Genomic DNA, 72,089 nt, shown 5'->3' with positions numbered 1-72,089 from the left:
GACAAAGGCAAACAGGAACACTTACTTGAAGTATAGTGGCTTAGTCGTAGCAGGACTGGACTACCACGTGCAAGGGACCAGTGAAGGAACTCAGTCCAGATCATACAAGCGCCCCTGCCAGAAGCAGCAGGACGAAATGCTCATCAAAACTAATCAACAGGTGAGCTTTCCAAGGACAGCGCATCCCACAAGTACCACGGTTTGGGAAGGGGATCAGGAGCACAAGCTGGCATACTCATGCCCCCTATTCTCCATGCTGGAGCAGTCCTGAGCAGCATCACCTATTACCACCAGTCACCACATAAGCGCAGAGGGCAAAGTCAGACCCGAGCGACCTCACCCCGGGAGGGCTGGAACCGTGCCCCAACGCCTCTGCAGAGACCAGGTGAGTGTAACAGAATGTGAAGCCTCTTCGAATCTCTGCCTAGGTGTTATGGAAACTTCTGAGGTGAACCAGTTGGCCTGATTACTGGGAGAGTTACAGGCTGAAGTTCATGCCTCAAGACAGGAAACCAATGCCCTAAGGAGGGATCTAATTGTGAACCGGGAGCGGACAGATGAACTAGCAAGGCAAATGCTCCAGGCAGAGGCAATCCAGGTCCCAATGGTGGGGTATACCCCTCCTGCCACAATTCCACAGCCCACGCCATTACAGGTGGTTCTTCCAGAGGGGGTTCCCCTGACCCCACCAGAACGCTTCACAGGTGATCCGAATAAGTACACCATCTTTATGAATCAATGTCGCCTACCTTTCTTGTGCAGACCTGGGGCATTCCCCAACGATCAAGCGAGAGTGGCATTTGTACTCTCATATTTGGGAGGTAGTGCAGCGGACTGGTCAATACCCTTGGTAAACCAGGATGATCCTTTGCTTCTAGACTTCAGAGGTTTCCTGCGTGAAATGGAGAAACTTTTTGCATGGCACACTCAAGGGCAGGCTCTGGACAATGAACTGTTATCACTGCGGCAGGGTAATCAAGACTTACTAACATATATCACTTCCTTCAATCATCTGATAGCACAAACTAACTAGCCAGAGCAGAAAAGTACTACGCTCTTTTACAGAGGCTTGCGAGGGGAACTTAAGGACGTATTAGCCCAAGTAGTAAATGCCCCAGAAAGATGTGCTGAATACAGCGACCTGACAGTGGAGCTCGATCACAGATTGCAGGATCGGAAAATGGATCAGGCCAAGGCCGAGGGGCAGTTGGTCTACGTGCGACCCTCTGAGAATTAAACCAAATCACATGATTAGTCCGAGCCAATGCAAATCGGAGGCTTGCAGAGCTCACTCACCAAGGCAGAAAGGGAGAAAAGGAGACAGCAGCAGCTTTGTGTGTACTGTGGTAAGGCAGGTCACTATCTCCGAGAATGCCTGGTGAAACCACCCAGGAAAGCAGTTGGAGCAACTTACAAGGGTGAAGAAGAACAGGACTCGGGAAACTCCAAAGCCTGGCAAGCATAGGGGTCCACTTGTCAAGCGGTGATAAAGGATACCTATACAGACCTCACATCTAGTCATCCCTGTGCTCCTAGTAAACCACAAGCAACCATCAAAAATACATGCCTTGGAGGCATACATTGACAGTAGGGCTGTGGGTATTACGTGGACCAAGATCTGGCTACCCGGATAGGCATTCCTCTCTGACAGAAGCAGGTTTTCGGAAAACAGCACAGCAGTTGATGGATCTCAGCTATCATCCGGCCCAGTGACGCATTAGACCGATAAGATCACGCTTCTCTGTCAGGACGGTCACCAAGAAGACATCACCTTCGATCTCATCGGCGCTCCTCAGTTCCAGATGATATTGGGAATGCCCTGGCTGGAGACCCACAATCCCAGGATTCACTGGCGAAAACGAGTTCTGACCTTTCCCCAAGACTGTGCCAACACCTGTTATAGCAAGGGATTCTCATTAAAAGGTCTTACCAACCCAGGTTCATCGAAGAAAGAAAACATACAGGGCCTCACCAGTTCACTACCACCTGAATACCTGGATTACCAAGATGTCTTTCAAAAAGAGCAAGCAAACACCCTACCTCCGCACAGACCGTATGACTGACAAATTGATCTGGTACCTGGAACTCAAGTTCCCTGCAGCCAGATTTACACCCTAACAGAACAGACCTCGATCAGTATCTGGCAAATGGCTTCACTCGTCCGTCCAAGTCCCCTGCATCCTCGCCCCTCTTTTTTGTGCCTAAAAAGGAGGTAGACCTGAGAACTTGCATTGACTACAGAGCACTTAACCAGATCACGGTAAAAAAACGGTACCCGTTACCGCTTATCCCCGAGCTCTTGGATCGAGTCAAAAACACTTGGATATATACAAAACTAGACTTAAGAGGGGCCTACCATCTAGTAAGAGTAAAAAAAGGAGATGAGTGGAAGACAGAATTTTGCACGAAATATGGCCTTTATGAATATCAGGTTAGGCCCTTTGGACTATGTAATGCCCTGGTGGTGTTCTAATTTTTCATGAATGACATGCTCCGCGAACTGTTGGACGTCTGCACTCTTGTCTATATTGATGACATTCTTATCTATTCGACCACCAAGGAGGACCACGTCAACCATATCCGGGCAGTTTTGGAGAAACTGCGGCAACACCGGCTATATGCCAAATTGGAGATATGCTTCTTTCATGTGACAGAAGTAGAATTCCTCGGCTTTATTCTCACACCACGGGAGGTACGCATGGACACGCGCAAGGCTATCCTTAACTGGCCCTCACCGACATCCATAAAGGGAGTAGAGAGTGTACTCGGGCTTGCCAACTTTTTTTGTCGGTTCATTCCCAGGTTCTCCAGATCGTCCACCCAATCACCTCTTTACTACGGAAAAATAAACAATTTAATTGGTCCGCAGAGGCAGAGAAAGCCTTCCAGGAGCAAACACAAGCATTTACCACAGCACCAATTCTACGGCATCCAGGACCAGAACTACCATACGTGGTCGAAACTGATGCTTCCAACATAGAAATGGGTGCAGTCCTGTCACAACGAGACCCCGAAACAGGTCAGTTGCATCTCGTGGCATTCTGGTCTTGCAAGTTTTCAGCTCCTGAATTGAATTATGCAATCACTGATAAAGAACTTCTAGCAATTAAGGCAGCCTTCAAAGCCTGGAGACATTATCTTCTTGGAGCTAGACATACAGTCACGGTCGTCACGGATCATCGCAATCTAAAATAACTGAAGACCGCTAAAGTGCAATCATCATGCCAACTCCGCTGGGCTCTCTTCTTTGCGGAATATGACTTTTTCATCACCTATAGACCCGGAGTACGCAATGGAAAAGCTGACACCCTGTCTCGCATGAGTGAGGGAGAAGAGGCATTCACTACACCAGACCCTTTGGCCATCATCCCTGAAGGAAGAATCCAAGGCATGATTGCCGCAACCACCACTCTAGACAACCTAAAATCTGACCTGCAACACTTGATGAATCCACCAGTGCAACAGGAATGGCTAGGGAAGGGAGACCGGTATACGATCGTGGACAACCTACCATACTACCAAGGATGGTTGTACATCCCGGATAAGAAATTACAGAATCAAATCATCGCAAACTATCACGATTCATTAGTAGAAGGGCATCCGGGAATAGCCAAAATCCAAGCTAAAATAAAGAAAAATTACTGGTGGGCAACTTGGCGAAAGGACATTGTCCAGTTCATCACAACCTGAGGCAGCTGTGCACAACATAAATCCCAAAAACAAAGTCCTGCAGGTCTGCCACATCCCTTAGAAGTACCCACAGCACCTTGGCATATGCTTTCAATGGATTTTATTACAGACCTTCCCTCCTCTAATGGATACAATACCATTTTATGTGTTTTCCAAAATGACTCACTTTATTCCCCTGAAAGGTCTCCAAAATGCTTCTATTTGGCTACTGTGTTTTTGGTACAAATCGCCCGGCTACATGGATTCCCATCAATGTTGATATCAGACCAAGGAACTCAGTTTGTCTCTGCATTCTGGAAAAAGTGTTGTAAAATAACCAGAATCGACCTCCGGTTATCTACAAGCCATCACCCCCAAAACCGATGGCCAGACCGAATGGACTAACCAGACCCTCGAGCAATACATAAGGTTTATGCTGCAACAAACCGAGGATACTTGGAAGGACATACTTTGGTTAGCAGAATACGTGTATAACAACTCCATTCACACCAGTACAGGACAAAGCCCATTCTATATAGTGTACAGTCGACGGACATCTGTTTTTGACCCACTCGAATCCTTAGAAATGCCCAACCTTACACAAAACCATCAGCCAGGTTTTTAAGGAAGCAGCAGAGCATCTTACCGGAGCCAATGAGAAACAGAAGCAGTTTGCGGATCGACCGCAAAGGGAAGCTCCCAACTACCAAGTCGGAGACAAGGTTTGGTTAGCATCCAAAAACATCCTCCTGGAACGACCACAGTCTTTCCATCTCAGATATCTGGGATGCTACACTATCATGGCTGTGATCAAACCTGCGGCCATGAAATTAGAATTATCGACCCACATGCGGATCTACCCGGTGTTTCATGTCTCCCTCCTAAAACCATTGAGACTAGGTACGCGGATCGATACTCCACCGGATCCAGAAATAGTTGAAGGAAAACCAGAATACGAAGTTAAAAGGATCCTAGACTCTAAGATGGTCCAGTCCAAGTTATACTACCTTACAGACTGGAAAGGTTATGGACCCCAAGATCGGACCTGGGAACCCAGTGAGCATGTCCACGCTCAACAATTAATCAGGCAGTGCCACTACAATAACCCCACTAAACCAGTGCCAGAGGGAAACCACACATGCGAGGGTCCTTGAGGGGGAGTGCTGTCATGACCACAGGCCCCAGAAAACAAAAACTACACCATCTAGTAATGAGGCAATGGGTCACTTGACTCACTTATGTCCCTTTGGGACCCATGAACACAGGGGCACTGGCTGGACTCAGTCCTGGTGCCTTTGGCACCAAGCTCATATAGAGATGTGAGCAGGAACACTTTATTTCAGTGCATGAGTGCTTTTACTTTATTTTAGTGCAGGAATGCTTTTATTTTACAAGAACTTTCCAGGAGCTGAAAGCCTTTATTCCAGAGAACATCCTCATGTGCTGACTCATCAGGTGTGGCTCCCTAGGCCTGGTCTTCATGTGCTGACTCATCGGGTGTGGCAGGGTGTGGCAGGCAGGCTGAACCTGGTGGGTGTGGCTTCAAGCTGGCATACTCACACCCCCTATTCTCCATGCAGGAGCAGTCCCGAGCAGCATCACCTATTACCACCAGTCACCACGTAAGCGCAGAGGGTGAAGTCGGACCCGAGCGACCTCATCCCCGGGAGGGTTGCAACCGTTCCCCAACGCCTACGCAGAGACCAGGTGAGCGTAACAGGCATTACTGGTCGGGTAGTGCCCCTGGGGCTAGGTTAAAGCCCTCACTTCACTCGGGCTTCTAACTATTGCCCTCAGGTTCTATTGCTTAAATGATGCACATAGGCCTAATAGTGATCAAGCGCTCAGTATAGCGCGAAAAGCATTGTGTCACAGTACTTACCCCATGGCATCCTGCCGCTGTTGTTTTTATATTGCTGCTATCTTTTTTTTGATGATTCAAATAAACTTGTGTCAATTCTGATGTGAGTTGCACATTTTTTTCAGGATTGCTTTGGAGATTTCCGTTGTCCCGCTGGGAGTCCGGTTTTCTTTCCTCCTTATTTGTTGATAGGCCTAATAATGTTGAGCTGGTGCAGTCTCTGATCACTATGTCTGTTGCACACCCAGACTTCAATAGTCCAACTGTTGTGGTTTACACTGAAGATAAGTTGTGTTTTTGGCTTTCAAAGTAAAAGTAAAAGTCCATGCATGGGGGAGAGGAAACCTTAATGTATGCAAGTCCATATGAATGTGATCTGGTATAAAGCATGATATCATAGTATAAGGTTGATACAAGCTTTATTAACACATACATCATTCTGACATTAAGAGGTCTAATGGAGCACACTGTTTTTCAGGAAACTGCCATATTTTATAAAGAATCCACATTAGATATGGAATGCAAACGCCCCCAACATATTTTTGAAGAGGAACAGCTAAATAAAATAACGATATGTGATGATAAAAGCATAAATCATTTTGGGGAGAGCAAAGCCTATGACTAGATGATGATGTAAATCACCTGGGAGAATAAATCATGTGTCATGGATGAGATGTAGAGATAGACCAGTTTGGGGGTTTTAGATCACAAGTAGCATGAGAAAAATGGGAGGCCCGAGGGAGTTCTGTTTGCTGGTTTGGCGGGAAAGAGTAATTGATGGAATGAGTGAGGCTGGTGACATATTTATTATTGCCAGAGAAGATATTGAATTCTCTTCAATGTTTGCTCCCAAGGTTTCATTTATTTCCAACCTTTCATAGATAAAAAAGCAAGTATCGGCAACGCCAAAATGTTCTGCTGCCTCCACAAATGCCGGAAGGAGACTTTTTAGAAATTGGGTATGCATGTAAAGGGGAAGGGGTCATGGACAAATGACAAGGACTTTGTTAGTTAGCATCACTAATGGAAGTTGAGTATTCGTATATTTTATATGAATGTGTAAGGCAAAATACCAACGTTAATACTTATTTCTAGTGAGTTGTTTTACTTATAAAAGGTTGAGTGGATTCTGGCTCAATTCCAACCCGTTCCATTCCAGATAAATAGAGAGGGGGAGACTAGGATAGAGAGAAAGAGAGCCTTTTTCAGGCAAACATGATATCTCTTCATTCTCTTGCGATCTGTTTGAAGTTATTCTCACACCAATGCACTTTAATGAACAAATAGACATCCCCGTTTGCCAAAAAATATCAAACGTCGGGGCTGATAGATGCTAGATGTTCATGCAATGTATGCCAACATTTAAGATAACTGAGAGTTGCTTGAAAGAATTAAAGAATATTTCATTTTCCAGTCTGCTTGAATAGGAACAAAAGCTGTTCGGGACAGAGATCGAAAAGCGTTGTGAACTATCTTCACAGTTTGCTAAAGAAATAAGGAGAGTGCCTTCTATATAGGAAGAGTCACTATGTATTGTTCGCCTGACTCCATAGCAGTCATTCTATGGATCTGTCCAACACTTTAGTGTTTCAGGCAGATTTATGCAGTAGACACACTAACAGGCTCAGCAATTCAGGTCCTCCTAGAGTTTATTGGTGATATGGTATATGTTTCACCTTGAACTGTACCTCTGCATTATTTTACAATGGAAAAAACAGAAGTACAAGTACCATGACTTGGGCAACTTTGGAGTTGTGCAATATGCGTGCAGTAACAGAACATTATTTCCGAACCCTGCACTATATACGTTGGGCACACAGAGATGTCATTGGTGTGATGTTTTATAATTGTAATTGTTGTTAACAATTAATGTGAGTAGTAGGTAAGGTTACAAGTGTTGGGATTAGGGCATACTGCCCAGTCCAGATGTGAGAATAATATTTGATTTATTCATTTACCTTCATTAAATGTATTGTTCTTTGATTCATTCATGATTTTATTAACATACTGTTTTATCAACAAAAATAAATAATGTTGATACTTTTGTAGAGTTGTGTCCCCTGGACTTCCTTTCTGATAATTGGTTTTGTATTCCCCTCATCCAGAGTGTGGGGATTGCCTGCTCTTCAGTTTGTTATTATCCATCTGTTTCTTGCCCACTTGCTGATCGCCTCATGAGGGAAGAAGGCAACACTCTATTTAAACTCAATTCCGCGTGGAAGTACTGGATGTGCAGTTTGGCAGAGCTAGACTAACTTTACTGCCCCTCCTGATTTGGTGTGCGAGGAATTTGTGGCTCTGTGAATGGAGCAAAGCTTTACTCTCCTTTTAGGACTACTGGGAATTCTTTGTTTGTTTCTCGCCCGCTTGCTGATCGCCACATAAGGGAAGATGTCGGTGGTCTTTATAAACTCACTTCCATGCAGGTTGCACAGAAGTACTCGAAGTGTAGTTTGGCAGTTCGGCTGTGAGGCCCAGCCATGTGAGAATATTTTGGAATCTGTAGTTTAAGAAGTAAGGAGAAAACCTCATTGGATTCAATGCAGCCTCTCACATTGCTGAACAATTAGATATGGCGATAAGACTAAATCCTCTAAGAAAAAACCTGCCTTTTTCTAACCTATTGTCAAAGTGACTGTGCCTTTAAGGACTGAGGATAGTGATGTTGATAATGGTAACCCCTGCTGTACAATATTTCTGACTCGGAACTGCTTGAAATAAATACAGTTCAGATGATCCCTGGGGGAAGCGTGATTGCTACATTACTACTCCCCCAATATTTAGTGAAATGAACTCATGCGTCTTCATCAAGGTCGCCCCCAAGCTGGAACCTATCCTCACTGTGTTCCACCTTCCCAGGGCGGGATTTTAATGCTTCTGCTATCATTTCTGTTAACTTTGTATTGACTGAGTTTGTCGCCTTGTATGAAAAGATGTATGAGGAAGTGACAAGTAATTCTGCCTTATTGAAACATATAGCGAAACGAATGGAGTGTCTCAATTTAAATAAGCGTCAAGACATGACCAACCTACATAATTCATCCATGAATGATGCTCATTTACCACCAATTTAAAGTGTGCTAGCAGTACATTGGGGATACGGTTATGATCCTTAAACCATTATCTACTATCAAAGAGGAACCTATGTTGGTGTTAGATCAGACGACAAATTGGCCAGAGGTCTCGAGGGTAATATAGAAGATATTAGGGTCTTAGTTTCTAATGACTATTAGCCCTCATTCATGGGAGCTGTTTTGGGTAAAGATGTGCCAGCACCTCTGTCTTTGGTTGTTCCTGTAGTGATTGATATCACAGACATACGAAAAGAAGCTACAAGTCACACACAGGAAACATCTCATGTTGATAAACCAGCTGGAAAGCAGCTCGAAAAGGCCAAGAACATGAGAATGAGGAATGCTAATAATAGCTCATCTAGGAAATGTCTGAGAAATGTGAAGGTTGATAGTGCTTCCTCTGCAATGTTTAACAGTGTAGCTAAGTCAGTGTGTTTGTTTGTTTGTTTGTTTGTTTGTTTATTATATATACAGCGCGCCACACCCTGAGGTATCAGGGCGCTTTACAAGACATCTTTGGATACAGTGGTACATACAGGTATAGATTAAAACATAATAGGTCGTACAGAGGTAGGGCAGTAGTTGCATGGAAGCATAGCAGTTAGTACATTTAGTAAATACACACAGCTAGTCTTGCAGGTATACATTTGTAAGTGTGAGGGTGACATACATCAGAGTGGTTGTCAGCAGGAGTGGTCATAAGTGCAGGTTAATGGGACAAGTCATGGCTGATTGATGGAACTCAGGCCATGGAGGTAGTAGTGTCATTGGTGAGGAGCCATTTTTTGGTATTCAACCTGAAGCTATGGAAGTTTGGGTCAGTACGTGTGTTGAGTGGGAGGGCATTCCAGGCTAGGGCCGCTTGTACCAGGAAACTACTATCTCCGGCTCTTTATAGGTTGAAGCACAGCGCGATGATACAAGAGGAATTAGCTGATCTTGTAAGTTTGGATGATGTTTTGGAGAGATTTTCTCTATGAGGTATATAGGGGCACCATTATTGAGACATTTGTGGGAGATGGATACAATTTTAAAGTAGATTCTATCCTGAATAGAGAGCCATTTGTGGCTTCTTCTAATTTCAGAGATGTCCTTTCTTGGGATGGCCAGGGTGGTCCTTAACGCATTAAGTTTTGAAGGTTTGTTTGCTCCTGCATGGAGTGCATTGCAGAAATCAAGTTTAGACAAGATTAGTGCTCGTGCTAGGATCATGCGGCTGTTTGTGGGGATAGGCTTTGCATGCATGGATGAGTGTGCATGTATAGGCGGTGGCCATTGCAGAGGCATTGGCTTGTTTCCTAAGGTTCAAAGTGGAGTCAAGATGGAAGCCTAAGGTTTTTGTTACCTTGGCCGTTATGGTCAGATTACCGTCTATGTTGAACGATGTGTATTTGGGGTTGAGTTTTTTTAGATAGATGGGGGCGCCTAGTGTGAGAATTTCAGTCTTCTCGTAATTCAGGCACAGGCTATGGGTTGCCATCCAGGCCTGACTGACGAGGTAGATTTTGTTTAGTAAGTCATTGTCCGAGTCGTAGTTTCCGGATAGTGGGATCAGTATCTGGGTGTCATCTGTGTAGTTCATGTAGATGACACCCATGCAGTCCAGGATGTCGAATAGAGGTTTGGTAAAAACATTATACAATGTAGGGGAGACGCAGGAGCCTTGTGGCATTCCACAGGTGATGGAATGAGGTCGGCAGCAACGAATGGAGAGTAGACTCTCATCATTCTGTTATTTAAGAAGGATTTGATCCAGGTTGCAGCCTCGGGTGAGAAGTATGACACTGATGAGAGATGCTCACAAAGTATATTGTGGTTCACCACGTCGAAGGCAGCAGAGAGGTCTAATAAGAGTAGTAATGCACATTGTCTACTGTCTTTTGTGAGGTCTATTTGTGTTTTCAGGTCTATTAGAGCTGTTTCAGTTCCATGGAGAGGTCTAAAGCCAGATTGTCTAAGCCCTTGGAGACTATTTACCTCCAGGTAGGTGTGGATTTGGAGGTAGGTTGCCTTTTCAATGATTTTGAGTAGGAAGGGGACTGTAGTTATCGGCCTGTAATTGGTTGGGATGGCTTGGTCAAGGGATGCTTTTTTAAGTAAAGGGAGTACCCAATCGTCTTTCAAATTAGTAGGAACCAGGCAAGATTTGAAGGAGGCATTTATTAACCTGGTAATGAAAGGGGCAAGATCTCTGGCTGCATCTTTTATAATTTGGGCAGGACATATGTTGCCTTGACAATGTGAGGGTTTCAGAGAGTTTATGATTTTTTCAACCTCTGTTGTTGTGACTTGAGCAAATTTAAATTCTGGTAAGGTATTGGTAAGGAGGATGGTGTCAGGTTTCTGAACTGTGTTGATGCAATTGATGTTAAGTCACTTTGAGGTGATTTTCTTTCAAAGGATGGTGATTTTATTGGCCAGGGCATTTTGGATGCCCGTGCACAAGTCTTTGTTTTTAGGGTAAGAATCGTCAGGGGCTATGGGTGATTCTAATTCCCTTAGGATTCCAAATAGTTCCTTGATACTGGAACTGGCATTGTGAATCCTGTCGTTGTACGTTTCCTGTTTGGTTTTCATGATCTCTGCTTTGTAGCGAGCAGAGATTTCTGTTACTATGTCTTTGTTCTCTTTGGATGATAGGTTCTTCCATGTGGCTTCACATTTCCTTTTTTCTGACCTTAGGATTTTCAGTTGTGGTGTAAACCAAGTGTTGAGGTGGTATTTTGGTTTACTCTTACGGAGTTTCAGTGGAGCAATGGAATCTAAGGCCATGGTCATGGTATTATTGAAGACATTTATTAATTCTTCAGGATCCTCAGTGCTGGTAGAGTTCAGTATTGGGATCAAGATGGGGGTGAGTCTCTCAGCTGTAATATTACACTTCTTTCTAGTAAGTAAGAGAGGCGTGATAGTCTTAGTTTTAGTGACTGGACGGTTAGCGTTGATGGTGAAGGAGATAAATGAATGGTCAGTCCAGGTTTGTGGTTTGATGGCGGTAATTGCAGTGGTGCAATTAAAGTCTGCCAACCAATCCAACGTCGGTCCTTTCGTGTGGGTAGGTTGGTTAATTATCTGCGTAAAGTTCAGTTCATTTAATGATTCTTCCAGGGATTTAGCAGCCTGGTCATTAGTGTCAGCTAAACCTAGGTTGAAGTCATCTAGCACTAAAATGTGTGATGTTGGTTTAGTGTTATCTGAAAGTAATGTGATAATGTCCTCCTCAAAGTCACCAGTGGGGCTATGGGGCCTGTATATGAGGTAGACAGTAAGGGTACTTGAGTGGGAAGTTGTTATTTTGACAGTGAGAAGTTCACAGGATTTAAGCGAAAGGGTGGTCGATGGTCTGAATGCCAGGTTAGCTCCAGAGGTCGAAGTGTGGAATTGGATGACATGAGAAGCCTGGAATTGTTATCATTATTAGAAATCATAACACCCATTAGAAGAATAGGTACTATCTGCAGAGAACCATTATCCATTATTAGACTCACTGTTAGAGAATCATTAGAAATATCATTGCCTATATTGTTATACTTTGCTATGGAATTATTCCATTATTGCATTCTGTTTAGTAATCCATAGTACATTGCTGAAGTAGACACCATTACCCAATCAATATTAGACTGTCACCTTTATATGCATTTGCAATATGATTTTAGAATGATACTGTGTGTATATAGTGCTTGCCATTTAGAATGATAGAGAAACATGCTGCCACTTTGCACTTTGCCATTTGAAATAGAATGACACTTGCACTTGCACATATTTGAAGTGCCATGTAGTGTTTTAGATGCACCGTATATTTGACATGTTAAGATGATGTTTTGTGATTTGCTATGCATCTATGTTCGCATTAGAAATAGCGCTTAGGCTGAGAGAGAGCTTGCATTTCTTGCACCACACACACACTGGCATATTTGAAATGCACGAAAAGCCATTCACACATTGCTATGCTTTGTAGAGACACATTTAGAGATATGTTTGGTATGACACACATGTATGTATGTATGTTGAGTCACTTAGAATGAGTTGCTTTATAGTGCCTGGATTTGTGGTAAACGCTAGAAAGCATTAGGCTGGCATTTGAATCCATTCTGATAGAGCAGAAGTTGCCTGCACGCACTGGGCTCAGTGGGGAGAATTGTTTTGTAAACATTGGCAGAGAGTACAATAACATGGACCCTTGTCCTAGTAGAGACGACCTAGGACGCTTATCAGCTTGGCTGGTGTGCTTCGCGGAGAGACTGCAAAGGTGTGGGCTGCGTGAAGGGAGTGACATGGAGAGATGGAGGGAGTGTTTTTGCATGAGAGGGACGGGGCCTAAGAGCATTTTGTAATGCAGAGTGAAGCCTACAGTGGAGAGAATGGAGAAACAGGGAATAGATGATGTATTTCGCAACATACTCGGAAGGCCAAGGCAGAGAGATGTGACGTCACGCTGACAGCACACAAAGTGACAGGACAAGCTGTGCAAGGAACACGCAAACACAGACAGGCAGGCATTTTGCTAAACGCTGAGGGAGAGACATTCTTAGACATTCTGTGAGTCATTGGAGTCTATAACCAGGAGGGATGGAGAGAAAGGACTGAAGAGTTGTGGGAGTCTGCATGAGTTGTGGGACTGCACGAGAGATCGAGAGTTGGCCAGAGAGATCAGGAGAGCCACAGAGAGAGAGTTGGCTGGAGATGGTGCTTGGTGCAGCAGACTGATGGGCCTTGATGAGATCGATGAGGCAGAGAGAGAGCTTGAGAGAGCTTGGCAGTTGGCAGTCTTGAGGCCTGCCACTGACTGATTGACAACAGAACGGGAAGTATGGGTTTGGCCTAGGCTTAAATTGATTAGTAAGAACAGACAGAGACACACACACACACACACACACACACAGAGCTTTGGGAGAGGAGAGTGTGGATGGTGTGGATTGAAGGTGTGGATTTATCCATGAAGGTGATGGATGATGGATGATTGAAGCTTGCGTTAGATTGCATTAGAACCACACACTCGCAGCACAGGCTCATAAAATACTGCATGGTAGCTTTGCACCAGAAGTGTAAAAGGTGCAAATTAGACATAGCATTCAAACTGCCTGCATTGTCATGCATAATGCTTAGCTGTGTGTATATAAATAAATGTATCCCATTGTTATAAATTGAATCGATTCTTTGTGTTTTCTTTGTGTCTTAATGTTATTTGTTATTTGTGTAAGTGTCACAGTGCACATGGGGCCTGATACAAATGCAGTCAAGGGGGGGTATAGTGATCCATAACCCCCTAGGAGATTGTCAAAGATTGTCTGAAGACCGGAGAGCGTGCTTGCCCAAAAAGGGGGGCAACACGACGGTTAGGGGTTTGGTTTTTTCAGACTGACAGAAGTGGGCGGGAGCGGTCGGGAACGGTGCTCCTATCCTTTTTTATTTTTACGTTTCACCGTTCCTACACTATTATTTTAAGAAGAAACCATTCTGGAATGGTTTTGTTTTAAAATAAAAGTTTAGGAAGTAGTTGAAGCTTGCACTTGAGTGCACTGCACTACACATTCCCATAAATGCAATATGTTTGTTTGGAGGGTTGGATTGTGTGTCTGAGGGGGTGTGGTGATGGGGTTTGTGGGGAGTGGGGGCAGGCCAGCAGGGAACATAGGTCTACTACTTCTTTTCGTACACTTCGACCACTGGTTAGCTTGTGCTATGAAGGCAACCCCTCCACCTTTTGAATGTTCTCTGTCTGCTTGTGTAATAGTGTAGGAGTCCAGAATAGCTAGCATGAGAGGGGGCCCTGTAGCCGCATGAGCCACGTTTCAGATACAGCTAGGTAGTCAAGATCATTGTCGTTAATTAAGTCTGCTATGTTGGTTGCGTGTGCAATGACAGATCTTGTGTTTATCAAAGCAGCTTTGATGACGCAAGGCTTGGTCTGTGCTCGTAGGTGAGGCAAGTTAGGCGATGGGGCAGGTGGTCTGTCTCACTTTTGTTTAGGTTTTTTGGGTAATGAACAAGTAGTGGTCAGGTGCAATGGGCTCTGCGTAGAGGGCAGAGGAGCATTGAGAGTGGGAGTTTTCTTTGAACCCACGTGCCTCAGAAGTAGCATCAGATTGTGATGTGGGTCCCCTGACTGAAAATCTGGGGGATAGGTTACAAGCTGCATTTGTGATTATATTGCAGAGTCAGTAACGCCAACAATACGTTCTTATAGTACAATCTTTGAAGAATGCTTGTATTAGTATGTGTGGTGAAATTAGCTCTATCTGTTTAAATCCTGGTAAAGACGTTGTTAAGTGACATCGTACCTTTGAGGTCTTGAGGGCTGCTGGACCCTCAACAACAATGCCAGCATTGAAGTCTGCATTCAGTAGGGACTATTAATAGAGTTCCTTCCCACTTCTTGTAATGGATTAATTGGTAATGTGTGTCAAGTGGTTCGGATTGTAGGAATGATCCTTAGGGAACTGATGGCAGATACAGTGAATAGGACAGAGCTGCAGGACCACAGTTAAAAGTAGTTCCCCTATAGGGGTGATCTAGGATCCTTAACTAAAGTCAAGGGCAATTTGTTCCATCATTCTGAAAGGTGCGTTATCCTCTGATGGGGCTGTAATGGCTCATAGGTTTGGCGCCCCTGCATTGACTAGTTCAAGCTATAAACGTAAAGATGTCCTAACTGAAAGATTTTCAACAGTGTTAGGGGCTGATAGAATGTTGTTGGAATATGTGAGTAAAGATTCTCTCTGAATCGTAGGAATATGCTATCCCTTTTTTCAGATATCTGCAGTTTGAGAGCCATTGCTAGTTGTGATATTGCAAGGGTTGAGTTTGTTGATAATAGGAGAATAGACGTGGTTGCTTTAGAAATCACTTCATGAATAGTCTATGACTTGATCATTAGATAGTCTGAATGTTTAAAACAATACAAAGTTATTCGATCTACTCATGAGATGTGCACTACAAACCGCATGGAAGTGCCTCATTCAATGTGCAAAACATTCACCCAGGTGATATGAAGGTGACTATAGATATGGATAAGGAAACAGGGCAGAATATCTCCTTTCCTTCGTGACAAAACCTATTTACTCGGGATGTGGCCTATTGGTCATAGATAGTTGCTTCGACCTTTGAATAATAAGAATCAAAATCTGCCTCTGTGACCCACATTCGCTAAGTAAAACTTTGAGTCTGATTTGTTGGAACTCTATACACATTTATTTACTAAACCAGAAGTGGGGGTGTTTTGCTTAAAGGACATAACATAATACTAATTCAGGAAACTTGACTGTTGCACTGCCCTGTTCTGGATGGATTTAAGCTGTTCTTTCTGTCTGCAGTTTAGGGTGCTTTGGGTAGACTAGAACTTCAGGAGGCTTAATATTAGTATTGAAGTCCCATTTACTTAGAAAAGATTTGATAGAAGGCTTGATAAATAGAGGGGCGTTTTATGCGTCCATTGGGAGGGTAAGCTTCTGAACTGCCACATCATTAATATTTACTGGCATGAAGGGATGTGTCTATTAAAAGAATATTAGGCCAACATAGAGGAATATATGCTTGATTGCCAGGACATGAATTAGAATTTTTTTTTTAATTATAGCCAGTGACTTTTATGCCTCCTGTAGGGACCATGTAGTGAGGAATTCGACCATCCGCACGGGGGTGTGCGCTCGTCTGGGCTTCTCTGAAGTTCAATGATCAACCTCCGGTAATTTGTGGGGCTAATCCGCACACGTTTTCCTCTGCTCACAGCACAACAAACATAGTCATGTGTACTCCTGGGGGACACAGCCTAGAGGTGCAGTCCTCCCTATCACATTTAGCTGGAAAGTGACAGCCACAGCTAGATCAGAGCATCTCAGGAAGGAGGAAGGCAAAACCTTCCTCTGGCCATGGCAAGTCTAATTAAAATACCAAAGACTCCATGGAGCCGCCCTCTCTATCGTCTAGGTTCTGCTGGTGGCAGAGCATACTGATGATAGTTAATTGAAGGGGCTTGTTCGCAGAGCTGACAAAAGGTGACAGGAAACCCAACACCTGTTTGATATGCAATGTGTCAACATGAAGTTAGTTCCCACCCCTCTGTATCAAGGGTAGTGAATGGCATGTCTGGGACAACTGTTTACAGTAGGCAACCCCTGCATGGAGACCCCCTTTCAGAGGGATGAAGCATGTGAATTGATGGAGACAGAAGTCTGTTCTCAACACAAACCTCAAGGTGAGACCTACGCTTTGACCCAGATTTTTTGTAGGGACCCATAATTGGTTCCTTAAGGTAGGATTAGCCTGCACCAATCACTGGGGCCCATTTTGATTTAAAAGAAGGTTGAGCCCCTCTTTTGGAAGATCATCTGACAACTTTGAAAGGTGTAGGAAGAAGGAATCATTTGCACCCAGGCTGAAGGTACAGTCTTCCTTACAGCTTTTGCCAGGTAAGGAAGGTCAGGATTTACAAGAGGGAAGCAAGATCCCTCCCCTAAACATCTCTCAGGGAACAGAGGGATAAAATGGACTCAGGGGACTGGTCCAGCAGCTCCAGAACCGGTACTCAGCCAACACACAGTGTGCCCTGCTAGGCTCTGCAAGCAAGTTTCCTATGTGGGAAGTGCCAGAGATTCTCTGAACGAAGGACAAGGCCGTTACCTGCAAACCCTCTCCTCAGCTTTGGGCCTGAAGTGGCCCCTGAGGGACCCTCAGATGTGGAAACAAGGCACAATCACCACACACGAACTGATACGCTGACACAAGGTTATATTCCCAAAATCTAGGGTTTATTGCAAAAACAAATAGTCCCACTTGGTGAAATGGTCCCACGCCCCGCGACGTGTATCTAACAGACCTCGGGGACGCAAGAGAGCGAAAATCGTACATCAGTTACATATATACAAAATGAGCATCTTCCAATCAGTAATGACACATTTGACACATTCAATGCTGCCCCTAATTAATTCCCTTTGAAGTGGAGGTGATGGCATATTCCAGGCCTTACTATCTCCTGGTTTCGATTCACGCTCTAGAGGTCAGCTTGCTCTCCGGGGCTCAAAGCGCTCAGAAGGGGAGCCATAAAGAAGAACATCATTCAAACCCTTTAATATTAGTTTCGTGAATTGCTATTCTTTTAAGGAGACTCACTGGCATCCGTGTACTGATAAGAATGCCTTGCTCCCTGCTTCCAAGGATATGTGAAGGAGGAAAACGTGCTTTTCTGTCTGGCCCCTCGCGTAATGTTTCAACATGTCTTTAATAACCTTGGACCATTGAAGCGGAATAGTATCTACAGCAAAGCAGTTTTACATGAGGACATGAGGCAAAGTGGCGATGTTAAAGAGAAACATAGAGAAAACAAAATGGCGATTCTGGTCACCTTAAAATGGCCGCATTCTAGTTGAACTAATAGCTACGTAATAAGTAATGGGCATATATTCCTTATACTTTAAATGAGGTGGTTGGTCTTTGGCCAACCAATTATCCTGCATTGCCTTCTGTTCGAGGGGTGTCTACTTTTCTAGACTGACAGGCCGTCCGCCTTAAAGGACGACACAAACCCTGCGAAGAAGCTAGGAGGGGTACCACAGCCAGCATCAACCAGTGTCCATCTTTTAAGGACATATTCGAGACAATTGATACCTCAAACCGCTACTGGCTGCACCACTGATTGTTAGCACGCTGTAGTCACTGAAACCGCCCGAGACGCCTCCACCAACATTCCAGATCAGCCAACCAGCACAGATACAATGTTTCCTGATGCAGAGCTGCTGTGTAGGCCAGCCTGCATCCGTCCATTCAGCCTCACTTGTTGAACTGCCTGCTACATGACACCCACAGCTGTCTCAAATCTTGAACTCTGTCGCAGGTGCTGCAAAGCATCCTGGAACCGACTCGACGCTGTCAAGCATCAAGATCGTCTCAAGCAACAGGTTCATTGTTGTTCTGTCCCCCTGGTCCTTTTCTGAAGGCCTCTAGTGACATTTAGGACCCCTTGCTCCCTTGGTCCTGAAGCCAAATAATCTTGAACAGTTAAGGCTGACTGCTTTACCGACTACCCTACTGTCAGTATCCAGAGTGCATCCCTTTCCTTCATGAAACTGTCTGTCCTCTGTGTTCCTTTACAGGGTGGGTTGTATTTTGTAGTGTGCTCGAACTGTCTGTTGTAATAATAATAAAGTAGATATTTGTATACAACCTTGACTGGACAGTCCCTTTTATCATTCTGTACTAATTGTATTTTTGCTGTGTTGCAACTAACCAATGCTCCACCACCTTGCGGAGTTAAGCCTGCCATTCCATCCACATTACCAAAATTGGACAAGGAGGTTTATAATTCACTTGTGATTCCAATTTGTTCAGATCCCTTCTGGTGTACTAGAGATGTGGGGCTGATTGATGGTTTAGAAACCGATATTCATCCCTGGACCACTGGTGCCCCGGACGTTGATGGCAAGCAGTCAGATCAGTTGGAGCCTTACGCACCACTTAGTCACCCAACAATAACAGTACTGTTGCAGGCAACGTTTGGTCACTGCTAGGCATTAGTAATCATCATGGATCTTGACATGGAGACTGTAAAAGGTAGGACCAAGGATGTCCTGTGCGTCTTACGTCAAGAGAGGGGACGAGTTGGAGCTGGAGCTGCTGAGTCCTCTAAGTCTAGTATCTCTCTCTGAGATACCAGTCCTCTGAGTCTGGTATCTCTCTCTGTTCCCTGGGAAATGTCTAGGGGAGGATTTCCTTCCCTCTTGGCTCTTGGAACTCCTGTCCTTCTTTCACTGGTAGAAGATGTAAGTTAATCTGTACCTTCAGCTTGGGACCAAATTAGACCTTCTTCTTACTCCTTTCAAAGTCATCGGATGATATGCTAATTGAGGGATTCAGCCTTTTTTAAAGCCAAATGGGCCCCAGTGATTGGTGCAGGCTAAGCCTACCTTAAGGAAACAATCCCGGGTTCCCACCAACAATCTTCTGTTTTGCATGAGGTCATGACCAGAGTGTTCTGCAACAGGAAAGGTAAGGAGTGACAACATATACATAAGTCCCACCCATCTTCCTGTCTGTTGCAGCATTAACTGACTGCTATCATTCTTGATTAAAGCACTGGTCTCCCTTGATGTTTGTGACGAGAGCAGACTTCCTATCTCTCTCAAATCACATATTTCTCCCCTCTGAAAGGGTTCTGCTCTGCAGGTCTACCTACGGTAACTGATGGACCCAGACATGCCATTCACTGCCTTTCATACAGAGTAGTTGGAGCTAGCTTCAAGTTGACACATTGCATACTAAAGCGGTGTTAGCCCCTTTTTCCTGTTGTCTTTCCGGCAACCAAGCCCCTTACAGGCTTGCCTCAATTATCTCTCATTAATATGGACTGCCACCAGCCAAACTAAACAATGGGAAAGCAGATCCATGGAGCCTTTGATATTTTAGTTAGGCTGCATATGGCTGGAGGAAGGTGTGCCTTCCCCCTTCTTGATATGCTTTGACCCGTGACTGGCACATTCCATATGAACATGACAGGGTAGGGCAGTGCCTGTAGGCTGTGTTGCCTGGAGTACACGTGACTATGCGTTTTGTGCGGTGTGCAGAGAAAATGTGTGCAGAATGGCCTCACACATTTTTGGAGGTTGATCTTCCATCATTCATTTTCATTATCAAAAAATCAGATAAAGTCCAGGCGAGCACACACTCCCTGTGCGGATGGTCGAATTCCTCACATGCGGGTCTGTGGAAGCAAGTGGAGGAGCAGCCTAAGGGCGAGGCCCCTGGACTGTTCAAAGTGTACTACGGGGATGGACTTCTGTACAGTGAGCCAAAAGACTATGAGGGCGAGGGCAGAAGGTGGTTGGTGATTGCCCAATGCCACAAAGTTCCTTTTGGATTTGGCTCACCAAATTCCTTTAGCGGATCATTTGGGAGTGACTAAGATATCAGACCGGTTGTCTGCGCACTTTTACTGGCCGCAGTTCGGCATGAAGGTTAAGGAATGTGTCTGGTCCTGCCTGACTTGTCAAGCTTCTGGCAAGTCAGGTGGTGCCAAAAATGCCCCCTTAATTCCACTACCCATGGTTGAGTGGCCCATCAAGAGAATAGGCATGGATATTGAGGGTCCTTTGGCTCATCAACCCAACTCAAGGAACAGATATATCTTGGTGGTGGTAGACCACATCAAAAAATACCTTGAGGCTGTCCCCCTGAGGAGCATCAAAGCCCACATAGGCACAAAGGCTCGAATTGGGATATTCTCCCATGTTGGATATCCCAAGGAAGTTGTTTCTGACAGGGGATCAAACTTCATATCAGCGTATGAAGAGTGTGGAGTCAGCTATAGGTTCTATACATCCTTCCATTCACAAACAAATGGGCTTGTTGAGCGGTTCAACAAGACCCTGAAAGGCATGATATGTGGCTTGGAAGAGCACCCTGAGGAGAAAATGGGATACTCTCCTGCCATGCCTTTTGTGCACCTACAGAGAGGTGCCACACAACGGAGTAGGGTTTAGCCCCTTTGAGCTTCTGTTTGGACACCCTGCACGAGGTCCCCTCAGTATAGTGAAAGAGGGATGGGAAAGCAAACCCTCATCCCCTACATGAGATGTGGTGGACTATGTACTCTGCCTTCGGTCTAGAATTGCAAAGTAAATGGAACAGTCAACAAAGAACCTAAAGGCCAGTTAGTAGCAGATGAAGCACTGGCATGACCAGAAGGCCACTGTGACAGTCTATTCCCCAGGCCAGTGGGTGTGGATTATGGACCCTGTCAAACCCTGTGCTCTTCAGGACCAGTGGACTGGGCCTTACTGTGTGCTGGAAAAGGCCAGTGAGGTGAATTATCTCATTGACTTGAAAGGACCTGAACAGGTGTGCAGGGTCGTTCACGTCAATCTGCTAAATCTTCATTATAGCTGGGATGACTTGGCCAAGGCATTAGTGACTGATGAAGAGAATGAGGAGGAGACTGATCCTGTGAAGCCACTGGTGGGTCAGTTGAAGGTGTCAGCCTTGCAACTGACCTGTCAGAACACCAACTGACAGACTGTCACCGTTTACTGGGACAGTTTGCTGGTCTGCTTTCTCTGACTCCGGTCACGCAGCATGGTGCACACATGATGTGGACACTGGAGACAGTAAGCCAGTGAAGAGTAGGATTCAACAGATGTCAGATAGGTTCAGGGACACCATCAAGGAGGAGGTTTCCAAGATCCTTGGAGTGATAGACCCATCCCACAGCCCATGGGCTAGCCCAGTGGTACTGGACCCTAAAAAGACCAGTTGTGGGAAGACTGAAGTTCGCTTTTGTGTGGACTACAGGGGGCTCAATTCTGTCATGAAGACAGATGCTCACCCCATTCCTCGGGCAGATGAGCTCATTGATCACCTTGGCGCTGCCAAGTACATGAGTACCTTTGACCTCACAGCAGGGTATTGGAAGGTCGGCTTGACAGATGGAGCAAGAGAGAGGTCAACATTCTCAACCCTGAAAGACATTATCAGTTCATTGTGATGCCCTTTGGATTGAAGAAAGCCCCTGCCCCTTTTCAGCGGATGGTTAACTAGGTTTTGTCTGGTCTTGAAAAATTCAGTGACACCTATTTAGACGAAATTGCTGTGTTCAGCCACACCTGGGAGAATCACTTATTCCACCTGAAACGTGAGTTTCAGGTGCTGCAGAAGGCTGGTCTGATTATCAAGGCCACGATGTACCAAGTAGAACAGTGCATAGTGACTTACCTAGGCCACTTGGTCGGCGGAGGTAGGAAGCAATCTCTCGAAGCAAAGGTACAGGCTGTGAAGGATTGGGTCATCCCCACCACACAGATGCAGGTGAGAGCCTGTCTAGGTCTCACCGGGTATTACTGGTCGTTCATCAGAGGGTATGGGAAATGGTAACTTCAAAGAAGATGCCAAAGAAAGTAACTTGGACCCCCGCCTGTCAAGTCTCCTTTCAGGATTTAAAGTTTGGATTAAGCAGGTCACCAGTTCCGAAAGTGCCAGACTATGGTGAGGAATTCATTATCCAGACAGATGCCTGTGATTTTGGGATTGGAGCAGTGTTAGCACAGCTGAACTCTAAAGGGGTCGAGCAACCTGTTGCCTACATTAGCAGGCGGTTGACAAAAAGGGAAAGGAGCTGCGCTGTCATAGAAAAAGAGGTGTATGCGGTTGTGTGGGCCATAAAAAAGTTGAAACCCTACATCTTTGGGTCTCACTTTATGATACAGACAGACCACCGGCCTCTGTGATAGTTAATGGCGCTGCAAGGGGAGAACCTTAAGCTTTTGCTTTTGGGCCATATCCCTACAGGGATTAGATATGGACATCCAGCACAAGCCAGGCTCCCAGAATGGAAATGGAGATGGCCTCAACCGGTATTTTCAACTTGATGATGAACCAGACCCTCAGTAGGGTGGTGGTTCACATGTTGAGGCTAGTGGGCATGTGAGGAATTCGACCATTCGCACAGGGAGTTTGCACTCGTCTGTTCTTTTTTGAAGTTTTGTAATCAAAATGAATGATGGGAGATCAACCTCAGAAAATGTGTGGGGTTAATCCGCACACATTTTCTTCTGCTCACGCATAACAAACACATAGTCATGTGTACTACTGGGGGATATAGCCTACAGGCGCAATCCACCCTGTCACATTTAGCTGGAGTTTTGTCTCTGTTTTTTATGCAGTCACACGCAACTCAGGGAGTTTTTCCCCCCCACGCAAGGTGGTGCACAACAAAATAATGTTTATTCAAGTTCAATTTGATGAGGCCTCCAACCATCTCGCACCCAACCCCAACAAACACCCTGTGTCACCAATGGACTGTGATCCAGGCGTGTAGTAAGAATATATATTTATTAATTTATTGAATCAAGATTTGACAAACAGGCTAACATCAGCCACCAATACTGTGGCAGCAGCCAAAATAACAACTATGACTCGGTTATATAAAACAACAGATGTGACATTTTGAAACCTGCAATAACAACTTACACTAGATTGAATTTTGATTTAACCAATAAAAAGCATTTGCAATATAACACAAAATCCACAGAACTGACTTAATTTGAAACAATCCTTTTCTCCCAGCAACCCCCACACTAGTCTTCAATTATGATTGAAAGGCAAGGTCCAAGGAGAGTTAGCACAATGGAAAAATCGTTTTGCTGCTGATTTAAAAAGGTGCTGTTTGGGAAAGGAATGTTAGTCCCAAAGGAGATTAACCAATCTTGGATAACACCCCTTCCAAAGAAGCCTTCCTTAGATCCGGGCATGGCAAATGACTATCGCCCAATCACAAACTCCCCTTTTCTCCTGAAGGTCCTGGACAAGATGGCACACAAACAGATCCAGGAATCTCTTCTCTAGCTTATTTCCCTTATATGTGGCATGCAAATATGTCATCAGATTTTGAGATACTATGTTTGATAATGAACCTCCTGGAAGCCAGGGCATAAATGTTTCATTGACGTGGCCTTATTCCATTCTGAATGGTATTGCATAATCTTAGTTGTATATCTTGGCAATGTCCTGCATAGGTGTGTAAGAGGTATCTCCTCCATTACGACAAGACGTTGCAGGCTGCCAATACTTACTCAAATCATGTCTTACTTCCCAAATTAATTAAATATATTGTTTCAGTATTTATAAGTAGGCACCATCAATCGCCAATGGCTCTGCCAGTAGGAATCCTTAATGTTCTGCTATAGAACTGTAGTGTGTGCCCTTTCCGTCTCTCTTGAGCCTGTAAATTTGAGGTCTCCTTATCGCTTCTTACGATAATCCCCACAAATGAAGGTACTTTTTATACTTTTTATTTATAACATAACATAATTGCAATCCCTTCCCCTGTATCCTTTTACCAACTACAATGGTCTACATAATTCTGGTCCTCGGCTAGAGTCCCCCGGCATCAACTCTGCCATAATCAACCAGTTTGCCTTTCGTCCGCAAGGCACCCGCAGGGACCGAAAAGGAATTTCTTCAAATGAGGCCCTGCCGACCAATATATCAGTCATGGGTTATGGCAGGAGTTGTCGATTTTCCGGGAACCTGGGTCTGGGTTCTAGGTCTGAGTTCTAGGTTGATTAGACCAGAACCATCCACACTGCTACCAAATTTGCTTTAGCACCTTGAAGCATGTGTTGCGCTAGATGGAATTATCATGCAAAATACTTCAGACTCATAACCGGACAGATTCAAATGAAATGGTAAAGTACTGCTTTAATCTCAAGAAGTAAAGCATGGCAAATATACACTCATCAACTCGGCTCATGCAGGATCCTACTGTCTTATCATTTGTTTTTAGGTTATATAATGCTAGATGCGTCATCTATGGCATCATCCTACGTGGAAACCGGTGAAAACCTTATCGAGAGGTAGAATTGGATTAGGGGATCATCTCTACTTGTAGAACATGTGCATGCTAGTCTCTCATTGGTGGTCTCTCATCTGTGAGACACACTCTGAACTTTTTCTAAACATGTGTTGTAAGGCACTCTTCATAGCAGAAAATGTGGCATCGGAATAATACTTTGCAACATTGTCTGCAAAAGTGCATGGCAGGCTATTCTAATTAGTTATATAAGGGTTGTGTTACTCTTACTAATATCATGCGCCCTTGTCGTAACGTTGTAAGAAAGGATCAATCAATGCTTCTTATACTCCAAGTCAAGTTATTGATCTTTTATTTCTCCTTCGGTTCTTAGAAAAATGCCCTATATGATTACACGTGTTTCGACATTCTATGTCTTTTTCAAATCAGGGCTAGTCACACAATACATAACAAAAATTAACATTTTTTTAAAAATTCAAAAATGCACCCAATCAAAAATTAAACAACATTGATGAATGGCCATTTTGAGGGAGGGGGTAGGGTGGGATTGTTAGGAATGAGAAAAACGTTTTTCAAAATGAAGAAACAGAAATATTTGACAAAACACAATGAGAAAGAAAATTTTTGTTAGAAATTGATTGATAAAAGATCGCTTCATAATTGTTTTATATGTTCATCATTGAGTGTATTGCTCACTCTTATTTCTTACCTAATCTGTTTCTTTCAAAATTCATAAGTTGAATGCTTAATTTCAATGGTCATGGGTTAAATCCCTAAAATATAAACATCATAAGGCTCATTAGTGAGTTTATCTACCCCGCGATATGTCAAATCACTACAACTACTATATGGGGCTATCCCTTCCGTTATTTTCTCGGTGGAGAACGTGAATATCAGTGCCATTATCCGTGTTAAGCTGTGTTGATCATCGCAAAGCCTCTTGGCATCTGTCACTATTATAACTAGATCCAAAAAGTATTACCACGTGATCCCCACGTGTAGTTGGACCGTATAAACAAGACCCCCATGTCAGAGCTCCCTCAGCACGCTTACCTGCTCCCTGCGAGCGTATTCCGTTTCTAAGAGTCCCCGTGCATTCTGCATCTAGGTACTGTTATTGTTGTCGGCTTAGTAACGGTACCGCTTAGTCCTACTACTGTGTTTATTACTTTCGTCCTAATTCTTGCACAATACGATCAAAAAGTCAATTGTTGTTTTGGCGCAAGTTAAAATATTTCTTTTATATATGTCAGTTATAATTTACTAATCCAAGACGGAGTTTTAACCGAAAAAATTGTTGCTCGATAATTTACCAATAAATTACATTTCTTGATAGTCCCTGGTCAAGCACTGATTTAGATTTATCATTAAGGTCAATTTGTCTCTAAGGTAAAAAATACATAACTAAGCTTCAGTCGAAGAACTGTTCCGATCGGATCCCTGACAGTCCCTTTTCTATTTTTAAACCCGCGGCCATATTTTAGGAAAATTTCAATTTTGACTTATGAAGATCACGTTCTCCTTGTTTGTTACACTTATTATTCCGTTAATTTTTGTCACTAAACATCGATGGCTTATTTAAAGTTAGTTGTGTATGTGAGAAATTGCATAAATGTACCTTTGTACATGGAAAACTGATTCCGGAAAGCTATGTTTTTAGACAGAGCTGTCCCAATTTCTTAACATGCCATTCCAGCATTGCCCTCTGGTTGTTAATTGAAGTTTCTGAACCTGGTGTATAAAATATTCTTTATGCTTATTCGACCCTTTCCAAATGGTGTTACCCCGAAGGAAAAAATATAAATTATTATATATACATACACAAGTACTGGAAACAACTATTTTTAATCACATTATGTTGAACTTGGTTAACCATTATTTTCCTTGTTTAAAGAAATGAGGACATCTCATGTTCTGAATTCAAGCCTCTTTCCACTGAACGAAATTTACAAATTAATTTTGCTTCCTCTTGCCTCAATTTAATTTCAAGGTTTCCTCCTCTTGGTCCCATAGTCACTTTTTTGAGTCCAATGAATTTTAGATGTTTCTTATCAATTAGTTGATGTTTTTGTTGCCAATGTTGAGCTAAGGGTAGGTTGGTATCCTGGCTACCAATACTTGAGATGTGTTCCCTTATTCTTATCCTAAGTTCCCTGATAGTGCTCCCTATGTATATGTCTTCACATTGACAAATAATAGTGTAAACCACAAACTTACTTCTGCAATTAATCTGATCAACAATTTTATGTGATATACCATATTTGTCCTTGAAAGTCACTGTGTTGTTTTGAGTATGTTTGCACATTGTGCATGTTCCACATTTCCGAAATCCTGTTGTTGGTGGCGGAAGCCACGTCAATGAGGTTTCTTTCTCTTCTGGAAGGAGTGAAGGGCTTAAAATGTTTTTGATAGTTTTGGCCCGTCTGTACGTCAACGTGGGTGTGTCATTGATGTATTTCCGAACATTTTCATCTAGTTGCAGAAGATGCCAATTCTTCCTTAAGATCTTTCTCAATATTTTATTATTTGCACAGTAGTTCGTGATGAAGCTTATCTCTTGTCTATCATCTTGAGTAGTTTTTATTGTCTTTAAGATGCTTGCTCTATCAATTTTGAAAGCCTTTTCTTTAGCTTGAGCTATGGTGTTGTTCCTATATCCTCTTAATTGGAATCTCCTTGTGAGTAATTTACACTCTTCTTCAAAATTCTTCTGTTCAGAACAATTCCTCCTCGCCCTAATAAATTCTCCTTTAGGTATATTTTTTATCACAGAGTTAGCATGACAACTGGTAGAGAATAAGGTGGAGTTTGCTTCAGTATTTTTCCTGAAAGTTTTGGTTTTAAGACGGTCGTCTTCTACATAAATGTTCAGGTCTAAAAAGTTGATTTCCTTAGTGCTGTCAGTTCCTGTAAATTCTATCCCCATAGTGTTCTTATTCGCTCTTTTTCTGAAATCTTCCAGGGATCCCTCCTGCCCTTTCCAGATAATAAGTACATCATCTATGTACCGTGTCCAAAGTATAACATTTGCTTCATATTCTTTGTCCATGTAGATATGTTTATCTTCATACATCGCCATGGTTAAATTGGCAAGGGCAGGTGCATATTTGATGCCCATTGCCACTCCTTGTGTTTGTTTGAAAAATTGGCCATTAAAGATGAATATGTTATTCTGTAATGTCAGTAGGAGCATTTCTTTCAACATATTTACTGCTTGATAGTTAGATGCAGTTTCCTTTGAAAATGTATAGTCTATGGTTTCTATTGCGGTATCATGTCTAATTGATGTATATAAGGACCGTACGTCCCAAGTTGCCAAACGATAGCCTTGTTGCCATTCAATCCCTGCTAATTTATTAATCGTTTCGGTTGTATCTCTCAGGTAAGATTTGGTTTTAGTGGCCAACGGTCTTAGAATATTGTCGATATACTGTGCCATGTTCATGGTTACCCAACCTATTCCACTCAGGATGGGTCTTCCTTCTGGAATTCTGGTGTATTCTTTATGTATTTTGGGTAAAAAGTATATTGTTGGTAGTGTTGGTTGTTTCATTTCCAAAAAGAACTTTTCATCATCTGTAACTAATCCTTGTCTGTGCCAGGTTTTAATTGCATCTTGTATTTCCGTAAGTATCTCAAATTTAGGATTTGAGTTCAGTTTGGTGTAACAATTAGGTGTATTCAGATGTGTCATTGCCATCTCCACATAGTCTTCTCTATTCATAACCACTATTTTCCCTCCTTTGTCGGCACCTTTAATGACCAGATTATGATCTTTTTTGAGTCGGTGTAATGCTTGTCTTTCCATCTTTGTCAAATTGTCAAATTGATATTTCAATTTAGATCTGTTTGAAATTTGAGCATCATTATAGTCATTTAAATCCTTTGTAACTGTTTTATAGAAAGTATCCACTAAGTTTTCTGGCATGAACTGTGGCGTAAACTTGGATTTAGGTTTAAATGCCCTAGTGGAAAGGGTGGTTTGTTGTATCTGAAGTTCATGTAATGTCTCATGAATCGGTCTTTCTTCCGTTTCTTGTAGAGATCTCAGTAAGTTTATATTGACCAATTCTTCAATAGTTATCTCACTTTCCTGTATCCGTAATTCTTTAGGTTGATGCACCTTAATTTGTGTGTCAAAGTATTTTTTTAATTTCAACTTTCTCACAAATTTGAATAAATCTATGTGAACTTCGGCATTGTTGAAGTTTGTGGTTGGTGCAAACGTAAACCCTTTGTTGAGTAATGATGTCTCTTCTGGCTTAAGATGATGTTTGGATATATTTAGCACCAGGTCTTTCACTTGTTCCTTTTCAGTGCTTCTCTGGCACTTGCTCTTGTTAATCTCCTGTAGTCTTCTGACCCCTCTGGGTTTCCTGTGTCTATTGCTGCCACGTTTTCCCCTCCTCTTATAGGCGGTTGTATTTCGGTTGCCTGTTGTGGTAATAAAAAACATACTTGTTTTTGATTCCGGTAGGTAAGTCTATTTCCCTTCTTATATCTCCTTATTTGATTCAAAAAACCTTGTCCTTCTTGGATCTCCGTGGTATTCGTTGTGTCTTTTTCTTGGTCTCCTTCTGAATCTGCATCCGAACTACCTGGGGAAGTATTGGGTGTACTCCCTTTTGAGCTAGGTTTACTTAATTGTTTGTATTTGTCTTGGAAAGTGTAAACCTTATCATCTTCATAATCCCTATTATCTCGAAAAAATTTTCTCATTTTTCTTAGCTTAATTTCATCTTGATATTCCTTCAAAATTTCGAACATTTTTTGGTAATTTTTCTCTTTAGTCGCTTCTGGTGCTTTCGCTTCTTGTATTTCCTTCTTAACCTCTTCAATTTGAATTGTTATCCGTTTGTGCTCCCTAGAGGCATGTTCTGTTAGAAGCTCTAACATCATGTTGGAACTTTGATTCAGATTCCGTTCCCAAGATTCTGCTAGGTCCTTATCATCATCTTTTGTAAAGTCAGGGAAGATCAGTATTCTTAATCCTCTCGGGATCTGTTTCTTCGTGATATAATTTTTTAGAGATTTGATTTCCCAAAATGTATCTACGTCTTTTTTTTTGATAGCCTCTCCAATTTTACAAATTTATACCTTAAGTCTTCTCTCTGTTTCGGTAGATTTGATGCAAATGCATGTGCGTGGCTGCCTTTTGGGGCAAATAGGTTTAAAGCATCCTCTTCTCTGTTTTCTAAATATTCTGCCATCCTTGGCTAATCTTTCTTGGATTTCTTTTTAGGGCTGCAAGGTCCCAAGTACCCTTACAGAAATATTCTTGAAAATGTGGGGAGCCTTTTTTATTGGGTACCTCCTCAAGTGGACCTCAGCGCCCTTTTGATAATAGTTTATTATTCACCAATTCCGGTCGCATGCCTGGGTAACAGGGAGCAGGTAAGCGTGCTGAGGGAGCTCTAACATGGGGGTCTTGTTTATACGGTCCAACTACACGTGGGGATCACGTGGTAATACTTTTTGGATCTAGTTATAATAGTGAGAGATGCCAAGAGGCTTTGCGATGATCAACACAGCTTAACACGGATAATGGCACTGATATTCACGTTCTCCACCGAGAAAATAACGGAAGGGATAGCCCCATATAGTATTTGTAGTGATTTGACATATCGCGGGGTAGATAAATTCACTAATGAGCCTTATGATGTTTATATTTTAGGGATTTAACCCATGACCATTGAAATTAAGCATTCAACTTATGAATTTTGAAAGAAACAGATTAGGTAAGAAATAAGAGTGAGCAATACACTCAATGATGAACATATAAAACAATTATGAAGCGATCTTTTATCAATCAATTTCTAACAAAAATTTTCTTTCTCATTGTGTTTTGTCAAATATTTCTGTTTCTTCATTTTGAAAAACGTTTTTCTCATTCCTAACAATCCCACCCTACCCCCTCCCTCAAAATGGCCATTCATCAATGTTGTTTAATTTTTGATTGGGTGCATTTTTGAATTTTTAAAAAAATGTTAATTTTTGTTATGTATTGTGTGACTAGCCCTGATTTGAAAAAGACATAGAATGTCGAAACACGTGTAATCATATAGGGCATTTTTCTAAGAACCGAAGGAGAAATAAAAGATCAATAACTTGACTTGGAGTATAAGAAGCATTGATTGATCCTTTCTTACAACGTTACGACAAGGGCGCATGATATTAGTAAGAGTAACACAACCCTTATATACATTTTCGAACGGAGCAAGGGGGCCAGGAAGACTCCGTTGTTACCCAGGCATGCGATCGGAATTGGTGAATAATAAACTATTATCAAAAGGGCGGTGAGGTCCACTTGAGGAGGTACCCAATAAAAAAGGCTCCCCACATTTTCAAGAATATTTCTGTAAGGGTACTTGGGACCTTGCAGCCCTAAAAAGAAATCCAAGAAAGATTAGCCAAGGATGGCAGAATATTTAGAAAACAGAGAAGAGGATGCTTTAAACCTATTTGCCCCAAAAGGCAGCAACGCACATGCATTTGCATCGAATCTACCGAAACAGAGAGAAGACTTAAGGTATAAATTGTAAAATTGGAGAGGCTATCAAAAAAAAAGAAGTAGATACATTTTGGGAAATCAAATCTCTAAAAAATTATATCACGAAGAAACAGATCCCGAGAGGATTAAGAATACTGATCTTCCCTGACTTTACAAAAGATGATGATAAGGACCTAGCAGAATCTTGGGAACGGAATCTGAATCAAAGTTCCAACATGATGTTAGAGCTTCTAACAGAACATGCCTCTAGGGAGCACAAACGGATAACAATTCAAATTGAAGAGGTTAAGAAGGAAATACAAGAAGCGAATGCACCAGAAGCGACTAAAGAGAAAAATTACCAAAAAATGTTCGAAATTTTGAAGGAATATCAAGATGAAATTAAGCTAAGAAAAATGAGAAATTTTTTTCGAGATAATAGGGATTATGAAGATGATAAGGTTTACACTTTCCAAGACAAATACAAACAATTAAGTAAACCTAGCTCAAAAGGGAGTACACCCAATACTTCCCCAGGTAGTTCGGATGCAGATTCAGAAGGAGACCAAGAAAAAGACACAACGAATACCACGGAGATCCAAGAAGGACAAGGTTTTTTGAATCAAATAAGGAGATATAAGAAGGGAAATAGACTTACCTACCGGAATCAAAAACAAGTATGTTTTTTATTACCACAACAGGCAACCGAAATACAACCGCCTATAAGAGGAGGGGAAAACGTGGCAGCAATAGACACAGGAAACCCAGAGGGGTCAGAAGACTACAGGAGATTAACAAGAGCAAGTGCCAGAGAAGCACTGAAAAGGAACAAGTGAAAGACCTGGTGTTAAATATATCCAAACATCATCTTAAGCCAGAAGAGACATCATTACTCAACAAAGGGTTTACGTTTGCACCAACCACAAACTTCAACAATGCCGAAGTTCACATAGATTTATTCAAATTTGTGAGAAAGTTGAAATTAAAAAAATACTTTGACACACAAATTAAGGTGCATCAACCTAAAGAATTACGGATACAGGAAAGTGAGATAACTATTGAAGAATTGGTCAATATAAACTTACTGAGATCTCTACAAGAAACGGAAGAAAGACCGATTCATGAGACATTACATGAACTTCAGATACAACAAACCACCCTTTCCACTAGGGCATTTAAACCTAAATCCAAGTTTACGCCACAGTTCATGCCAGAAAACTTAGTGGATACTTTCTATAAAACAGTTACAAAGGATTTAAATGACTATAATGATGCTCAAATTTCAAACAGATCTAAATTGAAATATCAATTTGACAATTTGACAAAGATGGAAAGACAAGCATTACACCGACTCAAAAAAGATCATAATCTGGTCATTAAAGGTGCCGACAAAGGAGGGAAAATAGTGGTTATGAATAGAGAAGACTATGTGGAGATGGCAATGACACATCTGAATACACCTAATTGTTACACCAAACTGAACTCAAATCCTAAATTTGAGATACTTACGGAAATACAAGATGCAATTAAAACCTGGCACAGACAAGGATTAGTTACAGATGATGAAAAGTTCTTTTTGGAAATGAAACAACCAACACTACCAACAATATACTTTTTACCCAAAATACATAAAGAATACACCAGAATTCCAGAAGGAAGACCCATCCTGAGTGGAATAGGTTGGGTAACCATGAACATGGCACAGTATATCGACAATATTCTAAGACCGTTGGCCACTAAAACCAAATCTTACCTGAGAGATACAACCGAAACGATTAATAAATTAGCAGGGATTGAATGGCAACAAGGCTATCGTTTGGCAACTTGGGACGTACGGTCCTTATATACATCAATTAGACATGATACCGCAATAGAAACCATAGACTATACATTTTCAAAGGAAACTGCATCTAACTATCAAGCAGTACATATGTTGAAAGACATGCTCCTACTGACATTACAGAATAACATATTCATCTTTAATGGCCAATTTTTCAAACAAACACAAGGAGTGGCAATGGGCATCAAATATGCACCTGCCCTTGCCAATTTAACCATGGCGATGTATGAAGATAAACATATCTACATGGACAAAGAATATGAAGCAAATGTTATACTTTGGACACGGTACATAGATGATGTACTTATTATCTGGAAAGGGCAGGAGGGATCCCTGGAAGATTTCAGAAAAAGAGCGAATAAGAACACTATGGGGATAGAATTTACAGGAACTGACAGCACTAAGGAAATCAACTTTTTAGACCTGAACATTTATGTAGAAGACGACCGTCTTAAAACCAAAACTTTCAGGAAAAATACCGAAGCAAACTCCACCTTATTCTCTACCAGTTGTCATGCTAACTCTGTGATAAAAAATATACCTAAAGGAGAATTTATTAGGGCGAGGAGGAATTGTTCTGAACAGAAGAATTTTGAAGAAGAGTGTAAATTACTCACAAGGAGATTCCAATTAAGAGGATATAGGAACAACACCATAGCTCAAGCTAAAGAAAAGGCTTTCAAAATTGATAGAGCAAGCATCTTAAAGACAATAAAAACTACTCAAGGTGATAGACAAGAGATAAGCTTCATCACAAACTACTGTGCAAATAATAAAATATTGAGAAAGATCTTAAGGAAGAATTGGCATCTTCTGCAACTAGATGAAAATGTTCGGAAATACATCAATGACACACCCACGTTGACGTACAGACGGGCCAAAACTATCAAAAACATTTTAAGCCCTTCACTCCTTCCAGAAGAGAAAGAAACCCCATTGACGTGGCTTCCGCCACCAACAACAGGATTTCGGAAATGTGGAACATGCACAATGTGCAAACATACTCAAAACAACACAGTGACTTTCAAGGACAAATATGGTATATCACATAAAATTGTTGATCAGATTAATTGCAGAAGTAAGTTTGTGGTTTACGCTATTATTTGTCAATGTGAAGACATATACATAGGGAGCACTATCAGGGAACTTAGGATAAGAATAAGGGAACACATCTCAAGTATTGGTAGCCAGGATACCAACCTACCCTTAGCTCAACATTGGCAACAAAAACATCAACTAATTGATAAGAAACATCTAAAATTCATTGGACTCAAAAAAGTGACTATGGGACCAAGAGGAGGAAACCTTGAAATTAAATGAGGCAAGAGGAAGCAAAATTAATTTGTAAATTTCGTTCAGTGGAAAGAGGCTTGAATTCAGAACATGAGATGTCCTCATTTCTTTAAACAAGGGAAATAATGGTTAACCAAGTTCAACATAATGTGATTAAAAATAGTTGTTTCCAGTACTTGTGTATGTATATATAATAATTTATATTTTTTCCTTCGGGGTAACACCATTTGGAAAGGGTCGAATAAGCATAAAGAATATTTTATACACCAGGTTCAGAAACTTCAATTAACAACCAGAGGGCAATGCTGGAATGGCATGTTAAGAAATTGGGACAGCTCTGTCTAAAAACATAGCTTTCCGGAATCGGTTTTCCATGTACAAAGGTACATTTATGCAATTTCTCACATACACAACTAACTTTAAATAAGCCATCGATGTTTAGTGACAAAAATTAACGGAATAATAAGTGTAACAAACAAGGAGAACGTGATCTTCATAAGTCAAAATTGAAATTTTCCTAAAATATGGCCGCGGGTTTAAAAATAGAAAAGGGACTGTCAGGGATCCGATCGGAACAGTTCTTCGACTGAAGCTTAGTTATGTATTTTTTACCTTAGAGACAAATTGACCTTAATGATAAATCTAAATCAGTGCTTGACCAGGGACTATCAAGAAATGTAATTTATTGGTAAATTATCGAGCAACAATTTTTTCGGTTAAAACTCCGTCTTGGATTAGTAAATTATAACTGACATATATAAAAGAAATATTTTAACTTGCGCCAAAACAACAATTGACTTTTTGATCGTATTGTGCAAGAATTAGGACGAAAGTAATAAACACAGTAGTAGGACTAAGCGGTACCGTTACTAAGCCGACAACAATAACAGTACCTAGATGCAGAATGCACGGGGACTCTTAGAAATGGAATACGCTCGCAGGGAGCAGGTAAGCGTGCTGAGGGAGCTCTGACATGGGGGTCTTGTTTATACGGTCCAACTACACGTGGGGATCACGTGGTAATACTTTTTGGATCTAGTTATAATAGTGAGAGATGCCAAGAGGCTTTGCGATGATCAACACAGCTTAACACGGATAATGGCACTGATATTCACGTTCTCCACCGAGAAAATAACGGAAGGGATAGCCCCATATAGTATTTGTAGTGATTTGACATATCGCGGGGTAGATAAACTCACTAATGAGCCTTATGATGTTTATATTTTAGGGATTTAACCCATGACCATTGAAATTAAGCATTCAACTTATGAATTTTGAAAGAAACAGATTAGGTAAGAAATAAGAGTGAGCAATACACTCAATGATGAACATATAAAACAATTATGAAGCGATCTTTTATCAATCAATTTCTAACAAAAATTTTCTTTCTCATTGTGTTTTGTCAAATATTTCTGTTTCTTCATTTTGAAAAACGTTTTTCTCATTCCTAACAATCCCACCCTACCCCCTCCCTCAAAATGGCCATTCATCAATGTTGTTTAATTTTTGATTGGGTGCATTTTTGAATTTTTAAAAAAATGTTAATTTTTGTTATGTATTGTGTGACTAGTCCTGATTTGAAAAAGACATAGAATGTCGAAACACGTGTAATCATATAGGGCATTTTTCTAAGAACCGAAGGAGAAATAAAAGATCAATAACTTGACTTGGAGTATAAGAAGCATTGATTGATCCTTTCTTACAACGTTACGACAAGGGCGCATGATATTAATAAGAGTAACACAACCCTTATATACATTTTCGAACGGAGCAAGGGGGCCAGGAAGACTCCGTTGTTACCCAGGCATGCGACCGGAATTGGTGAATAATAAACTATTATCAAAAGGGCGCTGAGGTCCACTTGAGGAGGTACCCAATAAAAAAGGCTCCCCACATTTTCAAGAATATTCTAATTAGTTGACAACCCAAATCCATCCTTGGACATTCAGCTTGCTAGAACCACGTTCATAGAAGCTAAACTCATGTGGTTTGAAATACATCCGTTCTTTGTTTGTTTCCCAATTAGGCCACCCACTTTCATTGGTAGGCCTCATGTCAGTATCTTCTATTTGAAGGTTGGCCTTGCCAGTCTGTACAGTCTGGAAACATCTGAGGGAGTGTAGATAGACCGCTATCTTAGCTTCAGGCCTAATGAATAGCCCTTGTTCGGAAGCTCTTTATCACATGTTATAAAACCATGAATTTGTCCATATCAATGGTGCTTTTATCCTTATTTGATTAAACTTTTGCTGGGTGGAGTTCTTCTTTTGTCCTATAGAGACTTGTTCACTCCATTCCATATTGACTTTTCTACCCTTTAATCACCCAATATTTGGCATCAATAAATGTTTGTGTTCCTCCTAATCTTTAGAAAATATGTCCTTGCGCATGGTCTGCTTGTGAACTCCCTTCTCGCTTTTTCCTCATCTCTCGAAATAGCATCCTTGGTTCAACGCCAATGTACTCTTGTATATAGCAAGCAAAACAGTTTCTGTATTCTCTTTCCATGTTTAAGATCCTAGGCTCATGTTTTTGAGATAATTCGGTTGATTGACATGAGACGTCATCCATCTTGTTCTGTTTGTAGTCCAAAACATTGAATATATATCTCTCCTAAGCAAGGTTCTATGTATTCATTCTACCTCGCGTTTCAGCATATTTACAGTAATTGACCCAAGGCCCACTCCATTCTTCTTTATATTTGTAGCTACTGCATCATGAAGTATATGGTTCTGTTACTGCTTCAGTTACATAGTTTGTTCTTACATATTTTCATATTGTTTCAACATAGGATCATATATCTTCTTTCAGACACTTTTGTTGTCCTAAGACTTTGTTTTAACATACATTCATGTCGTGCATCATTTTATTCATGGCAGGTTTTCGGCAACTCGGCAAGGAACATACCAGTTGGTACATTTCTTCCATTGTTTCAACATGAGGGTATCTTCTGAATCGCTGCCTGAGTGCATATCGCATCTCATACAGTCGACGTGGTATGACATGTCACATAAACTTGTACATGGGTTCCCAATTCTAACTCCTCTTCTGTTATTCCAATAAGGTGGACGCAAGTTTTAGAACAGCATAACATCCCACCCCACTACCCGAGGCAACCCTCAAACTAAGCTTTTCTTTAAACCCTCTGTAGACTAGATCACTTGCTGTTTTACAGAGCTTCTGCTCACGACCTTCTCACATAAATAACCTATCATATCATATCACCTGCCGAGAACAATGCAAGCTTTCACATCCGATAACAGTCTTTCGTCTGTTCCAATTATCACATGACTATTCAGTTTCACTTCAGCTCATCGCTGATGAGGATGAGGGGCGTTGGTCCACTACCTCCTGAATCATTTCCTTTGCCAATCAATGTCCTATTGGTGAGAACAGTTCTAAGCAGCACAATCGAAAGATGGCAGCCGCGTGGCCTTCACCAAGTCGCCTCAAGCTCTCTCAAAAACTCTCATTCTTTCAAACACATTTTTTGCGCATGCCTTGAAACAAGTATATCCAAGTGCCAATGATATAGAAAAACAAATATTAACTCTAAAATGTCCGCTGAAAAAGAAAGTCTTTTAATACCAGAGCTCAACATGAAAATAAAAATCATTTTAGCATCATAAAACAGGGAGCCATATTGTATGATTTTATGTGGGTTTTAACCCACATTTTGCCCACTTCCTTTTTTATGTGCACACAGAGTAAATGTTGTCATATTCAGCAATGTCCATAGTCCGTGGTCATCTTACCTTGATAGCTTCTTTTCCCTACTTGTTCAATTAAATATTCTCTGGGTGGTTCCATACAAGGCCATGGTTGGCTCAGTAGCATCGGAAGGCAGACATGCTGTCCGGTACTGGCAGCAGCGTGGTTGGCATGGGTGGCAAAGCGCTTCACCGAATAATGATTTGCGGTGCAGGGACCTGTATCCCTTTTAGCCCATTGTCTGTTTTCCAGCAGTAAGTGCATATTTTGGCCTGTCCACATGTGGACCCAAGGGGCTATAATAGATCCTGTTGTTTGTGCTGCATCCATGTGGCTGCGAGAGGCAAAGGCTGGGCAATTTGGAGAATGGTTCCAGACACATCATAGGGGCCTAAGCTTCCCTTCATGGACATTTTATCTACAACAAAGATGCAATAGAAGTGTTGGTGGGTGCTACGGTCATTGCAATGTTAAGCAACTGTGTAAATCGGAGACGGTGAGTGGGGTCACCCTGCAGTGACTGCCAGGTGACAGACATGTTCATATAATGCCAAACAGTGGTAAGCAAAGTAAAGATGCATGGAAGTAAATCACAATGGCCTAGTATACAGCATAAGGATTGCTCTGTACAGAAATCCTTTTAATGCATACCACAGGACATTTGGTGCTGCTTCGGTGCAACACCAGGTGAAGCGCTTCACTGCTCCAGTAGCATATTAATTCAGGATGGATGCATCCGAACTTCGCCACATCAGATAGAGCGCGTCTTAATACATGTAGCCCCTATTGACACAGCACAGCTGGCCTGGTGTAGGATACTTGACAGCCTTTCCCCTCTGAACACATCCCTTAAAGTCAAAAGAACATGTATTTGTACAGTGCGGAAGACAGGCCCTCAAGTTATTGGCAGTAAATGAGACAAATGCTCCAGGCTCTCCAGGGGCTGGATGAGTGAAAGCAAATGGAAAGGGAAAGCAAGCCAGCACTGTGCAATGGTCTTGCCTTGGCAATGCAACCGCTCTTTGTTTTCAGCAGTAACAAAATACGTCTCTCCTGCTCTGCCAGGGAAATTATGGCCGGGGCTATTTTAGGAGTATATTGATTGCCGGTTCGCTCTTGAGCAACTATCATCTTCCATGGCTATTAAATCAGGAAGCTATGCGGGTGCATTCCCATCTGTTATGGATTATGGTTCTGCAGAGCGATGAATAAAGCTGATAAACCGCTCCCTGAAGCGTCCCTCACACACGCATGCAGCTGGCCCCTCTGACGGCATTGTCCCAGCCATTAAACTGCAAATTCACTCACGTGCAAGTAGTTCTCTGTGCACAAATCACGGCACCGCCATCACTGTCACACCACAGGCCTCTGGCAGTAGTAACAATCATTGGCAATGTCAACAGTTTGGGCTTTTGTGTAGGCATGGGAAAGGCACTTGCCAGGCACAGCCATAGTGGTATTAACTTGCTATTGATGGTAGCAGCTGCACAATGGTGCGAGTACATGGTCCTTTTATAGAAGTGCCTTGCATATGTCTAATGCTTATACACAGGCCAAAGCTGCTGACATTGTCAATGCTTGTTTTTAACAGCATTCGGCAAAGGACCCGCATTGTGCTTATAAGAGTGACTGAAGCCAGACCTGGTTGAAACATTTGTATTACACCAGTTGCTCACTTACAACAATTAAGTAATTAACTCTCAGGGTCCGGAGGATAGCTCAGGGGTTTTCGGTATTAAGTATGTTATGAAAGATTAGTTAATTAATTAATTAATGAAAACTGCTTTGAAAAATAACTAGCAGGCACTTTGAGTGCAAAGTTTGATGGTAAGGCTTCATTAAAGCAACCTCAATGCGTACGCATAAGGAGATAGATGTGTTTTGGAGGGGCAGGAACTTGGTGGGATTGGCCATAGAGACTGGCATTGTCATGGGCAGTCAATGGGTGGGCTAATAACCAAACCACACCTACAAGCTGTGTGTCTCTCCTCATATGCCATTGACCCCTACCTGTACTTTAATGCAATAGTGTTGGCTTATAGGTGGTGCTAAAGCTAAAACCATTAAAATAATGAGGGTTGAGCTGCACGGATTCCGCATGCGCCCTCAGTTGAATCACAGCACACAACAACCAATCATATCTTAACCATCTCCTTATGTGAGGGCGATAATGAATGGCAATACTACAAATACAACATCAAATCAATAGCCTTTACTTGTATAAATTGTTCTGTATGATTATTATTAAATACAAACAACAATAAATGTATAATGTATATCCTTATAAAACAGAGTTCTTCATAGTCACTGAGAGTCTCATTTTGCAATGGGCAGAGCGGGGAATAGGGGTGTAAATGTGAGGCATAATCTGTGTACACTTCCATTTACCACTCCAGCCCATTTTTAGGATGACACAAGGGGGAACAAGGGCACGGAGCAGAGATAAGATCTCCGCATGGCTCATCTCCTCCGTCTTGTGTGAGCACTTTTTTTACACCTGCATGAGATTTTCATGCAGGCGTGAAGCTAATGGATTCCTATGGAATTCACCTCTGTTTTTCACCAGCCCAAAACCATAGGAATCCATTAGTAAACACTGCCGGCCTATATTTGAAGGCAGTGTTTACTTTCTCACTAAATGCAGAGGGAAATTAAAGAGTAAAAGTGAGTTGCCTCACTTCTATGCTTCCCTTCTCTACCACCATGCAAGTCCTGACATTAGTAGATCCCTGAACGCAATGTAGATGTTTAGTAAAGTAACCCTGTGAGTGTTTATAAGAAATCTGGATTCAAAATGTCTGGGAGAAGAGCTTAAGTGATAAATGCTTACCTATGATGGGGCCCTCCCTTCCCTTCACAAGTGTGAATCCTGACATCACTGGCTCAGCCTTTCATCATCCATCTGTTGTACGTACATTAAATACCATTAACTTGTGCAAAAATATCACAGGAGACTTACTATTACGCTACTTTTACTCTAAATTCACTTTGTGCTGTTGCACAAAACAACTTTTAGTATTTCCGCCAAGCATTCCTCCTCCTCATTCAGATGCCTCCTGGCTACACGCCTGCATGATATTTTCATGCAGGTGTAAAACAAATGGATTCTCCATTAATCCGCCTGCATTTAGCACCCGCTAAAAGCAGGCAAATTCCATAAATAATAATAATAATAATAATAATTAGGCTTTTATATAGCGCTACAAACCCTCAGGTATCTGAGCGCTGCTTATTATTACCCACGGTGTGTGGTGCTCATTTATCGACCTCGGAAGGATGAAAGGCTGAGTTTGGCCCCGCCGGGATTCGAACCTGCGTTAACAGGCTCTGCACGGGTGTCAAAGCGGGCGCTCTACTCGCTGTGCCACTTGACCGGCTAGAAATCCATTCTAATGGCTGCATGCAAAGCTTCATTTGGAGGCAACATTGAGATATTTGTTCAAAACAGAGAGTAAAATGAAAGAGTAAAAGCCAATTTGGCATGTTTTTAAAGAACGGATGGGCCCTAGTCTTAAACTATCCTTGCCCTTCGCTCTATAATGCGCTGAGTTTGTTTTGTAGCAGCATGGTCACGTGTGGGTGCATGTGCTATCTGTTATGAAGAGGCATGGGAATGCAGGTAAGTTGTATATAAGTATTTATTATGGATTCTCAAGAGGGAAGAAGACCCCCAGCACTCAGAGGCTCCTTTCCCTTCATCAACCTTTCTCCAACTGGCAACATTAGAACACATACAAGAGATGCAGCAATCAACATTCTATGACATCACATAGGGATGATGCATCATGTGGTCCTTACAAATACATTTCAGACAGGAAGGCTGCCTGCTCTAAAGAATAGCATCACAACACATTTTCCCCTTTTTTTTTCAACTCACAGTTATCATTTCACTAAATTATTTTCAACTAAACGATAATCTACCTACAACTTAACTTTAACTCTTTCTCTGACTCCCATCTCACACATGACCTCTTTTCACAGTTGCGATTCTATCTTTGTTCCACACTTGCCCTCCAGCTACGCATACAGCCCCCTTCATTACTGCCACAACTCTGACAGGATCCGAATAAAGAGAGTCCCCCTTCTTCTTGATGAAACCCTTCTTTATCCTGACCCAATCTCCACACTCCACCCGTAACTCTTTCCTTCCTCTTCTCAAGTTTTCACGCATGACCCATTTTGACTTCTTCTTCCCCAATGACTTCCTCACCTCATCCACAACCAGATCCGTCTCCCTACTCCTACCAAGCCATGGTGGACACGCCATGGAATGCGGCTTCCTGCCCCTCATGAGCTCAAATGGGCACAAACCGGTTGTAGAGTGTGGCGCCATCCTCAAAGCCCACATCCTGTTTTGTATCATGGCTAACTTATCCAAACCACACTCCTCTCCCATACGTGTACTCTCCATCACACATCTGTTCATCCTTTCAACCACTCCATTTGACTCAGGATGATACAATGAAGTCTTTTTGTGACCAACTCCACACTTCCTTAGATAATTAGTGAAGCTTCCCCCTATAAACTGGGGACCGTTGTCCGTCAATACGCTTTCGGGCAACCCTTCATTTGCAAAAATTTCCTGCAACACTTTTATCATACTCTCTCCAGTGATGTCTCTTACAATTTTAAAATCCACCCATCTGGAAACAAATCTACAACCAAAACAATGTATTTTCCACGACCATAACCTAATTCCACGGGACCTAGTATGTCCATGGTAAGATCACTCCTTATCCTTGATGGGAGACCTACATCCACCAATGGCTGTTTCTTGGCTACCAATCCTTTTCCACTCATAACACAAAACTGACAATTAGCCAAACAATTTTCTATCTCCTTATCAAAACCCGGCCACCAATAATCTTCTCTTAGCACTCCCTTGGTTTTGGTAACTCCAATGTGACCACTATGCACCAGATCTATCACCTTCTTTCTCAAACCAATCGGGACCACTGCCCTACCCCATGCAATCCTTTGCTCAACGCCGAACGAAGCGGAGCGGAGCGGCTCGTAGCCGGGGGTCTTCTCATCACCTGCCTCCAATGGCCTCACATCCCATCCTCGTTTCCATTGTTATGAAGAGGCATGGGAAGGCAGGTAAGTTGTATATAAGTATTTATTATGGATTCTCAAGAGGGAAGAAGACCCCCAGCACTCAGAGGCTCCTTTCCCTTCAGCAACTTTTCTCCAACTGACAACATTAGAACACATACAAGAGATGCAGCAATCAACATTCTATGACATCACATAGGGATGAGGCATCATGTGGTCCTTACAAATACATTTCAGACAGGAAGGCTGCCTGCTCTAAAGAATAGCATCACAACACTATCCACACCTCCTCTTTGGGTAGAGTGAAAGTACTACAGTCCCAGATACCTTCTGCTATTTGATTAAGAAAAGATGTATATCTACTACAGTAGTTTGATTCTGTACTGTACTGTACTACTTTCACTCTTGGCATGTTTTTCCATTCTCATTTTCCACTCCATTTTTATAAAAGTTTGAAATTGCATGCAGTGGACCCAACAGCACTAAGTACCTCATTAGAAATGTGGTCGTGAACACAGCGGTAATTCCTTCGGGTGGAAGGGGTTGAGGGTGTTGGAGCCAGCAGCCAAGGTGAAGCTGGTGTGTTTGAATGTCCCCTCTCCCATGATAAAGCACTGGCCAAATGCCTATTCCATGTGTGTGCCCTTCAGCATAGATGAGCCCAATGGAATGTGCAGCCACATAGCAATGTGAAAAAGGCAATGCCAGCACATTCATGGGAAGGTGGGAGACTGTGCGCATACACATGCACTGCAGAGGAAATGTGCATGTGATCCCATGCAACCAAGACAAGCGGCCATGTGTGCTATGAAAGGCCAAGTGGCAAAGTGAAGCCCCAAGCGCCACCACATGTACAGCCACATCGCCAGCCCAACATGCAATGAGCCCATGCATATGCAGTGTAGACCCTCATCAGACACTACTCCCACCTTGCATTAGCCATTTTGATTGGCCTGTAATCAACCAAGCCCATAAGAGCACATGTATGTAGGATACCATCCATGATGTTGCATGAGTGATGTGTAAGTCCATGTACAAGTATGCATGATGATTGACAGCATGACATTGTCCGCCCAACAGGTTCACAGTCGACTTGCAGCGATGGTGAGGGCCTGTCTGCATCCCATGGCAGGGCCACCAGTGCAAGCACATCAACCTCCACCCCTGCATTGCTCAGCAATGGGAAAAGCAGGAGGAAGGGCAGGAGCGAGGCACCAGGGTCAGGGCCCAGTAGCGCCATGGAAACTGTGGCAAGTGGAGACACTGCCACAGTCCCCACAAGAGTGCCACGTGGCACCACAAACAGCAGTGCACATGCCACTGTACCTGAGGCAGCAGACCAGATGTAGTTGCAGGTGCAGCCCTCCCAGCAACTGAAGCCACCACTCCACAGCCAGCTGCTGTGGTTATGTCTGAGGAGCCACATGCAGCCACCTGCACCCATGGCTTTACACCAGCACCCACCCATATGCCCCTGACTCCCTTCATTCACGTGAGGCAGACAAGAAAACACATCTGCACCGTGACCCAGATATAGGGTCTGACACTCATGCCGGTGGACCACGTGGCAGGTGACAGGAGTTACAGGTACACCTGCTTCAGCCCCTGCCCTCCACACAGCCCATAGTGCATGCCTCAGTACTCCATCAATGTAATCTGGAGGAGGCTGGATGTAATGGAGCAGCGGCAGATCCACATTGAGACCATTGCAGAGACAGAGATTCAGAATCTGCAAGCCATCCGTGACTCAGTGCGGGGCTCATCATGAAGGATTGCAAGATCCCTGGACCTGGAGCACCAGCAATCATCTGTGGCAACTGCTACCCCAGCTGATGTGGGTCAGAGGGTGAGGGAGCTCACAGAGGGCATTGCAGCGTTTGCTGAATCGATGCATGCCAGCATGCTCCTGACTCTCTAGCATATTCAGTGCCAGGAGTCTGACGTATCAACCTCAGTCACCCCCAGGGCGGGATCATTGGCTGGCAGCCCAGGTCACTGCTCAGTGCGAAATATGGTCCGACCACACAGCCTGACAAGGGCAAGAGGCCACGGAAATAACATTCATACTTCTTGACAGTATTTCACTGGGCACATGGGAGGTGGGTGGGTATTGGGGATAGGGGAGGTGGGCAAGGCATGGGTGTTGGGGATTGGGGAGGTCAGAGGACATGAGTGTAGGGTGTTGGGAGGTGGGTGGGAAGGGCTGTTGGGGATGGTTGGTCACTACAGTTGTTAACAAAAAAAGGCCATAAAAATAGGCCACTAGAAGAAATGTGAGGACAATACTTTTGTGTGAATATGATATATTCCAAATGTGTATATGTGCAAAAGTGTGATGCATGTGAAAAGTAATGTGTCTAGAAAAAATGTCAATTAGTTCTTGCTGCACCAGATGTCTGTCCCTGGCTTCCTCGCGCTCAATATATGGTGGCAGCACTGCATCTATGGACAGTGCATCATTGGTTGTTAGGGGAGGTTGTTAGGGGAGGTATGTCCAAATCAGAGGGCAGTGGAAATCAGAGGGCAGTGGAACATTTCACCTGAGGCAAATGTGCAGCATGGCACAAGCAACAAATATCTGGCCAACCTTCTCTGGCCTGTACATCAGGGCCCCTTTGGTACAGATCAGGCACAGAAAACGTGCCTTCAGCAGGCCAAAGGTCCGCTTAATGCAGAGTCTGGTCCTGACGTGTGCCTCATTGTAGGCCACCTCATATGCCATACGTGTATTGTGCACCTGAACTGAAGCTGCCAACAGCACATCCCAGTTCTCTTGTGCCTTTTCTAGCTCAGTCCGACTAACATACCTTATCGTCTTGCTTTTCAGATTCACCAGAACGCCAGGGGACCAGTCGTGTGGTGATAGTGCACAGTATAAGTATCCTTTAACATAACATAACCTGTGTCATGAGCCATGGGAGCTGGGAATAACCGGAGTTATCTGCAAGAGCATAGGACACAGATATCAGTCACAGCCCAATGTGTATGCGTAGCATGTTACATGTCTTGTTGATGGACACTCTCTTGATGCAGTTACGTTGCATTTGCACTACATGGTTTTCATTTCCAGTAATTCAATGATGTGTGATGTACTACAGGGGTACATGTGCATTGTCACTTAGAGATACACTATGTGCACAGCTCACAAACAAGTTGTGCCAGGCATAGCCTGTGACAGGATTTCAAATGTGCATGTTGTCTGTATTGGGCCTGTGTTGTGCTGTCAAGTAGTGCCCTGCTGAGTAATTTGTTGTCCTTGTTCATGTTTCTGGTTTATGCCTTCCAGCCACAATGGATTCACAAAGATGGTTTGCAGTGTGCATTCCATCGGTCCAGGCAGTGTTGCATTGTCACTGTGCAGTGTTCACCTGTTTCATTGGCTGTACCGGTATGTGTGCCCTATGTATTGTGGTTCCTATAGTCATCTGTTTGTGCATGAGTTACTTGTTGGGGCATTATGCATTGCTGTCATACCTCTGCACAGTCTGGGTGGGCCTAGTACTGCAGGATGGTGGGTGTCATTTGGCATGAGAGTGCAGGTCCTGCGTGTACTCGGCCTTGACAGGGTATGCATTGATCAGCAGCAGCAATGTTCCACCCCCCTTCACATTGCATTCAACTGGTGCTGCGAGATTGTAATGTGTGATGGCACTTGTACTCACCCAGCATCCATGTCTGCTGCCCTCTGTGCTCCCCGTGTACGCAGGCAGGGTGCTGTTACACAGGACCATGGCATCGTGAGTAGATCCTGGAAAGCAGGTGCAGCAGTGTGTTATTGTCAAGTCAGCGTCACACATAACTTGCACATTCATGGAGTGGAATTGCTTATTGTTGCGATATGGCTCTTCGGATGCCTGGGGGAAAACCAACGTCACATGGGTGCAGTCAAGCATGGCAATTGTGTTTGGCATGTGGGCTGCTGCGTAGAAACGTGCCTTTGTGGCATTTATCCATGCCAGGGTGGTGGGCAGGGAGATGTGCCGGGATGCATGGCACAGGAATGCCTCCAGCACTTGGCCAAGCTCAACTGAAAAGGTGGACTTGGACATGCCATGCAGCATGCCCACAGTGTTCTGGAAGGTGCCACTGGCAAGAAAATGTAGAACTGACACAAGCTTCAGTGTTAGAAGTAGGGCTATCCTAATATTGATCCTGTTTTGGATGTTGTTGTGGATCATGGCCAGTAGCTCTGCAATGGTCTCCCTAATAAGCCTGTACAGAGTAATGAGCTGGCCATCAGTCAATGCCCAGAGTGAGAGCCTGACCTGGGAGATGGGCGCTCGCCATGCATGACATATCCTCCTCTGCACTGCGCTTTGCCTTGAATGACATATCCTCCTCTGCACTGCGCCATGTGCTGCTTTTCTTGCTTCTGCAGCTCAATGTGGCGCAGGAGGAGCTGCATGTCCCAGTTAGCGACAGCTAGTGGCAGCATATTGTTGGAAAGTTTGTTTGGATCAGGTGCGGCCCTTATGTAGTCTTTCACAGTGGATTGGGTGTGCCTGTGACTTGATTTCCAACACCTGTATGCATTTACCTCCACCTTTTGTGTTTTGTGTTTTTGTCCCGCCTATTTTCAGCAATATTTCAACTTGTAATGCAGCTGCAATGGAAATACCATTTTGCTTTTTGGCAGTAATTCCGCCAGTGGAATCAGCACTAGTGGAATTACTGCCAGATGCCGGCATTAATTCCACCAGTGCTTTTTCCAATGACTGAATCAGCGCCCATTTTCATGTACCCCTGATTCGATGGTTACGGTAACAGTGGCAGTAATTCTGTTACCGCCACTTTTACTGTATACTGTCAAACGTGTAATGAGGCCCTAAGTGCTAACGTTGTTGGTTCACTGAATGAAATTGACACTTTTTTTTAGAAAATGACCCATGTATTGTTACAGCAATTAAAAACAGGATGCATGCCTCTGTATATAAATTGTGATGTTATTGTGAGATGGGCCTTCTTAAAATACTAATTACTTTGGTGCCATTTGACAAAAACGTCCCCAAAAAATATGCATCTAATACATTTTTGTGGAAAGATTCAAGAAGGTCTGTCCATGGCAGTGGATAACACAATATGGGGTCTCGGAAACTTCAATTCCCTGGAGACGTTTCACTCGCTATATGTCATATTTCTGCATTTTGAAGGCCGAACACCAAATATGACTTAATAAGCCCTGCCCCGCTCCCATCCTGTTTTTCTTTTCTTTTCATAAAACGGGTGTTTTACCGCCCATACCCCTCTTTCATCCCCTTGACCCCCTCCCCTGCACCCCACATTCCCTTCATTCTCAAAAACAAGCAAACATGTTTAACCCGCAAACCCGCCTCCTCCCTTTTCCATCACATTCACCCACCTCCCCCTCACATACATGTACACACACCACACACATAGCTGAATCCCAACACGTCCCTCGCCACACTTCGCCTCTCAGCCCCTGCACACACTCGCAGCTGTTATCACAAACATGGCCGCGCATCGAGAGGAATGCAGCATTGGAAGGAGCAAGGTAAGTGAGGGGAGGGGAGGAGTGGAGAGCGGGTTTCCTTATGGGCTAAGCAGGTGGGTGAATGGGGTTTAAAGGATCGATTTAGAAAGATCGAATTATCTATTTTAATCAGTCTTTCTAAATCGATCATATTTGTATCTGGTAAAATAATACTATATTAGGACCTAGTGCCATTTCACTCACAAACCATGTATTGCCAACTTCAATTATTTGTAGAACGTTTTTTTGAATGTCATCCTAGTGGAGGGAAGAGACTTTTTAAAGATTGGGCCCCAGTTCCAAAATAGTTGTTCTCTTTGTAGCTTGCTCCTTACAGTGAGAACTGCATGAATGTTGGCCGAAGTAGGCAACTGTGAACATTGTTGGACACTTTTGAGAATTTCCTTCCAAAACAGGAAGATTTGTAGGGTGGTCAATATAGAACTTTAGCCAGGGCTCAAGTCGAGGGTGCACACGGGTGGACAGAGTCCACCCACTTTTTTCAGAGGGTGGGGTCACCCTCCCCCCGTCCCCCGCCAACAAATGAAAAACATTGAGTGTCTTCATTGAATTTATGAACTAACACAAACCTCGGGGCTCGAATCACGGTCTTTACGTTCACCACTGCACTATATAACCGATGAAAAATAACAAACTACTAAAGGTGATATGTCCCATTTGGGTAGTGCATGGTTCCAGGGGAAAACATAGGTATTTATTCTTGTAGTTTAAAACATGCACACTTTTAAATGTTTTCAAAAACACTATTATAAGAAAATATCCTCTCTTGGTTTTGCGTGTGTATTGATTTTATGAAAGGCAAATGCCATTCGTCCTGTGCAATTCGGGTGGTTATACGAAGTCAATTCAATGAATTGTACATATTTCACCTTGATATGCTAATTTCTGGCGATGTCGCATCAATTGTGTTTTTTAATGAGTCCCCCACTTCTTTCTTCTGGACTTGACCCCTGACATTAGCCATTCAAATTCACTAGCAACATTTTGTGTCACATAAAACGATGTATACATTGAAATAAAAAAGGATCAGAATTTGGCATGGAAAGTCATTGTTCAAAGTGCAAGTCTAGGGGATACTGTCTGCTGGAGATGGCTGCCCACCATTCCAAGTCGATAGTGTTGGAGGGGTCACTATTGCTGGGCCTTTGCCACAGGCCCTCAACCAGGAAAAATGACTTCTGAACATGACTACAGGAAGACATGACCATACCCAGCAGGCAGTTTAGCGAGGATTTTGTGTGCTGGGCATTCTAACCATAATGTCCCTTCATCTAAACTGTTTTCAGTGACTTGCAAAGGTTTTTTTTATAGAAAAAAATGACTTATTTTTAAACAAAGTTTTTCCAGTGAATACTTGTGTTTCTAATGATAAGATCTATCAATATGTGTCCTTTCCATGTGATCAGTGTGCTGAAGGCATGCCCTTCTGTCATAAATTGCATTATATGCCTATAATATGTACAGTTCTAAACTCCAAGCTAGTCCACATCAGCCTGTAGCCGCAAATGAAACATTCCTGCTAACTTTGACAGGGATGTATTTCCACAAATGCCTATTCTGAGGTTTTGACTTTGCTAGCCTTCCCGTCACCCTAAAAACCAGATCAACGAAAATCATCTTAATGTTATATCATATACATATAACAACAAAGGGGTTGTCCTCAGAAGATATGAGACTGACAATGTATTACATGTTCCTTCAGTCACAATGCTATAAGCATTGAGTCTTATACCTTTCCGTACAACAATTAAATGATTATCCTTACATGCTCTTCCCATTCCCCCTGCTTACCCAACACTTAGCATGGCTTTCTTCCTTCAACTCCCTTAGACAGACACTTGTTTGAACCAGTTCTAGACTTACAGCCTGATTCATGGAATTATTTGTGTGAAAAACGCAAATTTGTGCGCCTTTCTGCCCAAAATCCCCATACTTCAAACAGGGATTTTCGGCTTGAAAGGTGCGCAAATCTTCGTTTTCCACACAAATAATTCCATGAATCAGGCTGTTAATGTGTTATTAGACCGGAGTGCTGCACTGCCCCCGTTCCCTTCTCGGATGGTCCTCAACTAAGTTTCAAAAACACAACAAGAGAGCCAGGCCACGCATATCCGGCAGTGTGGTCGGTCAGCGTAATAGAGGAAAGAACCCTATTAGATGGCTCCATCCACCTTTTGTATCATGTTGCAGCTTGCTTGCATATCAGTCCGGTGTGCAAGATCTCCTCTGCATGCAGTAGCCTCTTCCTTTTTGTCCGCACATCAGGCCTGAGCACGAGATCCATGCCATGTTCAGGTAGGCTGTTAAACTGACTACTTACAGTGGTGACATTTTACCCCAGTGATATGTCTAAATCCATGATACTACTAAAGCAATCATCAAGGCACCAAGTTCAACAATCTTGGACTTGGGGGTGGGGGGACATAAATGACCATCACAAGTCAGATAACATAGGGTAAGGAGACTGGCAGACCAATCCCCAGATAAAAACTCATAGAACTCGCATTATTTCACTTTGGAACCCCCTCAGCCATCACCATGCCTCTCCAGGGTCTTCAGTACTTCGTGCACCATCTGGCAGAAACACATTAAATATGCCAGGTTTGGTGATCATATCCTTTGGGGAAGTCTGGGTAGATGAAAACAAGCGAGCCCATAGGCAACACTTGTCCTTTCTCTCTTACCATCCTTAGGACTTTCTCTTTTGTACCAACCTCGCTCAGTGTAAATATGATCTGGCGGGACTCCTTTGTTATTTCCCAGCTCTGTGTGCCTCATACCAATCTACGGAAGATATGATACCTCCCCCACAGACAGCAGACTACATGATTCATGGTATCAGCTTTAACACGTTCCACTTCACATATCAATGAGGATATTGAAGCCGGCCTTGATGTAAGCAGGATTTCTAATGATAAATGCATATTGTCGGACAGACAACACAGTACTAGTCACTATTACCAGAAAAGTTGGCTAGTCTGCTGCAAGGGTACTTCCAAACAAGCGGGACAGATTAAAATAAGTGTGTGCTGCTCACAGCTCACACAGGAATGAACTGAACAACCAGAGGCTGGCCTTATTTACTTACATAAAATCCCTGTTAAAAGGAAAAGAAAACCGAACCCCTGATGAGGGCACCCAAGACCCTATAAAAGAATAAAAACACAAGCCACGCCACAGTTCAAAAGAGCTTGCAAATGAAGCAGCCAGCTTTTAAAGATTTTTTTTCTAAACCATTGCATTTGTACATTGCATTTTCACGGAATGTGCCAAGTCAGAATGTTTTACTTCTCAGATACCCGCACACAAACTAGCATAGAAAAGAGTTACTTTTGGGAATTCTCATCACTGGCTGACCTCCTAGACAACAGGCCATTGGAGTTCTTTATTGTGGGATCCCCACTTTATCTGGACCTTAAGAATGGCCTGTTTTAAAACATGCAGGAACACAAAGGCTAGTGGGTCAAATATAGAGGATGGGGCACAAGTGGTACCAGGGGCCTTCCCAACCTGTTCAATCACTTGGATGAGACACTCCGGACCGCCTGATATCCCAATCTATCAACTGTTACGTGTATAGGTCCTATTTCGTGCTGCTTCTAAACCACAGCAACAATGCCCTAGATTCTCAACATACGAGAGACTCTTCAACAAGTATATGTCTGGCTTTCATGAATATACCACACTGGACAGTTAGAATGGTGGCTTTATCAAAAGGGACGCATACTTTTTAACGGGCTGGATGTTAAACTGATACTTACGAGGAATGTCGAGAATGTTTGCCTCATAAGCGGGGATGAGGAGTCATGCAAGTTAAAAATAATGTCAGTTTGTTTGTTAAGCCTTCACAATTTCATGCAGCATTCAACTGGCATTTGGAGGTCCTACAAATAGTCAACACTAAATATCCAGTGGTAGTGTAACCATCAAACCTATCAACATTCCAGTGGGTAAGAGTGTCAGCAGCCAAGAGAACCTCATTATGGGACAGATCCCTAAATTGTTGGTCATAGGATTTGTGGATGATGCCACTTTCTCAGGCTCCTACACAGCAAATCTTTTCCACTTCAATCATGTGAATCTGTCTTGCCTCACTCTGTACAGCAATGGCACGATGATACCTATTAAGACTCCTAGGCTGAATTGTGTTCATAAGTACATGCACCTGGTGACAATAACTGGTAAACACCTCAAAGATTCAGGGTTAGTGGTGGATCGTCAGGAGTTTGCAAAAGGATTCAGTCTATTTGCCATGGATATATCTCCTAAAATGGAAACAACGGATCATTTCAGTTTAACCTGTAAGGGGCTGAATAATGTCAAAGCCCTTGTTTATGTGTTCTTTGAAACATGATGGCTGCCTCTTACCTTTTTGACCAGCTTTCCCTCCCACCTTTACTTTGTCTCCCACTATTCTTTCTTTTCAACCCTCTTTCTTCCTCAACTCCACTCCCCAATCACCCCCTATTTTTTCAAGATATCAGTTTTGTATACCTCTTGTTTAATATTTCATTTTTAATTGTAATTCCATTTTTTTAAATAAAATCTTTTTAATATTCTCTTTTTTGTTATGTCCTGAGAGTGCACTATTTTGATATACATGCTTTTCTTCCTGTATAATTAATAAAGTAATACAGAAGGAGACACCACAGCACCAATGTTCTGTAAATATACACCAATGGTCCATGCTAAAAACAACAGAAGAGGTGACCATATTTAGCGTGTTATTGTAAGGGAGTTGTGGTTCTAATTCTTTCAGAACAGGACACTTTGATACAACTGGGCCAGATTCTGAGCAAAGTGTCATTCGCAATCTCACGTCATGTGCTCAATTTAGTGCTAGTGTCAAAGTCTGGACACTCCATCACCGAAGTTTATAATGATGGTCCGGAGCTGTGTATACTAGTGCAAGCCAGTCTACACAACATGTATGACCAACAGGGTGAATCAGAAGCAGCAATAGTCACCCCTGACACCATTACACCTAAAGGTTGGCACAACCGCTCAAAGCCACACCAGTGCTAGTAAGGGTTAGGGTTCCACCTATAGATCAGCCCCAAAACATTGTAGAAGAGTTTCAATGTTATAAGTATGGCTTTAACAGGATTATTGTTAATTTATTTACAGGTTTGTGAAAGTCTTGCACGGGAGCACCCTAATGGAAAGTGCCACATTTACTGCAGACAGTGGATACGTCAGTGCCAGTTGCCCCCAAAACCACCACAACTAAAGTTTAGCACAAAAGCTGTTAGCATCATCAGTTCTAGTTAGGGGTGTTCTCCCTCTAGACCAATCAGCATGACTGTTGTCGAAGAGATGCAATGATGTAGCTGGAGAAAGAAATGACGTTCGTTAGACCCTACATTTTTCTTTCTTTTTGTGTTTCTTTAGAGGAATGAGGAAAGCTGAACATGAAGAACCCCAAGACTGACCTACCAATGCCTCCTAGGTGTATGGTGAGTTGTTATATCAGGCCCCTCAATACTGAGGGTGCTCCGACTGTTTTACCGAATATCTAATGTATAGAGAGCAGGGTCACTGGGATAAACCTGCCCCTACCACTTTAAACAATACCACAGCTTGCAACATACCACAGGAGGGTTCCTGTCACAACAAGGCTTATATAGGGCATGTTGCAGGGGTACCCCTAACACAACCAATAATTCATTGAAACCTCACCCCGCACAAGTAGCTCCTGACTCGGTCATCCAATACATTGATCTGACTGACACAGATGTTAGTGATGAATTCATGTTAAAACCCCCCTTTTTTGACACCAACAGCCATGATCACACAAAATGGAGTGACAGTATTCACGACCCCCTAGTCGATATCGGGAGCATCAGTTCCATAACAAGAACCAAGGGTGCAGTTGACGTTCACACCCGCATAGTCATGGCTGTTGATGACACTTCCTTAATCTGCATTCCATGAACAGTGTTATTGACACCACACACAAGTCTTCTGGGGAAAGTCAGACCATGCACCCCTCTTAGAGATGTGGGGTGAGCTGTACATTGAAGAAAACAGCGGAAGGTTCTGAATGATCTGGATCACCATTAGGATATCCAGATGAGTACATGCCACAGACGGCCACGGCCTATGGTGAACCACAATGCATGCAGAGGATAAACCTCCCTTTCATGGTACATAGCACAGACCAACATACCACACTTTGAATGCTTGTTTTCACAAATAAATAATCCTGAGAAGTACTGTATTATAAAAAGGGAAATAGTAAAAACATGTCAAAAGGTGGCAAAACTGCTTGTAGTTTTCTGAAAAGGGTCTCCTCTCCAGGGACGTCATTTAGGGGTCACGAGAGGTCGCAGGAGCGACCTCTGATGATTGGCCAGTGACCTCTGTCACTCTCCTGCGACCTCTGGCATTTCCTCCAAGCCATGTGCTTGGTTCCTCCATTTTGTTAGCAGCATGAGTGGACGGTTACTTTTGCACGGCGCTCCGGAGAGTGCTTAATGAAGCACTGTGCACCTTACCAAGCACACACACTGTTCATGTGCAACTCATGTGCGACTTGAATCTTAAAAACCTTATGTCCTTATGTTTACCTTTTGCTTTAGTGCATTAAACACCTTCTGATTTCACACCCGCTATTCGTTATTTGTAGAATTAGCGCGTGTGCTCTCGCATCACCCATCTCCTATTTCTAAAGTATCATGTCTGTATCCATGGCTCTGAAGCTGTGCTCCTGCGAGTTTGCACTATGTATACATAACCTATTGTTGGGCTAAACCTCATTAGGTTCAGCTCCAGTAGAAGGCATCCTGTTGGTATGGTATCCATGAACATTGTTTGAAATTTCCCTCGTCACTCATCTGGTCCGATCCTTTAAAAGTCCCTAATAAACCCCTCCTGAATCCCATGTCTCCTAGTGGTGGGCCTGTAGTTGGTCCTACTCACCTGGTGACAAAGAGCTTGTGAAGGGAGAGGTCCATTCCGCACCTATTGCCAGCCCCAAGGGCGAGGAAGGGGCATGGCATGGGTATAATTTTAGGGGGCACAAGGGTGTTTTGTCCCCCCCAACTTTCATGCAACACTATTTTGTCCCCCTCATTTTGCAGGGACCCCTTTCCTTTAGATGTCATACCATCCTTCACATTTTCAGCAAAGTTACTCCACTGTGTGGGAGGGAACAAGGAAAACACAAGGAAATGGAGAGTGAAATGGAAGCTCTTCCCGACCTTTCAAGCATGGACAGAAGTTACTTGTCCTCGTTGGTGAAAGGATTCTTCATTTGGCACTCAATCTGCTGGAACATTGGCACAGAGTTCACTTAAATTAGTGCTGTGTAATAAACTGCTTCCCCATGTGTCCATACTGTGTGATTCTAGGCAGGCTGATCTAGCTCCCAGTGTCCCAGTTTATGAGCTTGAGCATCTATTTATTGCAGAGGCAGTGATAGTGATGCTGAACTTGTTCTTGCATCTGACTGCCTCAAGAAAGAGCACTTTTTCAGATGCTTAGAACTTTGTCGCCGTCTGACAAAACCTTCCCAAAATATACTGCTAATGTGATATTGTTTGGGGTGAAAGATTTGCGCAGTTTCATTGGGAGCTATTGTGGGGTCCGAAAACATGCATTTTCCAATCAAATTATCACGGGCCACCATTTGCTGTCGCGTGAGCAGAGCATAGTTGCCTTTAGCGCCACTGTGACCACTGTGAAAGGGGCTCAGCAGCCACAGTGTTGCACCTCTGTGGTGGATGCCAAAAGGCTTGTGCCAATTGCGTCGCCACAGGTGAGTGAACCCGCCTGTGGCTGCGGCACCGCCACAGGCCCAGGCTAACTTGTGTGACTCAGCCTGGGTAACTGCATAAGAAGATGAAGAAAGTTGTTTTTAGTTCATAGTCAGGAGTCAACTATTCAGACTGTTAGAGACATGTCTGGTCATGCCTGCAGCCTGGGTAACTGCATAAGAAGATGAAGAAAGTTGTTTTTGGAGAGTGGCGAGTGGCCCAGAGCGACACTTGATAACATTGGTAGGTGTGGCACTGCGAGCTTGCAATTGCAAACCTGATTAGGCAGTGCATCAAGCTGTGGAAGGCTGCTTTCCTCACACTGAGGGTCCCGGATGTTGTCCCAATTGCCAAAGATCTCTATAAATGCATCAAAGAGAGAAGTCCTAGCTAGAACATTCATGCAGGCGATGTGATTATACATAACTGCCAATAACCCAGTTAAGCCAGTAAACTGATTAGTCAGGAAAATGTACTGGAAGAGGAGGGACCAGTGATATAAGTACTAGATAATGACACCTTAGTCTTACAGCTGATGGTGAGTCCCTCTTCTTTTACTGGCATGCTGTAGTCCGGGATTTTGGGTAAGGATGCAGCACTACAGTGCAATGCAGAAGCACTGCATAAACGGAATAACAGGTTTCAATGTTAATCCAAGTTTTGTAACACACCAAACTTCTGCAGACCTTGTATGGTAGGATGTGTACCTGAAATAAACAAGCAAATTATAATTGTTTTAAAAGTGTGAGAGTGTGATGGTAGTAATGTATAGAAACAAGAACTTGAAATGTTTTTTGCTCTTGAGTTATGCAAGCACTTTGAAGAGATACAGGAAGATGATCCGGTAGCAGTATTTGCCAATGCACGAATCAAATCCATTTTAAATTTAGCTCCAGGTTCTGAAGGATATAAAAATCGGAGACGTCTGGCTGTTTTGTGCAGAAGTAATGAAGTCCATGAAACCACTGCAAACGGTACAACACAACACTGAAGGTAACTTGTCAAATCAGAAGAAAATGTGATAAGTACCAAAATCATTGAAGACTCTGGAAATATCTGGTGAAATATTCTCTGTCTCCCCTTTTATCCTGGCTTTCCCCTACCCCTATACCTGCCTATCTGCCCCTGTGCCCCCAGATATCCCTCTGTAGTCCTGTTGAAATAACAGGGTGGATCCACATAAAGGGGATTTGGGTTCATACACTTCTGATGGCAACATGGGCCTTGACACACTGCTACATATGATGATCCATTTATTGTACTGAGGGATAATGCTTTATGATGCCACTTCCTGTGATGTCATGTGGGGGCGTGGTGAAATGACATCACATCATGTGATGCCACACAGGGTGTGGTCAAATGACATCACTTCCTGTGATGTCACTCTTGGGGGCATGGCATTGTGATGTCACTTCCGCTACCCCTGGTGTTTTGGTGAAATGATATCACTGCTCCTCTCCTTTGGTTGTTCTTCCCCTGGAACTCCCTCCTCTCAGCGCCAAGATGCCCTTGGGCGAATGCTCGCGCTCTACAAAATTCAGTAACATAAGATAACATTGTGAGAACACAAGTGCGTGTCCATGCTAAAATCTGAAGGCCCGTTGTGTGAATGCTTTGAACAACATACTTTTTCTCAGCCTCTGTAGCTGTGAGATGCCTGCATGCGGGGCTCACCAACAGGGTCACACTGTAGTACAAAGCCTTGGTTAAAGAAAAAATACATTACTACAACATCACAAGCCTGTATCCTTTTGTGAACAAAACAAAAAGGTTCCCCGTAAGCCACACTCAAATGATCTAGAAGGATTTTAAAGACATTGATCAGTACTTTGGGCTAGTGAAATGCCAGGTGTTTCCACCAAGACAGCTCTACTACCCAGTTCTACCAGTGCAAACAGATGGAAAATTACTTTTTCAACTGTGTCGTGCCTGTAGTGAAAGTAAGGAAACAAGTTGCTGTAGACTTTTGTATTTTTTTTTAATTTATAAAGTGCTAAATAAATACAGAGGATGAGGGCTCTCAGCAGTACATGGTGTACGATCGAGTTACAGGTAGCCTTAGAATGAAGAAATCTGTCATTTTGAGGAAATGTATTTGGAACTCTATTGCCAGTATAACATGCTTCAACTTTGTGATAAACAGGAGGTCTCAAAGTACCCTCTTTGGTGTGTCGATGATGCCACGAACCTTCAAAGATACTATGAAAAAGAGGATGTACTTTTAAGACCCAAAGAAAATAGCATGGTACCCCTCCAGACGCATGATCGCTAAACTGTATCGTAATTCTGTATGGAGACAATGTGCACAAAGAACTAAATTATGAAACAGACTAGTATTACCGGTCTCAATGTGCTGTACAAATACCTATATGAAATGGCCAGTGATGTGTGTAGCTGCAATATCATAGACGATGAGACCATGTGCAAGTGTTGGAAATATTCTAAAGAAATACCCATGGCTGCTCCTAACATCATTATTTTCATTGACTGCTTCACAGCCACCTATATGCGCATGGAACTGTACAATGTTATGGATCAGCTGCAGGAAAGGTGCCTATATCACAATACAGATTCTGTGATTTTGTGATGGATGCAGGTTAGCCAAGTCCACCTTGAGGTGAATATTTTGGTGAATTGACGAGCAACCTGCGCCCGGTGACCAGATTGTTAAATTTGTATTGGCAGGCCCAAATACCTATGTCTATCGTATTTCTATGGGTAAGACATGGATGAAGGTTAAAGAGATTTCTTTGAACATCTGCAACAACATTATGAAAAACTCTGATAGCTTTAAACAGATGGTTGATGAATTTTCTGGAGCCGGGGTCCCTGGTCTTGCAGACTACATAACCACTGAACATTCTAGAATGATCAGAGTTAAGAAATAGTGGCAAATAACAACTTTTATACAAGACTCTACATGTTGTATGTGATAAAAAAAAGTACTCATACCCAGGTATAAAAGGCTCAATTATGGGTATTTGCAGTGTCAGTATCAAACATTTCTTCATAATAATAATAATAATAATAATAATAATAATAATAATAATAATAATAATTTGGCATTTATATAGCGCTACGAACCCTCGATGAAAGGCTGAGTTTGGCCCTGCCGGGATTCAAACCTGCGTTAGCAGGCTCTGCACGGGTGTCAAAGCGAGCGTTCTACTCGCTGTGCCACTTGACCAGCTGATCATCTTAACATGGGCTGTCTTTTTCAGCACCCATTCACACGAGCCAACCAACATTGTTTGGATATGTTTGTGTTGGCAAATGATCTATCGGGAACTATCAAATAAGATACCCCTTGAAAATGTGGGCCACTTTTAATGATGACAGTTTCCTCCCCCAACCCTATCTTTGTGATCCTGGTGATAGTGGATGGAATACAAAAAAAGTGTTTCACCATGTATCCTGATTTGGCTGTGTACATTAAAATAGGTGTTTTTCTTCAACCTGTTTGCTGTGTTGAAATTAACAAAATGGACACCACCTTTTAACTCTCACATATTAAAAATGCAAAATCATATGTTGTGTAAAAGTAACCTACAGTATTTAATAAACACAGTTAAACATTAGCTTAAAATGTAAACAATGTTACACTGCAAAATAAATGTGTTTTCACCATGTATCCTGATTCGTCTATGTACCTAAAAATATATGTTTTTTTGTAAAGATGGTTGTCTTGTTAAAATAAACAAAATGATCACCACCTATGTACTCTCATAAATTAACAATCTAATATTATATTTGATGTAAAAGTAACCCATGGTGTGTAATAAAGATGGATGAACGTTGGTTGAACATTCAAAAGATGTTGCTGTTCAATAAAAATATCTTGCAAATATGAGTCATGCCTTGCAAAAAGGCTGTGTATTTTCTAACAAACATACATATATCTCTATTAAGAAACTAAACCTTCTCTGTGCACCAAACATCAAAAATTAACACATGTACACAGTCTAGGATTTGTAAATACTTTCTTTTAATAAATAACTTTCTTCCTGACAATTTCAAATTCTGAGTTTTTGTGCATCTTTGTCCTTTATGCAATCCTCAACTAAACAAAATAATCTGCTTTCACAGTTGTGATGTTGGCCCAATCTCTACAGTTTTTTGCCAACACGTATTTCTGCCTTTCACTAATGATCTTCTTCAGGGTTTACAGTTAGATTTCATATGACATTCATCTGAACATAATAAAACAATCATCAATTTGTTAAATTAAATTTCCTTAAAATTCTCTAACGTCAAATCATATCTATTGAACTTGATAATTATTCCAAATCAATATGTGCCATGGTATTCTAGTACATTGGTAGGTAATTAGTTCCTAGCCATCTTAAAAAGTAAATGTGTTGATGCCGTCTCATGTCCATCACCAAGTGTTAGATATATACATATATATATATATATATATATATATATATATATATATATATATATCAGCCCCAATTTGGACTTAGTATCAATGTGGCCCCAATTTGGACTTGATATTCTCCATCCTCAATAAATTAGTATTACCAAATACACCAAGTGTGGTTTGATTTGAAAATGCCTACCTCTTTCAGATCCCTGACAAAAGTGCCAATTGAAAAAGTGCCAATTCAGAAAATCAAATATTACAATATCACAGACGAACAATCCTAGGTAATACCATTCAACACATAAGTGCAGACTAATAATCAATATATATATATATATATATATATACACACACACACTCATCTACTCACTCAGATGCCTTATGCTGGGTCCTGTCTTTCTCCTTAAGGTCAGTGAGAACAATTCCCATAAACATGAATCCTGGACAAAAAAAAAATCTAATATCAGTCATTAATCCACAATACAACCTAGTTCAGACTTACTTAAGTGAATCAAACTCTTCTCCCTGATATCAGTGCCCCTTAAAACGTTCATATATCATGCTTGAATAAACAGTAACTCGGACATCATCTATATCAGCACGGCATTCCGCATGGCGCGAGGGAGCCATCTTCTTGGCGTCTCTATTTTGAAATGCTCGTGATGCGAGACGTGTGCCTAACGCATCACACTCTTATTATATCACTCTGTTTTTTTCATTCAAATGAAAACGTGCCATAACGCCTTGTACTTTTAACGACTGTTGTGAAGATTCTTTTAAAAAATACAGAGTGAGTAACGGTACAGAGCTTGGAAAAACAATCAACAACCTATATTGACGTAACAACCTTTTGCCATGGCATTTTATATTTGAAAAATAAAACATGACCAAATTAGACAATTCTGTTTCTGTGCCACTTTGATTAGAAGATTAAGGGACACTTCAATGAAGTAGTGTTTCAGATTAGTGTTTCCAATTAATAAGCAAACCATGCATGGATGAAGCAAAAGGCCTGGAAAGTATGTACTTCCCACAAAAAAACAGTCAAGCCTTACTTTTCTCAAAAAGTTCCCCAACTCGTTAATGGACAATGGACCCCATCCGCATGGTATACCATGTTATTTGTGTCATTTCCATGAATGTCATTGCGCAACAAATCAATAGGGTATTAAAACATTAAAACACTTATACTCACAGGAAGTGGCCTGTTTCATTGTCAGAGTTGAACCCTCTAAAATCCTTTCTTTACTTGCAAATCATCTTAGCCTCAAATCTTCTAAGAGCTATTTCTCTATTCCCACCTCTTGGGTCTTTTGATACTACTTTCAGGCCAGTGAATCTAATTCCTGCTTTATCATTCAACCGGTGGCATTGTTGCAACTGTAGTGCCCATGGTAATCTCAAATCCTTGTTGTGTAGTGCATTAATATAAACAGGTTTTCACACACAAATAATTCTGCTGCAATTTCCACATTTACGAAAACCTTTAAGGTTATGATGTAGCCAAGTCTTATCTGTCTTAATTGGTTTAAAAAAATACAGACAAAGTGCATTTTTAAGTGTTGGTACCCTCGTGTAAACAATATTCGGTTTGGTCCCAATGTAATCTTTGAGATTCGAATCTAAAGTTAATATTTTCCAATTTGTATGCATTAGGCCAAACATTCTTTGACTTTCAGATGAAAACGGAGTTATCATCCTTACTTTAGAATCTTCAATCGTTTCTCTTGTCTTGGGTTTCAATAAGTCGGATCTTTCAATCTTGGTACTTTTCATTCTTGCTTTACTCACAATCTCATCTGTGTATCTCCTTTGCTTAATCTCGTATCCATGATAATACATTCTCACTCAAATTCCTCATCTGCTTTGCAATTTCTACAGGCTCTAATATATTCACCAGTTGGGATGTTATTAAGAACACTCTTCTTATGACAACTTGAAGCCAATAAAACAGAGTTCACCTCCGTAGGCTTTCTGAATATTTTTGAAAAGATCTTGTTGTCCTGAATGTATAAGTTCACATCCAAGAAGTCTATCGTATTAGGATGAGAATTACTGGTAAATTTAATTCCAAAGTCGTTAGTATTTAGGTAATTCACAAATTCTGCTAAGGACTTCTGAATTCCAGGCCAAATTAGAAATACATCATCTATAAATCTGGTCAAGAGTTTGATTCTAGATGTACAAGCGTGATCACAGTATACACACTTACTTTCAAAGAATCCCATAAACAGGTTTGCAAGTGAGGGGCATAGTTGGCACCCATTGCTACCCTCATATCCTGTCTATCCATCTCTCTATTGACCACATTTTTTTTATTTTTCAATGTAAATTTCAACATTTCCTTCAACATTACAATATGAAGCAGATATGAGGTAGATCTTTCTGCATAGGTAAATCAATAGTTTTTATAGCTAACTGATGTTCTATTGTTGTGTACAGAGCCTTGACGTCCTAAAGCCACAAGTGAAAAGTAATTTCCCGTTCAAGATTATCTATGAGTTTTAGCAAGTGCATGGTGCCTCTCAAAAACGCAGGTAATGTAGGTACTTCCTTGACTACAATGGCATCAATATATTTAGAATATTTTTCGGTCAGCCACCCCATCCCGCTCGCTATTACCCTTCCTTCAGGAATTCCTTGGAATGGTTTGTGCACCTTTGGTAAAAATATATATTGTGGGTAATTTTGGAAATGCTGTTGTTAGATACTGCTTATCATCATCAGTTAATAAGCCAGTGCAAATCCATTTGCTAACTAATTCCTCTGCTTCTTTCCTAATTTATTTGATTGAGATAGAGTTCAATTTGTCGTAACATCCTGGCATCGTCAAGTGTACATTCGCTTTTGTTAAATAATCCTCCATATCCTTTACAACAATGTTGCCCCCTTTGTCTGCTTGTATGATTACAATCCTGGTGTCATGTTTAAGAAGATCAGGTGTCTGTCTCTCTACTCTCGTCAGGTTGTTATGCGTTCTTCTTTTAATTAGATTATTTATTGCTTTGTGTATATCCTGGGTGACCGATTTATTAAATAAATCAATGACATTGTCTGTTCCAAAACAAGGAATGAATTTGGAACTGTCTTTCATTTCTGTCTGTGTGAGGTGTTTAGGTGTAATTTCTAGATCTTGTAGAATATTAGCATCCTCAATGTTTCCATCCTCTCTCTCCAGTGACAATAACAATCAGGTATTGCTAATATCTGTGACTTTCAATTCACTATCTGGTCCAATTCTAGGTCTGTCATTATTTTGTGAACTTGAAGAGGTCTATCTGCGCATTGATCCAATCATATTTGACTTTTGGAGCAAATGGCATTCCTTTCTTTAGCACTGCTATATCAGTGTCATTTAATTTCCTGGTAGATACATTCAGAACTATATTAACTTTCAATGGGTCTGTTGTTTTTGGGTGCGTGATCTGGCTGCCCTTTTTCTTAAGTCTGGGTCTCCCCCTCCTTGTCCACTTCCCCACCCTATTGCCCCGCCTGTTGCCTGACCTGTTGACATATTTGAGACCACCAGGTCTTACAACTGCACTCTTTTGTTCGTAGCTATGAAGTCCCCTTTTTTTATATGTTTTATCTGATCTAAAATAATTTCCTCTACTCCCAGAAGGTTCACCATCCTGTACATGAGGTTCTGACTCACTGTCAGGGTCAGAACTAGCCGGTGATGACTGAGGTGCACTATTCTTAGAATGTCCTGTGCTGTTGGCATCATACACCCTATCTTCACGTTAGTCTTTATCGTCTCGAGTTGATGCTTATTCAAGCATGATATATGTATGCTTTAAGGGGCACTGATATAAGGGAGAAGGCTTTGATTCACTTCACTTAAGTAAGTCTGAGCTAGGATGTATTGTGGATTCATAATTGATATTAGATTGTTTTATTGTCCAGCATACATGTTTATGGGAATTGTTCCCACTGACCTTAAGAAGAAAGACAGGACCAGGCGTAAAGAGCCTGAGTGAGTAGACAAGTGTGTGTATGTGTTGTACTTATGTGTTGAATGGTATTATCTAGGATTGTTTGATTGTGACATTGTAATCTTTTTCTGCATTTTAACTTTTTCAATTGACACTTTTGTCAGGGATCTGAAATAGGTAGGCATTATCAATTCAAACCACGCTTGATGTATTTGGGAATACTAATTTATTAAGGATGGAGAATATCAAGCCCAAATTGGGGATACATTGACACTAAGTCCAAATTAGGGCTAATATACATCTAACACTTGGTGATGGACAGAAGACGGCATTAACACGTTTACTTTTTAAGATGGCCATGTTCTAATTACCAATGTACTAGAAAACCATGACATGTGTTGATTTGGAATGGTTACCAAGTTTAATAGATATAATTTCTTCGTTCACCAAACACAGCTTCTTTCCGTGTCTTATAGGTAAGCCGATCATACTTTATAAGATTTTCACTACCCAGAATCTCTTTTACTGATTACATTGGACCCGCTGCTAAACTGATTTTTTAATCAATGTGAAACCTCCATTAGCCTGTCATTGCTGAACCCGCAGTTCACAGTGAGTTCAGCCAACTCGACCATTTGGTACCTTATTGTGACAATTTTGGGGCGTTCGTCCACTATGCATATTAAATCACCATATAGCTAACTGTATCACGCTCTCCCCTTATTCAGGAAATGCGGATTTGCCTCCCCTTAATTCGCGTGCCAGCCTAGAAAGTTGTCATCCCAGACCAACTGTGCAAGCTATATTGAAACCTTTTTGACAAACCACATAGTGGTGGGTTCCACATGCCTTTATTAATTATACACGTGACCGTGTTCTGGGACCCAGTGGTTTTAACAGAGTTACTGGTCCCACACTTGGTCATACAGTACTTGGTGATACATCTCCTTGCTTTTTTACTTCTTCCAGTATTTCCATCACTGGTTCAAGTACACTTTCTCGACGAATGGTCATGTTCAATTGAATACTTACCTTGATTATTGGACAATAACTGTGGAACACAGGTCAGTTGTTCACCTGTTCAACTACTGTTGAACTTTTTGTTCACTATTCCTGACTTAAACAATTCCTTAAACGTATGATATCAATTTTTTCAGAAATCAATCCACATCTCTTACCTGACGAATGTCTATGCGCGAAACGCATAGTACACATAAGGAGGTGCACTGTAGTTATATATACCTGTGGCAGTGCCTATGCCCCTTACAGGAAACTGTAGTTTATCAACTTTTGGACAAAGTATTGTTGTATTGAAAATGACAAAATTGTTGTTTTGATGATATTTTCACAAAGGTGTTCTAACAATTGTGATTGCTTGATTTTGGTACAAATACCATATGTACTTTTTCGTTAGTTGTGGTTTTTGAATTAACAAATGACTTTTTATGCATTCATGTTTCATATTAAATTGAGTTGATGTGTCTATTAGAAACTCCATGACTTTATTGAAAAACCCTACTCACTAAGTCAGACAAAAGTGTGCCCTGTTGTTGTCCCCAACTTTTTGGAGGACCTAACTCTTTTTCTCCAAAATATATGATGCAACATGCTCGACCCTCCAACACCTCCCCCCCCTCCCTCGGTACCACACACCTGTCCTCAGCGCTGGAAGCTGAATGGTTGCCGGACAGGCCCAGACATACTCATCTGCATGGCAACTGCTCAGACCATTACTCACATGACTAGGCAGGAGTCAACTATTCAGACTGTTAGAGACATGTCTGGTCATGCCTGCAGGTGTGGCAGCTGTTTGGATCATTGGCGACAGCCCGCCTATCTTTCACCCCCAAATCCCACCCTGCGGCGATGGGGGTCAGTCATACTATGGTATGTTTTAGGCCAATAAAATGATCTTAATTAAAAAAAAAATACTAAATACATTTCAACATTTAATATACCAAAGGAAATTAAATATTAATATTAGTATAATAAAACAAACCAAAAAACAAATCTAAGAAAAACATATATTACTAAATATTTTTGATTAAATAGAAATTAAAAAGGGCAGGGGTATTGCGACCTGTCAGGCGAAATATATATCCCTATATACTGCTTATGGAGAGTAAGCAGGGCAAAAGAAATCACACAGTAATGGGTCATGATTAAAAAAAATAAACATGTAGATGACAGTGAGTGCAACTGAACAGAAGGTTTAATATGGAGTAATTATTGCAATGACTAATTACGAATATTATCTTAATTACTCAGAAAATAGATATCACATCTGTCTTCAGGATCATGAAGTGACCTCCCTTATATGGTGGATTCTTAACCAAGAAACAATCAGATTTGTAATCAAGAAGAATTTTGGAAGTTGAGGGTCAATAACACATTACTCATCGAGTACATATAGAAACCCTGGGTTTAAGTGTTTTGGCTGAATGCCAACTTCTTTTTCTGGAGTTTCTAACCTTTTTTAAACCACAAATAGGTAAGTGCTTGGGTTGGGGTTAGGCATATGGAAATGAGGGATTGATGGGGTGAAGGAAGGGAGCAAACGGGGACCGATTTGCGCAGTGAAATAATTGGTGAAAAAAATGCAGAACAGAATTCGACAAGTAAAAATTCGGCCAAATCACATTTATCCAAAAACATGTGAGGACACAGATAATTAGCAACTATTGTGTACTAAAGAAGATTAGTGCCAGTGTATAGCTTAGTAGGGGTTTAAACTGGCATGAGAAACCAGCTTTGCCAAGAACCTAAATGTTTTCATGTATGCAAATAGACATTTGATATCTTTGTTGAATGGTGTAGCAAATGATAGAAGGAGATTAGAAACTTCCCCTGCTTTAATATACTGCACTCAATGCACATTACTACACTCGCAAATACCTACTACTGAGGACACATAAACACATCCCATCCCGTTAGACTATGGCCTAACACTGTCTCAGCCCCCCAGTCCAGCTGATAGACTTCATAGACTGAGAAACCGCACACCACCTACATACCTGCTCTGTGTGACTTTACCTCTCTCCCTAAGGAACTCAAGAATAAGCATCTGTACAGCTCTTACACCTTCTACCCACCACAGCAAAGCTGATGCACCCTTTTCATCGGCATTCCAATCCTATCCAGCATTCTCACGCACCAAGCCACACAAGATCCTGCACAACACCAAGCCAGCCACATCACAATCAGGAACAAAAAAAATAAACTTACACCACCCAAACCTTAAATGTGCACTGCTGAACATACGTTCACTTCCTGTGCATGTACTAGAAATAAATTACCTATTATCCACCCATAATCTTGACATACTAAGTATCAATGAAATGTGGCTTCATGACGCCTTCGGCCCTGCTGTCAATCTAGCCCTCCCTCCAGGCTACACCATCCTCAGACAAGATAGATCTGACAAAATAGAAGGTGGAGTTGCCCTTATCTGCAAAGATTCCCTTTCTATCAGGCTATCAGACTCTACCACATGGGGTGGTAATATGGACATCCTATCTACTAAACTAACCCTCTCACCTAATAATTCCATTAATATCCACATCGTATACAGGCCCGCTGGCCTTCCCGCAGACTTTCAAGAAGATCACCTCACCCACGACTCAGCAACAATATCAAGAAAACCTCAAAAGTTATACTTCTAGGAGACCTAAAACTAGGATTCAATGAACCTAAGGATGAACCCGCCACAGCTCTAGCTAAAGAATTACCTGACCTAGGCTTCTCCCAACGAGTCCTCACATCTACCCACTCCAAAGACCGTACACTAGCCTGGGTGATGGATCACAATTGTGCATCCACCATTACTTCAAACACTGCCCACCCATGGCCAGACCACACCTGCATTGAATTCACCATCCCTACAGCCCCCAGCTCCAAAGCTCCGACCATACCTGCACAACCCATGCTTAGCTCCCCCATTCTCTCCAGATCCTAGTGCACTAGCAGACATTTTTAAAGACATACTTACCAATGCTATAACTCAATAGCACCCCTCGAGAGCAAGAAAGAAAACAATTCTTTTCACTGTAACTCTTGGTTCTCGGACGAGCTCCAAACCGTCCGTTCACAAAAGCGCCAGGCTAAAAAAAACTGCCAAGCCAACCCCATTGACCCAAATAAGAACTATTTCAAACAGATAGCTCTCCAATACTAGCTATTATCGCAGCAAAAGCTAACTCCTTCAACGACAGGATCTCTAAAGCCTACTCGCAAGCCAAAGAGCTATTCATAATCCTAAATGAGACGACCACACCCCCCACCAGTACAGACGAGATCGTCAAAGACAAAACATGGTGCACAAGCATTCAGTCTGCAATGCTAAACAAAATCGATCTCCTCCAAGAAAAAATCCAAGACCATTGCAAAGCCCTTCCGAACCAAAAGACAAATTCTCTCTCACAAGCCAAGCATTATGACTCCCACCATTCCCAATTCTTCATTAGAGGCACCACTGAATCTGAGGTCATTGATCTTATTAAACATCTCAAACCCTCCCTCTACAAAAGAGACATATCGCCCCCTAAAATTGTTAAGGAATGTGCCAAAGACCTTGCCCCCTTCTTAACTGCCTTCATCAATGCTTCTTTCAGAACAGGTACTGTTCCCAACAGTCTCAAAGAAGCCTGGGTACGCCCCCTTCTAAAAAGAAACACATTAGACCCAGCTCAGCCCAACAACTACAGGCCTATAACAACAGTCCCTTTCCTCCTTAAAATCCTGGACAAGGCAGCCCACAACCAGATCCATTTATACATAGAATCCAACTCCATATTTGGTAAAAGACAATCTGGATTCCGTAAAGGTCATGGAACGGAAACTGCATTACTAGCCCCAAAAAACCAAATCAACTCGATCATGGACAAAGGTAAGCCTGCCCTCTTCCTCCTTCTCGACCTATCTGCAGCCTTTGATCTGGTTGACCATAAAACCCTTACCACCCATTTTACACAAGCAGCCCACTTTTCTAAACAAGCAGCCTCTTGGATCACATCCTTTCTGGAAGGTAGAGCTATGAAGGTTTTCTCCAACACAGCAAACGCCGACCCCGCCACTATACACTGTGGAGAACCCCAAGGCTCTTGCACAGCCCCCACCTTGTACAACCTCTTCACAAAGCCTCTCGTTGATCTACTTGACTCTCTGGGTATAGCATATACAAGTTATGCTGCTGATACCCAAGTGCTCCTACCGTTATCTGGTTCCTACCATCAAGACGCCACGTCTTTACACAAAATCTACGCCACAATACAAGCATGGATGGCTGTCAATGGATTATGCCTTCACAGGGACAAGACCGAAATTCTTATCCTCGGCCAGAAAGCCACATTAGCCAAGTTAAGCCCTCAATACTCCAATTTTAACATAGACAATTCCGTCATCACGGTCTCTGCCTCTGTCAAGACACTAGGTGTGCACATTGATGCCAACTTATCAATGAACAAACAAGTTAGCACCATTGCTTCCACATCTGCATACACCACCAAACTCATCAATGCCATAACACTGTACCTCTCTAAACCCAACTGCCTTGCAATAGCCAGAGCAACCATAGGCACCAAACTCAACTATTGCAATGCTCTCCTAGCGGGCACATCCTCCAAAAACTTACACAGACTACAAACTACACAAAACAACGCCCTTAGAGCTGCTATGAGCATCCCTAGAAGAGACCATATCTCACAACCTAGACAGTCAACTCAATGGCTCCAGGTCAAAGACTGCATCACACTTAAAATCCGCACTGTCACGCACAGATGCATCAATAACACAGCTCCCACATACCTATCCTAATCTATATCCAGATCTGCCTCTGCACGCCCTACTAGACCTCAGTATACCAACCAACTTCACATATCTCGCATCCGCAGAGTCAAAGCCAGAGGGGTAGGCTTCTCATACATAGCACCTAAACTGTGGAACTTTCTCCCCACCACCCTTAGAGCTGAAACCTCCATCCACGCCTTCTGCAAAAATCTCAAAACCACACTCCTTAACTCTCCTCCTCCCTCCCTCCACTCTCTTCTAACTGTATAATGTAATATAATTGTAATGTAATTATTATGTATATCAGAAATGCGCAATAAGTGTAAATGACAACTGTATACCGCTGCAACTAAGTATGTTCATTCTCTGTACCAAAGGCCACGATGCCGCAGTGCTGATACGTGCTATACAAATACGAATAAAATAAAGAAAATTAAAAAAATAAAGAAACAAATCAGCAGTGCAACATTTGCATTACTTAAATAAGTCAATCTTTGTTCTGTAACTAATGTGTGAAGAATGTATCCTCGTATGCATGAATATTTTTTATTTTTTTTATTTATGTGGACTAGATAGGTTATTACAAGATGCCAGTTGTGGGCAGCACAGGCCCACGTCCACATTCGTTCTCAGCAACAGAATCTCACAAGGTGCGATCAGAGGATTTTTGGAGAATCAGGCCAATTCATGGAATTATTGTGCACTGAAAATCACAGCGCAAGCGTGCGAAAGCCGCGCACATCGATTCATGGAAGTCCGTGCGAGTGTAAATCCTGGGATGTGTGATAAAATCCTGCGTGTCGCACGTGGGTGCCCATGTCATCAAACGCCATGCGCTACGCGCACGGCGAAAGCGCACATACAAAAGTGGCCGTAACACGGGGCGTAACACGCGGAATGGGGAGCAACACGTGAAAATGTGGGCGTTACGGGGGAAGTACAGGCGTTAAATGCACGGAACGCCCACACGCACGCCTACAACACACATTTATGGAATCGAACAGGGGAAACACGTGCGCCCAAAAAAACACACTAATCCGGAAACACGTACGCCAGCAGGAAGCAGGCGTACGCGGCCCTGCGCAGCATAAAAGTGCACACAAACAACAAACAAGCTCAGACGCTACAATGAATATACCGTTCCTTGCAGCAGTGGTCGTGGGACACCGCAGTAGGAGGAGGATAGTCAGGCCCAGAATTTCTACACCCAGGACCAGCCTTTTTGGGATGCCTGATGACCAGGTGTATGGGAGGTACAGGTTTCCACCTCACATAATACTCGACCTGGTAAGTGAGTGGGAGGATGACCTCACATCACCCACCCTGTGCTCCCAAGCACTGAGCCCCTTGGAAAAGGTGCTTAATGTACTGCAATTCTTGGCCACTGGTTCATTTCAGCGGACAAGTGCCATAGTGGGGGGGAGTCACAGGCCACGCAGTCACGCTGC

This window comes from Ambystoma mexicanum, chromosome 6p, assembly GCF_040938575.1.
Source record: "Ambystoma mexicanum isolate Mex_15411 chromosome 6p, UKY_AmexF1_1, whole genome shotgun sequence".
Taxonomy (NCBI): domain Eukaryota; kingdom Metazoa; phylum Chordata; class Amphibia; order Caudata; family Ambystomatidae; genus Ambystoma; species Ambystoma mexicanum.
The sequence above is the reverse complement of the archived record's forward strand: the minus strand, read 5'-3'. Positions refer to the sequence as shown.